The following is a 72,089-nucleotide window of genomic DNA, read 5'->3' on the forward strand; positions in this document are numbered from 1 at the left end:
GGGCTATAGGCGACTTATGGAGGATTATGCGGGACTTCCAAAGGATAGCTTTGGTTAATAAATGGAGGCTTGTTGGGTCCTGCTTTTGAGTGACAGAATGGGAATGCTGCCTCTACACATCTGTACATACAAACATATGCATGCACATACCTCAGGTCTGCAGTTGTGGTGAGGTGAAACCTGCAGCAACATTTCAGGAGCACTCTCAATCTGATAGGCCCATTCGTAAATCCAAGAACAGATCAGTGGAAACTGTACTGGCGTGCTCACGCTCCCACACACAAACACACACAGGAATAAACATCTGTAAAGTATCATGGACCCCCATCCACCAGAGGACTATTGCCGGGCTGTTGAAAAACAGACAGCAATCACCATCTGAGAGTATGAAAAGCAGCAGAGCGTGTAAAGAGACGGGAACTATAGGAGCAGAAAAATACCACAACATTAGATCCTACTTTCTTAAACTATTGGTTGGAACCCAAAATGAATTGGGGGTTTAGTTTTGTTTGTTCTGAATGTAAAGGAAAACCAGGTTGTGTCAGTGAGCATGTTTCAGTTCATTCACTGTAGGCCGCAGGCAGGCGTGCCATGACATTTTGAATTTAAATTATTTTTTTTTTCCCCACACAATTCTGGGTAAACAATATAATTCATCCCTACCCTTCCTCAGAGGTTTTGAGGTTTGCTCACTGAACACAAGGGGGATGTCCTGTACAGCTGTCACTAAATATGATAATACATAAAGCAATGTGCAAAATGGCTTTTTGTTTTCCTCATTTCCTGATAGCAGCGTGTTTAAAATTAAGATAATTTGTGTTTCTCTTAGCAAGTGAATCAGTGCACCGTCTGATCAGAGTTTGGATGACGGCAGGTGAAGGTGTTCCCTGCAGAACTGCTTAGTGGGAAGAGACACATCAGCTGCAGATGTTTCTAAAGTTTAAAGTCCCATTTATTTTGACTGTTGGGGCATTTCCGTGGTTTGGATGGGCATGAAACTCTTCTGGCTGAATCATCAGTATAAAACATGAATGTGTATGCACATAGAAACACAAGGTGGGAGGTTAACTTTAACTCTTGCTGTGCATTTCAACAAAAACAGCCAATTGCTTAATTGGAATCAGTTTATTTTGAATCCTGAGTCAATTTTGGATGAATCCAGAAACTATGATGCCCAGTTTTGTTGACAAGTGTTTTGAGTTCACTCCAGCTCTGATTTGTGCCTCTGACAGCTTGTCGATACAGGAGGTTTTCAGCCACATTTTTCAGTCTCACGTGTCTCACAGAACAGATTCACTATTTTAAACAACACAGCGGTCAATACGGCCTGCGTAACGTCTTGTGTCTTACTCACGCTAAATGCACATAACTTTGTCCTGAAGTGTACTTTTACAACTCAAGTCTCCTGTCTTCAGTTTTATTCCTGCAAATACAGTGATTGTATGTTCTTACCAATGATGTACAATTAATTTTGTGCCTGATCACATCCTGTGTAGACACAGACGGGCGCCTGAAGCTGCTGCTGCTGCTCTGCTAATATTCTGCTTTAGCTGTGCAGGCTGTGTGCACTCCCACTTTCCAACTCTTAACTCTCAATATGCAGAATGTACAATAATCAAGTGCACAAAAAGTGAAATAACCAAGTTCAAAAAGAAGAAATGGTGGTTCTCCAATAACTGAGCCCTAAAACATTGATGCACACCAGGAGAATTTGTCAAGTTTATATGCTGTGTGTGTGTGTGTGTGTGTGTGTGTGTGTGTGTGTGTGTGTGTGTCTCTCTCTCTCTCTCTCTCTCTCTGTGTGTGTGTGTGTGTACATGTGTTTGTGAATGTGTGCTTGCGTGCATGCATGTGGTCAGATTTTGTGGTCCACTGAGTACACATAACTCAAAAAACACACTCGCGCTTGGCACAAAAGGCTTCAGGACAGCTGTGATTGGCTGCAGCAGGGCACACTGATCCACATTAAATCCCTATGGAGAGAGAGAAAGAAAGAGAGAGAGAGAGAGAGAGAGAGAGAGAGAGAGAGAGAGAGAGAGAGAGAGAGAGAGAGAAACTGATGGAAAGAACAAGAAACCTACATGGCGAGAAACAGACATAGAGAAAGAGTCAGCCAGATTTAGAGCATTCCTACTTTTATTGTATATGATGCAAGCTACTCGCCTCTTTAGCCCATTGACCTTTTGTACAATACTTAGGGAATGAAAATGGATACAGACACACACTCACACACCCATGCACACACACACTTCCTCCCTGATCCCTCATTTTGCAGACATCTCTCAGCTGGTCTGGACAACAACCAGCACCACTGACTCTTAAAGTAAACACACTGCTGAGACATTTCAGTCTTATCAGCATGCGCTCTCTTCCATTCAGCGCCCTTGCTTAACACACACACACACACACACACACTTTCATGTTGACTTTAGGTACTTTCGAGGACATTACATAGACTTACATTCATTTCCTGGAGACATACTCTAACCATAACCACTACTTGCCAAACTCTAGCATTTAACCTAACCTTACCCTGACTGTAACAGCTGACCCAAAATTCAGCTGTTTTCCAACTGGGTACATGGCTTTTGTCCTCAATTGGACATTGGAATTTTTCCCTGTGAGTAGGCTATGTCAAACACACACACACACACACACACACACACACACACACACACACACACAAACCACCCCTCCCTCATTCCCCTGTTCATAACTCCTTTTTACAGTGTGCCCAGGAGTGTTTTACAGTAAGGGATTGGCCCTTGTGTGATTTATGAGGCCTTGGGTTGTGGCATAGTAATAGCAACCGTACCACATTTTTTCCTGTGCAGAACCAAGTGTTACACATTAAGACATCAGTGATACTGATGAACACTGAGCTGATGTATTGTATTTAACAATATAAACCGTTGTTTAAGGTCAGTGAAGTAAAGTGATATTGGTAATGCAGGAATCTCCACTTAGAAGATCTAAAAATCTTTGTGCAGTGCAGTTTGTAAGGAGTAGGACAATGACATTATTTCTAACATATTTTATTTGACACGAAACAAGAGCTTGTGCTACTTTTCAGTGGGCATAGGAAGACCTTTATATCCAAACATTGGAGTATTCTTGAACACTCTTGACATTGAAACCAGTGTTTACCAATGTTGCAAAAGATCCATTTGGGTGCTGTTTATCGCTCTCCAGCACAACACTTGATTTGTCTTTTTAGCTAGACTGTTTGTTCATCAGAAAGTCCACTTCATGGTAAGTCCAGCCCCCTACCTTCTGTCGATGGGCTGCAGATTATCTGCAGGAAATCCACTCAAACTTTTTATTAATGACTTTTTAACATTTGTAACTGTAGACTTGATGGCTTGTTTTAAAATGAGATGCCCGTTTTCACTCACCAACATTTGTCACTCTGAATAAAAACTTTCTGACACGCACAGATGAATAATCTTGTTCTAGCTTTGTTCAGCTATTAAATCGATTGTTTATACAACGTAGTTTGAGCTTTTCATCTATCAGCACTTTGATTCTTGAATCTTGCCAAGTTTCTACCAAGAGAGTTGCTGCTGACCAGCTGTGTTGTAGGCGATGCTGAACGAACAGGCTTTGACCAGACCTGTTGGTTTAAACTTTTTAATATCTGAAAATACGTAATCTCACGTTGAACCTTCCAAGGGAAATAAAGGTTTGTGCCAAAATGTTATTTTGTTTGGAAGATTTGTACAAACCTGAAAAGGCTCATCTATAAATGTGACATCATTCAATAAAAACTTAGTGTCGTAGGAGACAGAAAAGTCAAGGTATCATAATGCTAAATGTTACACTTTGCATGTAACACTGATCATTCCTATAATGTGAAATTTCAGTCTGACTGGGGTATGATTCTGATTATTAAAGGAATACTTTGAAAGTTTGATCCAGGAGATGGTTAGCTTAGCTTAGTTTAGCATAAGGGCTGAAAGCAGAGAGAAACTGTTAGCCTGTCAATGCTGTGTTAACATGTTAGCTGCCAGCACAACACAGTCTGTATTTTCTAGATTTCAGTTTGCAACCTCTGGGCAGAGCCAGACCAGCTGTTTCCTCCTGTTTCCAGTCCTTATGCTTAGCTTATCAGTGCTGGCTCCAGCTCTGTATTTCATGTGCAAATGTGCAAGTGGTGTCTACGTTCTCATCTCATTCTTGGCAAGAAGACAAATTTGCACAATACCCAAAATATTAAACTATTCCTTTAACAAATATGTGGCCCCAGATGAACCCAGCTATTTGCTTAAAAGGCCAATAAAGGATCAGATTGCTTTAAGGTGTCCGCATGGTTTGATTTTCAGTGATACTCAAATTCTGATTAGTAACTGCAACACCCTACTATTTAAAAGCATTTTTTTGTGGTATCTGTGGGAGAAAACCCCCCCCCCCTCCCCCAATGTGGGGCTCTATCTCACCAACATAATTAGGGTCAGATCTTATCATCACCTCCCCCTCACCTACTCCCCCTCCTTCACAATCACTCCAGCTCTCTTTCATCTCCCCAAAAAGAATGCTTGTTTATCTTTGCCCCTCTGCAGATAGGGCAAGAACAAAGATGCTTTTTGTGGTTATGTTTATATGTGTGTGACAGAGCGAGAGCATGCATGAATGAAGTTAAAGTGGAGCAAAACGCGTGCGATATTTGGCGGACGGAGGAGCCTGTTTTAAATAAATATGTGTTGAGTCAGTCGGAGATATTTCGAGCGGTCCAAATATCAGTCATCAAAAAAGGAATACAGGACACACATTTCCATAAACTTTGACTTTGACTTATTTTGACAGGCTTGAATTTCAGGAATCATTCCATCATCTCCTCTGTGAAAAAAAGAAAAAACGTTTAGATATAAAGAGATACTAGCAAGGGCCCAGTGGGTGAGTAGTGAGTGACATTCAGAGAGATGGAGGGAAAGTGAGAGAGAGGCACTGTCAGTTATTTGTGTGCCTTTTACTGCTGCTGTCTGATGCTCATTTACCTGCGCTGTTTACTCAGTAAACTACAGGAAAACACCAGTAAGTGCTGTTTTTCATGTCGGGACCTAATTGACAGTTTTGTGAGTTTGTGTGTGTGGACCCTCACAGCACTGTCACTGTACGGGCAAACTGCTGACACCTCAGAGAGTGAGTTACCAGTCTGTGAACTTGGTGGTCTGAAAAGAAAACCTCCATATGAGATTGTGAACACAAGAAAACACACTGAGAAATTCCTAAATCCATCTCTTAAACAGCAAATAGAGAATACATTGTATGGGAAGAAATGCACATTTTTGGAGGAGGGGTATTGTGTGTGCAGGGCACGAGCCAATCAAATCACCTCCAAGCTCCAGCACTGGTAAAGACCAATCATATGTGATCTCATTCCTCCACCCTTCCTGTGTGTGCATGTGTGTGTGTGTGTGTGTGTGTGTGTGAGTGTGTCTGAGAGCAAGAAAGATCTGGTCTTCAGGTAGGCTCTACGGCTCCCATGTGGAGGGGAGGCGGGCAGGCTGTTTGGATGGAGAGAGTGCTGATGGAAGGGAGACTGAAGGAGCAGATAGGTGGAGGATTGGGGGGGTGAAAGAAAAATAAGAAACAGCTGGCTGTAGTGAGTCTTTGGCTTCTTGTCAAACAGGCAGAGGAGAGATGGCGTCACTGACCACACTGTTGCATGGACCGAATGGATTGTAATGCAGCAGTGATGCACATTTGCAAATGTACAAGTCCTATATTTGCTGTATATTCCTGAATTTGTCAATTTTCCTTTAGGTCCTACAGTTCTTTAAACACATTATAATATCTTCTGCTCCATAATAGTTTTGTAGCTTATGACCACTGGCTGCCCCAGTTACCCAGCGTGCTCACAGGGATCATTACAGTTTAATCTCATCTATGTTATGTCTCCCAGTCGAGCTGTTGTAACTTTTCTTCTGGAGAGTTCAAGGATTCAAGCCTCCACCCAGCCATTAAACACCCTCCCTGGGTCGGCCTGCAGGGAGTCCCACACTGCTGGACCTCTGGATGAAGGCCCACCGGTGAGCCAGAGGTTGCTTTAGTTAGTCACAGGCTTGTTGGGGCTCATCGCTGGGAAACAAAGCAGTTTAACAAAAAGTGTCAGAATAATATGGGATTACGTATGTGCGTGTATTATTGAATTGAACATTAGGATATGGTCAGTACTGGTTAGAATAAAAGCGGATCTATTCCATCAGATGTGGGTGAGCCAGACCTGTTCCAGTAGCATTGCCACAAGAAAGCTCTTCCACTGTTGTTGGACTTTGTTGTAGCTAATCTGTGTTTTCCCAGGTCTCAGCAATTACTTTGTGAGTAGAATGTTATTATTACTGACAGAAATGATGACCAAAACTTTTAAAATGAGACTGAAATCAGATACTGGCCACTAGCCACGTATGTGGTATGGAGGCCAACTATGGTCCAAATCAAAGCCATACATCAGCCTGACCCCACTTGCAGCCCCTTGCTGTGGGTGTGAACATGTGTGACTTTACAAATTCGATATTCCCTTTTTGAGGTTACTCAATTTGATTAATTTTAGAAGGCTGAAGGCTCCAAACACTAATTTCATATGGAAAAAATCATTAATCACACAGCTGTGTAGCAGTGAATCAAAGATCCGTGTTTTCACACTCCATGAATCATCCTGTAGCTCCTTTGGGGATCATGAACCAGATTGAAAGCGGCCATGTTAGTGGATAGAGGAAGGAACTGAAGAATGGAGAAAATGAATGGTTGTGTTGCGAGGTCCTTGGATTCAGAGCAGGGACAGAGAATTGTGGAGTGACCCTTCACCCCCCACAAATCATAGAGGAGTGCAAGTTTGGTCCATTAGTGGTCAGTTTGTAGCCATAATTCAGAGTTCAGCCTGTCCATCCCCCCCGCTCCCACCCCTTATTTTTACTCCTCAAGACCCCCACACCATACCCCTCCTCAACCTGCCCCAAACTCAACCCTATAATTTGGGTGAAAGATTCAGCGGCTGTTATTTTTATTGAATTCCCAATAATGTCGCTGAGATTACAGTTAAGTGCAGGCGACTGGAGCTCACGGCTGTGCTGCGGGAGCCGTTGTGGGGCCAGTGGGATGCTGAGACTGGTGCCAGGGTGGGAGGTAGGGAGGTCATTGGCTGGTTTTTACACAGCGCAGGGGAAAACGCAGGGCAACAATCATCACATTTATAGATGGCTTGCCGCTCACTCTGGGGCCCCGGCAGACACTGCCAGGTTTAAAGCCAGCCAGCGGCTACTGGCCACTAATAAAGGGATTTCATCTACAGGGAGCTGTACAGGCGCTCCATGGTATACAGAGATGTGTTTCTGTGTGTGCGTATGTGTGTGAAAATGACACAAGTGTGATTCATGCATATTGATGCATGCTAAAATGTACGGATAATTGATTTGTATGCTAATGAGACGACTACTGTGTGTGTCCCTGTATTAAAAACTCTGCACTGCAGCATGACGACACTCGTGTCTCAAGCCTTTGCCATCCTGGGCTTCGTGTCTTCTTTCATGAATTTTCACTGAATCACATTGACTAATTTGTTCCGCAACAGTTGTGTTTTTGTTGCCTTTGCTTAGCAACAGGTCTATGATTAGCGATTATGAATGGAGGCCTATTTGGCCCTTTTCAAGGCCGACACTGTGACGTCAAACACAAGGCTGTTATTCATCCTTCCTCTCAATTAGTCGTGTATCACAGTTACAATCTAATGTGTGTGTGTGTGTGTGTTTGTGTGATCGTTATGATTTCAGGACTTGAAGTTCTGTGATGTTGGAGCTGCATGGAGGACACAGACCTGCTTCAAATAGCGTTGTCATGCCTGGGTTCAGAGTTTGGTGACTAGCGGCTGTATAGTGCAGGAGATGCCCAAAACAAAATCAACACCTGTTACATATAATTTCTGCAAAACTATGTCTGCAAACCTTAGAAATGGCTGTTCGATAAACCCCTGACCTGAACAGTGACTGTCCAATCATAGCTTAGCTACCATCTAGGCATGGAAGGCCTGTTAAGCTCTGGATGTCTCCACATGTTAAAGCAATGCACATGGAGGTATGTTGAGAACAATTTATCAATAGCATATTGAAGACCCTTTACATGATTATTGTTTTAAAAGAAATGATCTGGGAACATGAAAACGTCAGTCAGAGACAGAGTTAATTGGTGAGCTTTAGAGGAGATGTATTTTTGAATTCTGGACAGAGCAAGGCTCGCTGTTTCTCCCTGACTACAGTCTTAAAGTTAAGCTAATGGCCTTTTTGCTCCAGCTCCATATTTAACACACAGACACAAAAATGACAGTGATCTCAGTCTTGGCAAGAAAGAAGAAAAGGCATAAATCCCAAAATGTCAAATTAGTGATTCTTTTAAAAACTGATTTTATTGGAAAAATCAAGTATTTCCTCTTGCCTTTTAAGTCTAAAAAACAAACAAAAAAAAGAATCAGTAAAGCATGTGGAAGTTCTTTTCAGAGGTGTTTAGAGTGTTTCTTACATATGAAAAGTTGATTTGACATTTATAACACAGAACAACAGCGCAACAGTGGAAATGAAAGCTGCCAACAGACCAGTCAACGTGCAGCAGTGCCCCATATGTCTACAACACGCTCGCTGGTCTGCTCAGTGTAACTTCTCTATTTGAGTGTTACACGATGTAGTGAAGTCTGACCTGCTGTGTGTTTTACCCCTCTGGTCTGTGCTGAACACACACACACACACATACACACACACACACACACACACACACACACACACACACACACAGACATACCAGGCATACAAACACACAGTGACACACACTGAGGCAGCGGTTGCCCAGTGCTCCCCAGAGAGCAGGTCTGGTTACCGCTTTGCATGAATCGTAGTGGTGACATTGCAGACACTTGACTCCTCTACTGAGGGTTGTTCAGAGCGTAAATGGCCTCAGCTGCCTGCCCACCACATGTGTCAGTCCCATATGCAACGCTGTCTCTGAGCTGGTGGTGGGTTTAGACTTTTCTCACACTAAATGACGTTATTGCCTGTTTAGTTCTATGTCTCAGTGAGTTTGGCCTTCAGTTCCCAGGACCCCCATGCACACCACAGCTGTCTTTATCCTCCTGGATGACCCTCTGAATAATCCTCCTGTAATGATACTCTAATCACTGGACAGACACTAACATGGTTTTATCCCTCTTACCCCCCATTACCCCTTAACACCCCACAAGCCAAGACTCTAAACTGTGAAGAAGCCGGCCTGAACTTGCTCGATGCCTTACATAACACAGCAAAGAGCAATTATCACAACAAAACTTTCCAATTACAGACACTTTTAGGGAAGCAGATACATGTTCCAGAATAACTCACATATACGTGGTTTTTTGGGGATGTTAAAAAATACCACATTAACTAAACTGGATGTGTTTCCATCTGGTGGGTGGAGGCATCCACTTGAAACGATGGAAAGTATCGTTGAAGGGGGAAAGTTTCTACTGTTCTTTGGTGCCGGATAATTTGGCTGCATCTCGTTTCAAGTGTACATGTGAAGGATGGAAACAAAGATGTCGCTTTGGTGATATTCCACAACAGCGGCAAATCTGTATACACTATCAACATTTAAGAAGGATTCAGTCCACCTTAATTGTTGTATGATGCAACCAAAACATGCGTTGGGCCCATGTTTGTGTGATAAATGCATTTGTTTCACATTCCCATCACATTATTTCTATCTATTTTGACATTTCTGAGTCTGAGAACAACTAATTTCATGAATCATTTATTATATTACTGAGTATACCAACATAATAGAATTATAGCACAAGACTGAACATACCATAGCATACAGGCTTTTGGTTGTGACCCTTTATATCTGATCCATTTTATAGCAATGCATACTCACACCCCCTTGTCACAGATGTCATATATATGAGTTCTAAGCACCTGGACCAAAGAAGAGGTTAAAGTCTCTTATAGACAGATTTGCAAAAAATCTGAAAATTCTAGATGATTTTGTGATGAAATATGTGTTTTCATTTTGTCCCAACTTCTTACTTATCTTAAAGACTGGAAACGGGGCACAGCTGGCCTGGTAAAAAATGTCCACCAACACCACTTACTCTCTACAAATGACAAGTGAGAGTGTTATCCATCTGCTCATCAGGTGCATTTTCCAAAATGCCAAACTACTCCTTTAACAGTGATCCCTGACCAGAAGCTCAAGACTAAAAGAGAGAGATTTTCATCAGTCTTTGCCTTTAGCTGCACCTGCAATAGTGAATGAATCTCATAGTCTAGGGTTACAGTACATTCCCATTCAGTCTGTGACTGAGAAAAAGGGCAGCTGTCTCACTTTCTTCTTCTTTTTGTCAGACATTTGAAAAATTGTTTCCCTGTGCGTAACTGCTGTTCCTCTCTTTCTGTGCGCCTCCCCTCGGACTTGGATAGCAGTGTGACCTCTGACCCCGACACGGTAAGGAGTCTTGTTGACGTAGTGAGCGGATAGGAACTGGGCTGCAGCCCGTGGCAGCTTCTCAGCGATTGCCAATAAAGCAGTGCTGTGATTTACTCTGGCCACTGCTGCCAAAAATAAGCAGAATAGAGTTAAACTTGTCCTTGGCAAAGAAAGACGTCTGATTCCTGATTGTGGCTCAGCCAAGAACGTCTCTCCCCTGCCTCTAGTGTACACAAACACAGACGCACACACCAGCTCTGTCGCCCCTGATTCGTTGCGTATGTGTGTGCGTGTGTGCTTGTATAAGTGTTCACTCAGACCCAACATGTGTTGTGGCTCATCAAGCCAGAACATGGAAACTGTGAGTGGCTGCAGATGTTGAGAAAGGGAGAAGATGAGGATTTTTTTTTTTGTTTTAACATGCTTCCTCGCACTCCACTAAGACGCCTCGGCAGACCTTTGTCTTATCCCACAATCACCGGGGCTTAGAGGGGATATCACAGTCCACATAGTTCTCACTGTCCATCGCCTCCAACCTCTATACAGTGATCCCCAGAGGATTAGGGCTTCAAACTGAATCAGAATTTACTGCTGCCCCTATAGAGACATGCCCAGGGTGAAAAATATGAAGAACAAACATGGTGAGAGTCGATTTAGGTCCGAATTTATGATCCAAAGGTCATAAATTGAAATCTGAAAAGTCTCATTGTTTGACGTAAATCTAAACTAAGGTTACGCTCAACCTAATGAGGGATGAATAGAGAGGAACCACAAAGATGGACAGTTGGGGAGAGAGGAAGAGAGAATTCCTCAAATATGAGTGGGCGACCAGAACAGACAGTACCATTGATAATGCAATTAACAGACGCTCATGCTTTCAGCCATCATGACTAATCCTAAAATGTCACAGCGGCTACTCAGGAATTCACCCGCAGTATCCCCGCGGTAATCGTGTCGGCATCCGGATGGGCCTTCGGATGGACCGCTGGCCCGCACAGAGGCTTAGTCACCAGACGAGACGTGTGGGAGAGAAAGCTTGACCTTGGAAACCATACATTAAGCCTGTGGTGTTAGCAATCTCTCACCATTGTCTTTACACTAGCAGGGATTCTCACACTCCCCCCCCAGACACACACCTGTCTGTGCGTGTCTGGGACTTTGCGTGGCGATGGGGCTTCCGCGGTCGAGCGGTCGCCCTGTGTGGAAATGTGTGTCCACCTTTTTATCGACTGAGCAGTTGTTGTGTCTGCACTGTGTGAAATCTGTCCTGCCTCTCAAAAATCTTTCTGAATAAATCACCAGACTAGTTCTTGGGTTTTTATTTCACTCGGCTGCAGCTCCAAATTTATTTTGGATGTTCTGACTGCAAAGGTTTTGGTGCCAAATATCTGCAAAAATATTCTGTGATACAAGCAGTCATGGGAAGGCCTTTGCTAAGTCTCCAGTTTCTTGTCATTTCCTGTCAGTGTTTGCCATGAGAAGCTTGTTTAAGATATAATATTTTACTCAGGTGCAGACACAGTATGAAATAACTAAACGGATAAAATCCATAAAATCGAAACGGTCTTGCGAAATGTTATTATCCTGCTCTAAAAACCATTAGAGGTGCCATAAGTCTGATATTGCCAAATTCCTGGACATGCTTTTCTAAGATTCAAGAATCCAATTCAACTCTTGCATTCAGCTGTTTTCTTTTAATAGAGTGCTGATGGAGGTCAGCATTATAGATTCATAGACTCTTTCAACCTGACACATTTTACAAACTATGACTGGCTGAAATTTGTAACACTGAAATGTTGTGCAAAAACAGGAAAGCAACATCTGTCTTGTTTAGGTAAAGAGGACCTAGATGAGCAGATTTTTCAAAGTTTAAATGGAATCAGAAGTGACCTTTTACACTTGTTGATGTTCACAATAATGCAAATACATCTGAAAACATCTGGTTTTCTACAGACTGCCCTGGACCTGAGGATATATTTGAAAACAAATGTCTTGCATTGATGGAAAGAAATTAAACATATGTCACAATATTCAGATATTCAACATATGTCACATGGCCAACATATGTGTGCTTGTCAGCTACGATACAATGAAGCCAAAAAATCTTGTTGGCTTAGTTTAATTATAAACCATCACAAATACAGCAGCTGTGTCTGACATAACTGTACAACCATAGTGAGTCTCATGTGTTCAGACTGTGCCTTGGCCCATTAAAATGTTAGCACTTGAAGTAGTTCAGCATATTTGATGAAGCTGATGTATTTTTTGATTGCATTCACATAGTTGAATGCACTTTGAATAAATGTGACAGCTAAATTATTGTAATGTATCATAATCATAGGGCCCTGACTTAAAGCAATTTGCTGAATAGCGGCCACTGTGGCCACACATGGCAACTACAGGCTAATGGTGAAGGCTAGAACATAGTGTAACAGCAGTACAAGAAGAGCCATAAAGTCAGCAAACTAAGTCAGTAATGTCAGTGACACTGCATTATCTATCGTATTAGCCACCATAAGCTACTACTCATACCAGACCACAAAAGGTTATCAAAACTCCTGCGAGTACTGCATTGAGTAAGTTTGTGTATTGTTGCTGAAGAATTCAAACATTACACAGTGATCCTTTAATCTGACAATCATTGGCAATCAGACTTTCATCTGTGAGAGACAGTTGGCTGTCATTTTTTTATTTGCATCACACACCAATATATCGGGGACCATTCGGTCAGTTCAGCATGTTGAAGAGTTTGGAGACAGTTGGTACAAGCGATCAGTGATACCTGTGGTAAAGCATTAAAGGGGCAGCTGTATTTTTTTTTTCAGTTCATATCTGAACAGGTTACAAGATATTTGAAAAAGATGTACACTTGCCTGACAGTAGGCTAGTTCTGTGTCTTCCTGCAGAGCCTTCAGTCGTGGCTCTAGGGATGGCACAGCAGGTCAGTCAGCCCACCACAATGGTCCAGACTGAAATATCTCAACAGCTATTTGACATATTGCCATGAAAATATGTATATGTTATGTTGTTATATATGTTATACATGTATATATTCATGTTCCCCAGAAGATGAATCCTACTGACTTAAGTGATTCGCTTGCTTTTCGTTTAATGCAACTCGTGGTTCAAAGTTGTTACTTATCCTGTGAAAACTCTTAATATCTACATGATGACCTGGCACAACAGCCGTGATTTGTCTTATGCACCAATTAGCAAATTAACATGCTAACACGCTAAGCTGGCGAACATAGTCAACAGTGTACTTGCAAAAAAAATTTGCACGTTAATATTGCCTTTGTGAGTATGTGGACAAGCTGAGCATTTAGCTTAAAATATTGCTGTGCCAAAGGACAGCTGCTTTTTAGGATTTTAGAAACACAACCTGCTGTTTAGTTACTTTCTTTAAAGGAGTTGCAGAATGTCAGACCTTAGTTGACCATCAGCTGTACTTTGCTGTATGTTCAAGTACTTTTTTGGGTGTGTGTGCTTTTAATACACAGTACAATCTTCTGGCAATCACAATCACTTTCCAGCTGAGACAGCTCGGTGTGAGGGCTCCTAACTCTTGCCTTGTCTTTTGCTGGGGTTCAAAAGAGGAGGAAGACTGTAATTCAAGCTCAATCATGATTTTATGTGGATGATGATGATAAAGATGTCAATAATGTTGATGACAGGACTGACTTGTCTTCCATTTCTTGTTTCAGCACCTTGCATCAGGGACTGCCTTGCGTATTTATGTAATGTCAGTGTAATGTCTCGCTGCCAAACCAGCTCCCCACTTGGATAAATAAAGTTGAAACTCAAACATAAAAAACCCCTCTCATTAGTCTTTCACTCTCTCTTTCTCCTCCTGATCACTCCTTCTCTCTTCTACTGACCCATAACCCCCGCCCCCTTTCCACTAAGGACCCAGGTCCCTTATGCAACCCAATCAGGACCCTATTTAGGGAAATCAAGTTAAATAAACTGTGATGTGAACCGAATCCAAATAGGGACTCTTATATAAGAATGAGGTTGCTTCATAGATGAATGGCTCTTGGAATGGACATGGATTCCCAAGGCCTGTATTTATTTTCATTACCATCGGAATAGCTTTGCCTGTGAGCTCTATGCCGAATGAGGACAGAAAGCAAATGAGAAAGAAATTCATCCTTAATCACTCCCCAATCCCCCGGTTTGAACATGCATCTAAGTGATTGATTTAAAAAAAAAAACAGCACTCAGTGAATCAGCACCTTCCCATGCTGATTAGCTGAGGGCTATTGAAAGCTTGTAGGTGCATGTGCAGGTTAATGTGTGTGTTGGTTCATCTGTGTGTTATTGGATCACATTCCTCGCCGGCACGTCAGGAACCGCCAACTTAAACTGCTTCCATCTCTCCTTATGTTGACTCTGGACGCGATGCATAATTGCACTGTCGTGTCCGGACAGGAGACAATGCTGCTAATCCCTGAGAAATCAAACTTTTAGTTATGAGGAGTGCTGCATGATTTGGATCATGGGTATGGGTTTTTACATGAGGCTCTGATACATGATTCTGTCAACACATATGACACACAAAAGTTTAGGCCAGGGGACTTAAATGTGCAAACAGCACAGTGTGGAAAGAAATTGAAGATGAGATGAAACTTTAATGATCCTGCGGGGAAATCGGGTGGTTGCAGCGGTAACATACTATGATATGATTCATCAGAGGGAGAAAAGAAAATAGCAAGTATGGGGTATTTAAAATGAAAATTTGAGTCATTGCCTGACAGGAATGTGTCAAAATGTGAGTCAAACACCTCTTTCAGAAAAGGAGGTGAAGCTATAAAGTCTGGGGTATTTCACCCAAACAGAACAAAACATGGAAATTACCAGATAACACATTATAATGAAACTCATCTGAGAGTGATACCAATGAAAAAAGTGGGATAATTGCTTTTATTGTCATTAAATTAATAGAAGGCTGATAGAATGGAGCAGAGAGACCCTGAGACCAGACCACTGTCCACCCCGCTGACCAGCTCTGCAGAGCTGACTGCATCCCGAGGACACGGATGCGTCAGCAGCTACATCCTGCTGTGCCTCTGTTCCATATCATCAAACCAGTGGAGATGTTACATAAAAATTCCAACACAACCCAAATGATACTGGGAATTTTGATCGAGCGAGTAGCATATTCCCCTGCGCTGTTCAAACAATCTTACACACACAAACACGAAGCACAAAAATGTGCATGTCGGATATTCAGAGTCAGAATATCTCCTGCGTACTGAAACACACTTCCTTGCAGAGCTAAACACATGCTGCTCATTACGCATTGCTGTGTTTGCCGTGTCGCAAATGAGCTGTTGCATTCCATTCTCCCAAAAGCATTTGGATTTAGTACCATCTCCAGAGCAATGCAGACATTTAGGTTCAAGAACACATCCCTAGAGCTACTGGAGTATACTGAAGAGAACACATTACACTTTGAGTTATGGGTATTTAAGTTCCTATATTGCAAAAGGCTTATATACAGCCTGATGGTCCAGCAAGCAATTGCTGGCAAGGATTATATCTGTGAGTGCAAAGTAATAGTCGAAGGCAATCCAGTTATAGAGAGTATCAACATTTTTTATGAAGGCAGCTGGACAGTCAGAAGACACTGTTTAAACAGTGTGCATTTTAGTGAGCAAGTCACAATTCTCTTTATGCCTGTTTGTCAGATTTAGAACTTGATATCATATCCTGACATTAAGCACTTGGCTTGCTGCGTTCACTGTGTCAGGCTAAACATTGACATTGGCTGTGCAATGAGCTGCTGGAAAAGGACATTAGCATTTCCCAAACCAAACTAACTAACTCTGCCCCGCTTTCCATCTGACTCACTGAAAAATGACAGGGAACAGAGGAACATGAAAGAAGAACCGTGAGGATGACAATAAGAAAGATCACTGGGGGCATTTTAGTGATCCATCTCTTGTGTATGAGCCTGAGGAAGACAAGGCTTCATACACATCTCAGCTGACACCCCATTTCAGTCTTGGTTCAAGTCGTTGGATAATCCCACTCTCTACAAATCAGGCCTCCTTCCCAAAACAAACATGGCTGAATGACCGCTGTCCACCTCAGCTTCGAATATGAGACACAGGTGTTGCTCTCTCATCCCAGCTGGCTGTTATAACTGTTATCTTTGTATATAAATATCATGATATATTGATGTACTGTTTTGATCTATTCTGCAGAAATGGCTTTGCAGGAGCATTAAGAGTTAAGGCTGGATTTATCTGTTATGTAAGCATGACAAGGGCACAGAAGGCCTTGCCATAGACGAAAACATCCATCATTCCTTCCTCTCCCTCCCTCCATCCCTCACTCTGTGCCCAGGCTGCTTCCTGTAGCTGAGCTCAGCACTGATATCTGCCGCTCGTCCCTCTGCCCACGACCTTTGCCCTAATGTAGCGGATAAGGAAGTGTCAGTGGGAACCGGCAGGGTCAGGCTGGGTCTCAGTCCTGGGATCCTGGTTCCTGGCTGCTCTGCAGGCCTGCTGTCCCTCCCTGTATCGAGCCCTCCACATGTGTTTCCTGTTTTTTCTCAGACTAGCAGCGCTGCGCCGGCCCATCGCTCCAGAGCTGGGGCCTTTTCCTGAGGCTTTGTTTGGCCTGGCCTCTGGGAATGGCTTAAATTTAGGTGTGTGTGACAGAATACCGTCCAGCCCCCACAGTCACCATGTGTGCCACAGTCAATACAGTTGAGTCTCGTAAAGACTGGCCTCCCCTTTTTCTTTTTTTACACCCCTCGCCTCCCCTTTCTGTTCATATTTAAACCCCAGAGCTGCAGATCAGGTCTCTCCACAACTGTAAGGAAGTGGGGGAGAGGTAGTGTGTGTAGTATGGCGACTCAAATATTTATCAGCTAAATGTTGGCCTCTAATTGAATATCAGATGTTTATTTTTTAGATATTTATGGAAGAATCTATCTTGAAACACATTCTATACAGACAGGATTGACAGTTGAGCGTGAAAAGCCTTCACTCAAGGTCCACTTACCAGCTTTCCCCAGTCTGCCAGTTTCATATTCGTCATCAGTGTGTTTCTGTCGTCATCACATAAACTATGGAAGACCGTATTTGAAAAGAGGCTGTTTACGACTCCCCACAGTATGATACCACCTGTTATCACATGACCACAGTTCCATACCTAAGTCACATGCTCGCAAGTGAGTAAACTCTTTCTGCTGATGCTCATATGCTTAAGATTTTATGGCAGTACAATTGGTATTAATATTAGTAATTCTAGTCCCTTCATCTAAAGGCTCAGTCACACCTGTATTTAAAATGACAAGATTGTTTGGTAAAATCAGTGAAATTGAGTTGAATTCAGTGGATTCTGTGCGGGGCAAAGTAAATCCGTGTGGCTCCATGTGTCAGTTTCATCTTTGATGTTAACTTTGACATGCAAATTCACACAGTGGTGTAAACTAGTCCACCAAAGAGTGATGGTTTGTAGGCTGTTATGAGACAAGAGTTGATGATATAAATACAAATTTTCTACTTACGCTGCAAGAAGTCTCTACCTCACTGAGCTTTAAGCACTGCCTATGACATGCAGAACCTTGCTGTGTCACTCTACAGCGTGGCAGGGCCTGAAAGCTCTTTCTACAACTCTGTCTCCCAGAAATGATCTTCATATACAACTTATTAGCATTCATAACTATGTTGCAGTGGCAGTGTAATCACTGTCTGGACTATGTTCGGAGTCAACCTTTCTTTGAGTGAATGAAACTCTACATTCATGTACTGTGCTGGAATCACAGGAAAGTGGTCAGGGTGGATGGTGTGTGTACAAAGTGCAGGACTGTGACACCAGAATCCAGAGTTCACCTCCAGACTGTGGTCAGGTTCAGGCAACAACAGTGCTTTGGTTGGAGAAAGATTGTGATGTTTTCGGTTAAATGTTCATAAAAAATTCTGTGTCTCAAATCATGGCTGACTTTTTCTGTATTTAAACAGACCGTGATGTTTCCCTAACATTAACCAAGTGCTGTCAGTGCCTCAGCATAACCATAAAAAAGCTGAATAATGCTGTAGTCCCTATGAGTGGATAGTGCATTTCAAGATTGCTTATCTTGCTGAAAAACATATGAAATATGTTGTCAGTAAACTTCAGTTTAGTTTCAACATTTTTACAACTTGCCAGCTACATTATTTCCTCATTATGTTAATAGGAAATGTAATTCTCTCTGCATTATGTTTCCCTCAAAATGTATTTGCTTTTGCAAATTAGTTCTATTTAAACACTGTTTCTTGGAGACAGGGATGGTTTCTAATACTGATCTCAGGTCATTTCCAAACACGTGATTAGTCCTGTATATTTCACTTCTGATGAGAATAGAACACAAGTCACTCCTGGAGCTGCAGAATCGCTTCAAGATCGACCATCTGATGTTCAGAACCTGATCTGGTGCATTACTGGAAACTCACATCCAAAAGAATTGGACCAGTTACTGCAATTCAGCTGAGTCTGAAAAGCAGCTAACAGCATGGTAGACACACACACACACACACACACACACACACACACACACACACACACACACACACAGACGCAAAAAACACACACACACATGCAAAAACATATGCTCTCCTCCAGTGGAAAGTTAGGTTTTCATCACTTCTGGGGACATTACATCGACTTACATTCATTTCCTGGAGATTTTACCCTAACCATAACCAGAACCACTACTTGCCTAACCCTAACCCTTACCCCAACCTAAACCCTAACCTTAACTCAAGGCTTCACCCTAAAATTTTATGATTTACATTATGAGGGCCTGCATTTTGTCCCCATAATTATGGCGAGTCCCCACGATGTGACTGTGTAAACAGATTTCTGTCCCCACAACGTGAGTAATACGTGGCCACACACACACACACACACACACACACACACACACACACACACACACACACAGAAAGACAGTTTTTATAAAATGCTCATGTTTCTCCTATAGCTAAAGTTCATTCATAAATACTGACTCACATCCTTTCATCCTTTTAACAGATGAAATGAAAAACAGGCCCGACGCTGCTCATGATGGACGACCTTTAACATATTACATGAATTTAACATATTCAATTTTATCATCCAACATTTTTCAGTGAAAATAATCAATAGGCAAGGCTTTACAGTGTATCTGTCTTACACGGGTAAGTAAAGCCCTGAGAGTGTGACTAAAGATTGCAGCATGTCCCACTTCAAGAGACAGTCAGCGTGACAACACCGCAGATCCGGAATATTAACCACTGGAAATTGCACTTCTATTTTTACCTAATTACTGTATCTCCAGTGGAGTGTGAGGCCAGGCGGTAATGCCTCTGATTTTTCCGTAAAGGGCGTAGTATGTTGAAACTTTATTAGAAGCAGCCTGTGCTGTTTCAGAGCACTCATCTGCACTCCCTCTCAGGCGCTCGCTCCTCTGCTGGGACTCATCCTGAGGGAGATATGTTTTGTTCGTGGCCTTTTAATTGAAAAGACACCAAAACCCGAACCGCCCCCATCCCCGACAGACACGGCTCTCTCGCATTTCTAAGATCTCAGGAGGCCCCTCGGTATTGCCCCCCGAATGTTTTCCATCAAGGAACCAGCACGCTAATTTACAGTGTGGTGAGAAAAAACTGGCGGCTCAGCAATTCACTCTCCTACCCCTCCCGCCAACCGCCATTGCCACCCCTCCTCCTCCTCCTGCTGCTCTCTTTCTCCTCCTCTTTACTGACACAGCAGTACTGTGCCAGTGTGTGACATCACGGCCTCATCTCCAGAGCACACCAAAACATTCCCATCAGCGACGGGAGAATGGTTTCCATATGGGGTAACCCCCCTCCCCACCTCCCCCCTCTTTTACCTCTTGCTCCTTTTCCACAGAGCGGAGGTTGATGGGCATGATGGAGGGACAAGAAGAAGAAGAAACAAGAGAATTGGCAGTTTATCTTTCGAGTGAAATTGAAAGGCTTTCATCTCTAGCTGGCGTGGGGTGTTAGCCCACAGCCAAGCCTGCTCTCCCAAATCTATCATTTTATCATCTCAGTGTAGACAGGAAAGACTGCTCATCAGGTCTCTTTCTCTCCTGCTCGGTGATTGAGGAAACGGTAACTGGATCTCAGTGCTGGGCTGCTCTCCTTCCAGCCGCCACAGGTTTGGCTTGGCTGCGGGCCAGCCAGCTGCCTGACACTCCATAGCATGGGAACATCCTGCCTCCCTGGCCTGACTGCAGCACCAGCTCTCTGTGAAGCACCATACACACCAACCAGGACACACACACACACACACACACACAATGCACACAAATCATTTAGTTATTTATGTCCACGTCACTGGGAGAGATACATAAACAGTAAAGACACATTTTTCAAGAAACAGTGTTTCCATATGGGGCTGATTTGAGATCACATGCACACACACACACACACACACACACACACACACACACACTGAAGAGGCAGGTTGTCACATTTAAGAAGTGGTGCAGCAGAGTGTGTGTGACTGACTGTACCCAAGTGGAGTGGAGAGAATAGAGGCCTGCACAAAGAGATTAATGAATGTCTGCCCTTTGTTCTCTTTCAGTCCAGGGGGTTTATGGCTCCACAGTTCCCCTTAAATCTCTCACAAACACACACATACACACACACCCACACACACACACACACGCACACACATGCACGCATGCACATGCACACACACTCTGCTCCTTTATATCACAAGCACAAGTCCACGGCTCCCTCTCTTTCTTCAGGCTTTGATTTATAGGTCCTCAGTCAGGGTGAAAGGTGGCCCACAGATGGAAAAGTGTGTATTTTGTGTGTTTGCATGTGCACATATCTTTGTGTACATCCGTGCATATTTGCACACATGCGTTTGTGAGTGTACGTGTGTAGTGTGTGTTTGCGTGCGGCGTGTACGAGGAGATCAAGAAAGAGAAGCCCTCTTCAAAGCGGCTCCAAGATGCCATGAAAGCGGAGCCTTTGTTTGGCCGCCTTGTTATTTTTCCCATTAATCATAGTTAATGTCTGTCTAATCCTTCCTGCGCTGCCCTGATTGCTGGCCAGGGGGTCATCATCAGCAGACAGAAAAAATAACACAAGAAGAAGAAAGAGGAGAGCAAGACAAGGGGGCACATGCTGCTCCTCAACACTGACCCTGGAACTATTGTTCCACTAATTGATTGCTGCTGATTGAGTTTAAATATTTCAAGCATTAGATACCGCTGTCCCGATCAAAGAAAAAACACCCTCAATTAATCTGCTGGCGTGCTCAGCAGATTAACACATTCTTGAGCTGCTGTCGGCAAACAATGTAAAGAAAGAAAAAGAGAAACAGTGGAGCAGGGAGGAGACAGAGGAGCTGATGGTGGCAGTGGTGGTGGTGGTGGTGGGAGGGGGGTGAAGCAGCAGGTGACCCAAGGGAGTGGTGACCCAAGGCTGCTCCAGCAATCAAGAGGGCTTAGCTGTATTTTCTTCTCTCAATGAACTCCTTGTCCCAGAGAGAGCGAGCGTGTGTGTGTGAGGGGGGTGGAAATATAGACTTTTTTTTTAACATCAATATTGTTCCGTTGGATTTCTACATGGAAATTGTGTAAGTCCCATACATGATGATTTTTCCCAGGATGTGTGGCAGAGCTCGAGCCAGGTTGCGTATGCCAAAGCTGAGTTCCCAGGCAGGAATATGAAGGCCATCTAATTTAGTGTCTAATCAGGTAGAAAAATAATGGAAAAATGGCTGGAGTGTGTGTGCACCTGCTTGGCTGCTGTGCCTGTGTGTGAGTGCGGGTCATTGTTTTGTGTGTTCACGTTCATTTTGTAGAGGCGCTGATTCAACTTTATGGCTACTTTGGAGGCTGCAGTACTGGGTTATACTGAGCATTAACACCTTCATGAAGGTGATCAAGGTGAGTTCTTTGGTCGATCAGAGGCACAGATGAGGTGTGGCACAAACACAGACGCAATACACATGGGTATCACCTCTGTATGCAGCTGGCTCACAGCTAACATCTGCACTGTTTTTAGATGCTGTTTGGGCTGTAAGTTGGTGGTCAGATTTAGATGAATGAAGACAAGTGGGAATTTGCTTTCTGTCGGGACATGCCTTTATAACCGAAGCGCCCCATATGGTACTCCGGTACAACGGCGGAGGAGGGAGCGATTGTGAATGAAAGGAGGGAGTGAACAGAGCAGAAGTCAGGCTCTCTGTTTACCTTTTCTCCGTCTTTGTCATGTATTTACTCTCCAACATTTACTGTAAAGGAGGAGGAGGAGGAGGAGGAATAAGACGAGGTTAATGGGTTTGATTTCATAAGACTGACAGACTCACCCCAACGTCTGCAAGGGTTTGTTTTGGAACTGAGGAAAGTTTGGCAGAAATTGTCTGTAGCTCCGACTCATTAGATGAGAAACAGAGCAAGAGCCACTTTATAACACAGCACGATAAACATTAAGGAGCTTTGTGTTGTTACATCGATGATGACATATTGGCAAATAGCTCTTCACAGTAGGATCCACAGAGTCCTGGCATAGTACATGAGAAACAGGATCTCAAGTAGGGTGAAAAACTGGTAAGGACAACCGTATAATTTATTTAACTATTAAGATTTGCCAACAATTAAAGTTTGATAGAGAATAAAGAGCTAAATGCAGTTCTTCCAGTTAAAACAGCCATCGCTCACTGCAGCACTTATGTCTGTTACTCAGCACATCTACCGAAAGTTTGCTACCATTAGCAACCATAAGCTAATAAGTAAGTAAATATTCTTTCTTAAATCACATCAGTCAAAATTTCCATCCAAATTTATTGCATATTTTAACCAAATTTCTGTCACTTTTGTCATCTCTGCAGCTTCCTCCAGGTCTGATCAGGTTTTGCAGTCTTTAATTCCATTAAAAACATTTTGGTTTTTTTCATAAAAGCTCTCTCATTTGCAGTTCTAAACACATCTGGAAGGTGGTGAAATGAAGAACAGGAATATTTCCCATAAGATAAAGCTGTGAGGGGAGAAGGGAAGAGATGGAGAGTGAGACAGACAGACATGGGAGGAGTAAGAGCCACCATGGATGAGAGAGAGACTTGGCCGCACCAACCTGCATGATGATTCAGTCCAAACCACCGCTATCATCACACACATATCTCTCCCATCTCTGCTTGCATCCCCTCCACGGATAAATGCACACACACACACACGCACACACACACACGCACACACACACAGATATGCTCTCCTCCAGTGGAAATTCCCTCATCATGACTCCCGTTATGATAATAATTGTTATGTCCAACATTTCCATAGCAATGTTAACAAACATCGTCACCAGACGGCAGAACTGCCAAAGTTTAAGAAAGATAAAACATCCAAATGTTTGGCAGTGATGCTATCACCCCGCTGCACTGCACTCCCTCTTTGACTGCCCACACTTGCTGTAGTGAGGCTTAAATTAATCCTCAGACAAGGGATTTGACTGTTTCACTTTGGTGGCTCTGGTGCTGATGACGAGGTGTTGAAGGTGCTCTGGGTGAAGTAGGCCGTTCCTATCGAGGTCTAACATTAAAACAGCATTACAGCTCCATCTGGTCTGCTGTTAGCTCTCCCTACGCAAGGCTCTGACTCAGTTTCAATGGTTTGATGGTGTATTTTGAACAGCTGCAAGAACCTGTGGAGCGATCAATGTACATCCCAGTAATCTGTTACACCACACCTCTTCCTGTGTCCGAAAGGAAACCAAATGGTCAATCTGCAAAGTGCATGTGTGTATGATTGCATGCCTTTGTGTTTCAAGGCTACAGGTCAAGGTATTTAGCACAGATCATTGACATTTTCTGTGAGATTAAGAGGATAATCACAGTCATGAGGGACCCTGTTACAGTATGTCTAGACTGGAGGGCCACAGGTTGCTCATTGTTACAGCTGTCCAACAGAGCTTCATAGCTGAGGTGACCCATTATTTCTTAAGAGCAGATCCACTGCTCATATTACAAATAAGAGAGCAGTGGGGAACTTATTCATTCATCTCAATGAACATCTGTGCTGTTTGTTCTGACTCACATCCATGAGTGCATCATTTGTGATCTCTGGAGAGCAGACCTGTGTCAGGCAAGGCATCATAGAGCACACAGGATGAATTTAGGAACTACATATCAAGATGATGCTCCATTTACTTGAACGAAACGGAACAAAAGTTACTCAGTGGGCCAACATGCCAAAAGAATTCTTCAGGTTCCTCCTGCATTCTGGGCCCATAGCACATACATATCAGAGGCATTCTCTGGCTGAGCCATCCAACCTCCCTGCCAACCCGTCCTCCACTCTACCAACTTAAATGACAGAGTGTGGACAACTGAAGGTTTGCATGCCCAGACATCCACAGCAGCATTTTGTGCCTCTACAACAACATGGCAGTTCTTGAGGTCAGTCCAATATTAGCAGTTTGAGATGGACTTAGACTCAGACTTAGACTCAATTTTATTGATCCCAACCTTGGCTGGCTGATGCTGACCACGCTCAACCTATTTCTCCACTTACTGGGCTTGAGAGCTCGGCTGCAGCTGAACATCTCCCATCAGCAGCCTTGATTAGAACAGCTATTTGCCCTGCCTGTTCATACAACATTTGTTCTACAAATGGCCGCGAGCAAGTTCAGTTTGTTCGCTGAAACGTAACACAGCGATATAGCTGATACATCAAACTTGAGCAATAGTGCTGACACATGCTGGGTGAGGATAAACAGCTATAGAGCTCTATACACATTCATACACGAAAGCACACACATGCACTCAGAAACACAAGGCCGCTGCATTCCACCAGCATGAAAGTGCTTTAATGTTTACAGCAGAACAAACAGAGGAGGGCTTCACCTCCTGTGTTTATCTGTAATATGCTTGTTTCCATGACTGCCTTCCCGCCTAGCTGTAAGAAACAAAACATATGCTCGGACTGATTAGAGTTTGACAAGCAGTGAGCATAAAAGTACGACTGAGACATGTTTGTTGTTATTTGTGATGGTCATTTGCATTCAGACTCAGATTGTTGCTTATGATGACAAGTTATGTCATAAATAGGATCAGATGTTTAGTTAAGTATAACACTGGTAACTATGCCCAATAAATGAGTCCCATCAAAGGGTAATTCAATTATGACTTTAGACTTTAGACTGCTTCTTTACTGATCCCAATTTGGGAAATTATTTTGTTGCAGATGATGATGAAGTAATTCATTACAACAAGGTCTTATTTTAAAGCTGCACAGCTTAATACTGTAATGTGAAGGGTGCCTGTAGTAGCAAAGAACCCAATGAGAATTATTGAAGGTACTGGAGCATTTCATTGTTTTCAGCCATTGTTTTGGTTTCAGGCCCCAACATTGCTGTTCCCTTTCAGTATAACCTCTTTCATCAACCTTCTTCCAGATGCAGAAGAGAGCTGTTTCCATTGAAAGAGTCCTGATAAACCCACTGTACACTCCCTGCTCAGCACCAAACAGCAGTGTCAAAGTTAGCAGCTAGCTGGTGAACATAGCAGCTTAACAGCCATATGGTTTTTCTCAAAAGCTGGTGGAGACCAAAACAAAGCTCAAATGAGACTGATCTAGGGAAATCTATTGGCAGAAACAGAATATAATGTTTATAATTATGTTTTCATTTGTGTATAATCACCTGAAATAAAGAATCTTTGTGTTCTGGTTTCCTTAGAATGAGCTCTTCATATCTACAGAAGGTCCTCTTCCAACAAGTCTGCTGTGTTGCACAGAATGGACAAACTAAACGCAGGCTCTAGAGAGGGCCTTTCGGTTGGAAGAGGAGGGTCAGGGGACGTTCATTTGGTTGCTATAGGCAGCTTCTAGATGCCACAAGATGTTACACACTGCACCTTTAAAGACATCAGGTGCCCAGAAACCCAGCTCCAAACGAATGCTAATATTCTTCCGTGTCTGCTGCATGTATGTAGAAACAGGAAAATATTTGTTACACATTCACATATTAGGTCAGTGTTGTTGGTCAGTGGCTAACAAAATCCACTGATGCCGTTTTAATAGTTTTGGCCATCATTTCTATCAGTAATAATAACACTGTATTGACTAAATGAATTGCTGAGGTCTGGGAATGTGGTAACCTCCCTAAAAAGAAGTCAACCAAACATAACTGGAAAAGAAAATGAAGGCAAATTGAAAAATGACAATTTCTGTTGTAAACAACCAGCACATCATTACAGATAGAAATGATGTCCAAAACTATGAAAAATAACCAGAATGCTCCTTTAATGGCCATGGCCAAGAAATTCATCTTATAAGTATGACACAGTGGGTTGTGGCTGTGCTCCTTTCAATCTTTTTACCAGCCAGGAAGATGAAGAAGTGAATGAGTAATGCTCTCTTCTCCCTCATTGGCTGCATTGTTTGCTCTTGAGCAAGGCAGGAAGCCTTGTTCTGTGGCCAACAGTCTACTGGCAGCTCCCGGGCCTGAAACTGATTGATTGTGAAGCAGATTGCTCCTGGAAAAGAGAAAGTGTTCTCAATTGCCTCCCCTGGATGACTGTAAACTAAAATATGTGTATATTCATGGCTTTGTACGACAGTCCTACATTCCTTTAAACCTCAGTGTCTTGTTGTATTGTCATAAACCAAATCTAGGTAATGTAATAAGTCCAAACTGGCAGCGGGGTCTGGGAAAGTACAGTCCTCTGCTCTGTATCGGTTTGTAGTCAGTGGATGTGGTTGGCGGATAGGGATAGTGGGCAGAATACGTACGCCTTTTTCTTTCGTGTGTGTATGCGTGTGTGCATACAGTACTTGTGTGTCGAGTAGAGGGTCTAGCCAGCACTCGCTGCGCTCCATTTGCCATCAAACCCCAGCTGAAATAAAGAACACATGGGAGCTGTTTTGAAGCTCCTTCATTGCTGGTTAAAAGTCTAAATTTCCCCTGCGACTTCTTGCTGTCTCTTTTCAACCGTCCGCCCATTCCCCATCCTACCCTTTGTGCTTGGAACTGTTCGCCCGGAACAGGCAACACCAATCGACCTCAAAATTTCCATTTGGAAAAGAAAAGAACAACCAAAATAAACAGATGATGAGGAAAAAGAGAAGAAAGACGTGAAACAATGTTTGCGTGCACCGCAGTGATGGGAGGGCAAATGCTGTGCCAACTGTGTTATGGTTGGCAAACCTTAAAGTGCCTGATCTACAGTGAGGGAGGGGAGGAAAAAAACACAGGACCGGAGCGACAGGCTGCGATACAGTGTGGTTGCCAGCCTCTGTATGTTTGAACCATGGGAGAAATTTCATGTGGTTGCAATTTTCATATTAAAGTAATGGGGGTCTATCAGTGTTTGAGATGTACAGATGGGAGGCCTAAGCACCAGCTGCTGTATGTGTGTGTGTGTGTGTGTGTGTGTGTGTGTGTGTGTGTGTGTGTGGGATTATATGTACATTTACGGTGTCATTGAAGTAAGCATGTGTGTTGGAAGATAGACTGTAATTCACCTCATAATAACACCTAATAATGGCACTTCAGAAATGCCACAATCAATGGTGTGTTGGACAGGGTGTGAAGGGGAGAAGAAAGTCATTGAGCATGATTCTTTATTTCAGTATAACAGAGAAGTACTTTGAATATTTCATACCATATTAGGCTCAGAGTGGTGTGTGTGAGTTTGCTCATGTACAGTGCATGCATGAGGTTGTTTTTATTAAAAATCAGATGTGTTCCACTTTGTCTCAAACTGTATTTAATTTAGCAGAAAACTAGCCAACAACTAATGCACTTGCATTTTAGTCAAAGCCCTTAATCATTCTGATGTATGTCAGTGAAGCAGCGATATTAGTGCAGTGCATGTCATTTTAAATATACCAACTAACTGCGAATGATGCATTGTTGTGAGAGTACAGTCAGGGTAGTGATGAGTTGTCTGCCTGATCTCACTCGCAGGCTTCATTCCATTTTGTTTTTTAGTTATTAGCTGTCACGTCAGTGTCTGTTGGGGTTTAGCCCTTCATTAGTCAGCTGTGATTTCCCAGAATGCCTTTCAAATTCAGATCATTGTCTGGCTGGATGTTTTCTGTTGCGACAAAGGCGTTAAGGACAAGCCCTCTCCCTCAGTGACCCTTCCCAACCTGTTGATACAGTGAGTGTCATGGTCAGGTTTTCATTTATCTCTCATCACTGGGGTTTAAATCTGGTCGTGTGTGTGTGTGTGTGTGCGTGTGTGTGTCTGTGTCTGTGTCTGTGTTTCTATTCAGTAGGTGGTCTCATGCTGGTTAGTGCTCTGTATGTGTCTTCACTTTAGCAAAGCGAGACTCTCCAGCCTCTCCATAGTAAATCATCACAGATTCATCCTGGGGGACAAAAGCCTGGTGACCTGCGACCTTTTATCTGTTGTCCTACACACTTGATGGATTTGACTTGCCTCTTTTGTAAATAGCACCACTACTGAGCATCATAGTGTCGAGTTGCTTTTTTGAAAGAGCTATGATAAATTGTTCTCTGGTTACTTTTAGGAAATCCATTAGAGGGCAGTCCTGGCATGACTTATGCTCAGTTTCTATGTGTTGTGATTGCATTTGCATGCGTGCACTGTGACTAATGATATGCTAAAATCAATCTTCCCATGACCGTCAGGACAGCAACTACACAGACTTTTATGTAATCACCACTAATGTATGTCAGGCGCATTTTGCAAAGTTACATCTAAATAGTTCATGTAGATAAAAACAAGAGTTAAAATGAAGATCACGACAAAGCACGTTCGACATAGCCATAGCCAGTCAGAGATTATGGGTATCATGATGGTGGTTATCAACTTTCTCTGTTAACTCAGGTTTTCCTTATTAGGCTCTGTGCAGAATCCCATAAAAAGGGCCGTTTGGTGCATTATTTCACTTTCTTCTGTTGAAAATGCACTGATCACATGCCACCTTTTGCAGTCAAAAGGAACAGGTTGTAATAATGAAAAGTTATGAAGAAGATAAAATTATTGCAGGAAAAAGCAACATTGTTGCAGCAAATAAGGCAAAAGAGGAATGCTGGCAGAAAACTGCTAATAGTTTAAATACATGAGTTAATATATTAGCAATCTGGCTTTAGGCTCAACATACCTCACTAACCCATTAATCTCACTTTATAGTACACCCCTCAGGTCTTATTATATTAAAATATTGAAACTTAAACATACTTGAATCTACTTCAGTGAATATAGGCAAATTAAACCCCCGTGCTTGCACATTCAAATCTTGGCTGAGGATCTGTGGACAATTTCATGTAGCTAAAAACTTAAAAAAAAAGCAACTTTGTTGATTAAACAAGTTTAATTCTACACCCCAGGCGAGCTGCTGTAGCTTTAAACAAAGAAAGTTGTGTGTGTGTGTGTTTAGTGCTTGACTGCTGGAACACTGGTACTCGCTTTTGACCTGTGCCAATAAAAATGAGGTTTGATGCAACTATCGGCTCCCTGAATGTAACAGCAGCACAAACTGAGATTCACTGATACATGCATCCGAGGGAAAGGAGTAGAGAGCCAGAGCGGGTGAGAGGGTTAGGGTTATTTATGTTTCCATGCTATACATCAGATTCCCTCTCATTACCTCAAACCCAGATATTTGCAGGGTTTTCACACGTCCTTCATAAAGTACTGTGGTTTTGGTTGGCTGCACCCAGATGGGGCTTTTCCCTGTTGGCCATCCATGTGAAGAGGGTCCCAAGCCTTAGTGAGAGTCAGACACGAGGATTAGTGGTAATAGTGCTTTGCCAGGGAGATGGACGGATGGGATGGAAATCTTGTAACTTCAAAAAAAAATAAATAAAAAAAAGAAAGAAACCTTGCTTGATTTTTGGGGAAAAAAAGCAGACGTCGCTTCAGATTAATGACGATGCATTTTTAATTTGCTCTTGTGGGGTTGGAACAGCTTTCGGGGGACCTGGGGTCACGCATCTTGCTGTACCTTTAAGGGCCATGTCAAACTTCATTTCTTATAAAAACATGAAAATCCTCATGGTTGTAGTTACGAGGTTTACACGACAGACAGAGAAAGAAGAAGATGGAGGGATGGATGGATGGTGGGGCGGAATGAGGGAGGGGAGGTTTGTGCTTGCCTGCTGGACGGGAGCCAAGGGAAGACTTGGCAGAAATTAGAAGATATTTGTGGTTGGAGGAAGGACCAAAGGTTTGGATGCTTTTTAAACAGAGGCAGAGGGAGATGGGCTCTGTTGACCTACATCCAGATCTTCAGACTCCAATCTGTGGTCTGAAAAGTAAAGCAGAGTTTTATTTGCGACATCCAAGTCACTTCTTTATGTGCTTTATGTCGGGGCTTTATGCAGTCGACACTAATCCTGTTTGGTCTTGCTTGTCTTAAGCAAGTCTTCTCATTTGTTTGGTTCTGAGATGGAATTTGACTTTTTTCTCGACTGAAGGCCTCTCCCGCTCTGTCTGTGGTGGGTTTGAGTGAGTGTTTGAAGACAGGGGTCTATGAGTGTCACTCGATCTCTTGATTCACTGCACATATCATTATCTGACAGGGGTGTTTGTGTATGTGGGTCTTCTGGTGGTTGATGGTTGTGTCGTCTGAATTCATAACTTACAAGATTCGAGTATCGCAGAGCTTGACTGTGGTTACAAGACATCTTCCATGTTGTTCAGCCCATTTCAGATAGGTAATGATATATGCATTGCAATATGTGGTAGCTTCTGATATGCTTGCTTTTCACAATGGCAAATCCTATGTTCCATCAGAGCGTATGTTGAAATGAATGGAATAGAGGTGACATTACATCAGTAGACTCTCGACAAGTGACAAAATGTTTCAAAGAGAAACTAACTGAGGATGGTGTCTCTGCCACTTTTTTTTGCAACTTTAGGTGTCACAATGTTTAGGAAAGCTTACTCTGTGCTAAAAGCGCAGTTTTGGTGTCAGGGATGAGTTTGCCCTCATACTGCCCCTAGTGAATACAGTCATATAATGTCCTCTGAGGTTCTGCATGGAGCTTCCAAAGTCTGAAAAATCACAGCTTGTGCTTCAAATTTGAGGCATTACATTTGTAACATAAAGCATGTGTTACAATCTTGGACCATGGAGTTTAAAAGACATGTTTACCAGACAGGAAGGGTCTAATAAAAGATTGTATCAAGCTGCACTATGGGAAGATTTTCAAGTCTCTTTCTTGTGTGTTCCTCAACTTTATGGAGTACAATACTAAATATAGTAGCTGGAGTGCCCCTTTAGCCCTGATAGGACATAAAAAGCAGCTCCTTCGGGAGACAAGAATTTGGACAGTTCAGCATTAACTTCACTGACATCACTTTTTTTATTTTAAAAAAAAAAAAAAAAAAAGGCTGAATCTTTATTTGTCTTGCTTTATACATTACCTGGACGTGGCAGCTATGTTATGGATACAGATAGGGACAGACTATGGTTATGGAAAATAAAGTATGGTCACAGTTTGATTTGAAGTAGGCAACTAAAACACTTGCAAAAACTGTTTTGTTTGGCCACTTGGGGGCAGTGGAAACTAATGATGAACATATCTTTGACATATCACCAACTTTACGGTGAACTCGTTATCAAACAGTGGCTTATGTACACACCCAACAGTTATGGAGCAATATTTCCATTCATTTGGACTTGTGGTTGTGTGCACCTGGCAAAATAAATCAAATCCAGCATTCATTCTTTTTGCTCTGTTTTCTTCTCCACCAACTCCCAGGGGAAACATCTGGGTCTTTGGTTGCAGTGGGTTTTTCACTCTTTTTCACTGAAAACATACCTGCCTGCTGTGGCTGAAAATGACATGTTGCTTGGGTTACAGATACTTGTTTCTCATACACATTGGTAAAAATCAAGTATGTCACAAATCTAAGCCCTTAAGCAAATAATTAAAGCTGATTTTAAATATATGGGACGTGCAGAATGTCTGCTGTCTTTAGAACCGTCGTGACTTTATTCAAGGTGAATCACTGTTGTTTTCTGCGAACAAATGGCTGAAAATGGACACAAAGAAACTGTGGAGTCTATCTATTGGAGCTTACATGCACATAGTGTTTGACACTGAGCTGACTCTCCCCTCTGTGTCCTTTGTCCGCAAACGTCTCCTCTGTGAAACCTGACCGCAGGGACAATCATCATTCCTTAGCTATTAGCACCAAATCTTTGGCCAGGCCTGAATGTGAGGAGATGTTGTGTTGTCAGCTGGAGGGCTCTGGTTTCTCCCTAGATGAGTGGAGAGAGGGGTCAGTAACGCCTGTCAACGACCCCCAACGGCCCCTGGTTTCCTGTCCAGGGACCACTCAATGGCCTCCATTACGTGTCATTGAAGAACCAAAATGGCCTCTGCTCTAGATTTCCACCCAGGGGTCTTTATCATGATAGTTGCTTGGCTGAAACTCAAGAGTTTTCATAATGAATGCCCACTGGAAAGCAAGCAGTTGAAGATATAGCTAAGATATGCATTCACCGATAAAGGTAATTTGCTATGAAAGGCAATGAGGTTCTTTGTCCAATCTCAGAGATTGGAAATCTTTTCAAGGGTCAAATTTTTCTGTGCAGATGTCGGCAATAGGCAACTGTAATTTAAGAAGGAAATGGAAGGTTTGGCCAGCTGAAGGACACAGAAGAAGTTTAGAAAGTAATTGTCGAGCTTGTTGGAAACACTGCATCAAATTAAAAAAAGAAGTTTGTAAAGGTCCAAGGAAGGCGCTGTACGACCAAGCAGCAATGTGTAACACAAAGCAATGGTTTCTGCTTCTGTGAACTTTCAGTGTCCGGCACTGTTGCACTTTATTCTGTCTGCAGGATCTGTTGTTTTTATGTTCTGTGTGGCAATGCTAGGTGCTCTAAATGTCAGAGCAATTTTCATCTGAGTGGAAACAAATCCCTCCTGCCTGACTCTGTGGGAATTAAAAGGAACGCGAACTTAAAATTGTTGTCTCATTGCTGGAAAGCTTAAAGCCCACATAGAAATGAGGAAAGTTGGACCTGTGGTATGACTTTCTTTGTCTGTGAAAATGCTCCAAGAAGGCTGTCCTGTGAACCTGCAGTAAAAACTTTCCATGAGTCATGTCCTGCAGTTTCCTTGCTCACCTTTGCTCATTTTGTGGAGCAGTTTTCTCGAGCCTCCTGGTCTTAGTCAGTGGGTCAATATTTGCCTTTAACTCCTGACCTGCGTGTTTACCCACCTTTTAACTCAATTACTGCCATTACTGCAGTCAAGCTCAGAGAGGCCAACCTGACTTGAAAATTCATCCACGGCAAAGAGTGAGAGAGCTTAGTTTTTAAAAAATGATATTCTGTGATATGCAGTGATTTACAGGCTAATGAGACAGCTAGATTTCATATTGGAAATGAATTGAACCTGAGCCACAACATAACAACACAACAACAACAACACAACACAAATGGAAGCTGGTCCTCTGCAGTATCTTTCAGTAGCATTACAGTTCTCACAATGTGGTAGTTGTTTTTGTCATAATTACTTAACCCACAATACATGTATTGATTCACATCGGTATTGGAGAAAAAACATTTAGTTATACATCACAACATGGTACACATGATTCTGTGTAGTTCAATTCATGACTTAACTCACAAAGCAGTCAGTCGAGCTTCTTTTTCTGAGATTCCTTTGTTAATATTCCTCATCTTAACGATAAAAGTGGAGTTGCATTGTACATATGTCCTTATTATTTCAAATTAGCTTTATTGCAATGCCAAAATCACATACAGTACTGCCAATGCACTGGCAGTATCAATATCAGTAAATGGCAGTTTTCCATGTTGGTAAGTCATGGTCTGACACACTTTGGGACTCCTTGCATGAAGTGTGGATATTTGGTAACACCAAGCGTTTTGGAAATATGTGTGTATCCACAGCCAAATGCTGACAATTATCAAAATTCTATGACACAGACACACCCCCCTTATTAGCAAAACTACACAACCACAGCATTAACAACTATAGTAACAGTGCCTGATCTACTATTACTGCTGTTACAATTACTTCCACTACCACCTACAGTATATCACATGTCCCTGTGCGTACAGTCTGCTGTTAATAATCCAGACTGCTGTGACCTGCTTTAAATACATCCCCAGACTAATAAGCTCATTACTGGCCTGTTGTAAGAGCAGTGGGTCAGGAACTCTGCACGCAGCCATTAAAACATTACACACTGTAATACTGCGTACACACGTGGAGCACATATAGCCTACACAAATGCATGAGAACAATCACACAAGCATACTTCCTACATGTTTTTGGACAAAACAGAATTCTTTTTTCCTGCACGCCTGACATGAACAGAGGCAGACGAAGACAGACACGAAGACAGGCATACACATACACACACACTCATATCTCCGACAACCCATCCATCTGTACATCCATTCATCCCCGAAACTATTGGTGTAAAATTAGGAGTGTAACCACGTCCTCTCTGATTGAATCTGTGGACCCGCTGGGTCTCTGGTGGCTGTGCAAACAAACTGGGCTGGACCATTACAGTCTGGCTCCTCTGTGCCGTCACAACACACACAAACGTGAACGCTGGAACACTTGCTTGCATTCACCCAAACACTCATTTTAAAGTTGGGTTTTAAGGGAATGAAATCCTTCACCTTCATCTGTAAATCTAATATATATATATGTATAATCTGGAGCCAATCAGCTACACTAGCACGTTTGTTTTATTGCACATACAGTACCTGGTTATGGTAAGATGGGTTGAAATATGTTTGTGAGCAAACGGACAACATAATGAGGCTGCCAGACAATTTAATGAATGATCAGGAAGTACAACCCTGATTCCAAAAAAGTTGGAATGATGTCAAACATAAATAAAACAGAATGTGATAGGTGGCTGATCCTTTTTACATATACTCCATTGAACAGCACAAAGACAATATATTTAATGTTTGACCTCATCAGCCTCATTGATTTTTGTAACTATTTGCTTTTTTTGAATTTGATGCAGCAACATGTTTCAAACAAGTTGGATTATGAGCAGCTAAAGACTGGGAAAGTTGTGGAATGCTCCAAAAACACCTGTTTGGAACATTCCCAAGGTAAACAGGTTCATTGTGACAGGTGAGAGTATCATGATGGGTATGACAGGGACATCCTCAGAAGACACAGTTCATTTGCAAATGACAGCATTCTGTTTCTATCTACGTTTTACACAGCGTCCCAACTCTTCTTGGAATAGGGCTTGTATTTATAAATGTGTGATTGACTGCCTCTGTGCCCGGACCTGCATGTGACATAACTGATTTATTGAAGAGTTACTAGGAAACAGAAATCAATGCAGCAACTGTTTGACCCAGATCTGTTCCAGACTTTGATCTCCAGGTTTATTAAAACGGCATTAAGACACAACATGACTCAGCAGCCAAGGCGCCATGAAACACAGCCTTATCATTTGTGTGTTATTCCTCATGTTGTTCCAGTTCCTCGGCCAAGTCTGTCTGTTTCACTAGCTTGATAGCTCTGACTTCTGCACTGACTCATTTAGCCAGCTTATATAACTGACTGATGAATGAATCCTGCTTTCTGTTTCCATCCCATCCTTTTCTTTCTGTCTTTTTCCAAATCAGGCCTCCAGCTCTCTGCTGCCTCACCACATCAATGTCTCCTCATCTTTCAGTCTATAGTTACTCTTTTTTTCCGTCTCTTGTAATTAAACCTGCATTTACAACTCGTTTCAGAACATGCCCACAGTTTAGCAAGAGGAAGATCATATATTATGGGATAATAATAAAATGAAATAAATAATAAAAATACTAATCCATTCATCGATTCATTCAAGATAAATAATCAGGCACACAACAATGTGCAGCGTTCGTGACAGTGAGACAGAATATTACAAGCAGCGAGCATGATGAAGTCACAAAATGATCATTAGACAAACAACTGACAGACATAAAGCATTTATATGAGCTAAATATTTCCAGATGCTTTAACCTTGGATGCCCAGTGGATTTGGGGGGTCTTGGCCAAGCTGCTGTCATTTGAAAGGAGCAAATATAATTATAACTGCTTTCGCTTTGGATGATTCAACCAAGGGTGGTTTGTATAGAGAGAGGCTGCTGGAAATGTTATTGAAAAGCTATTTCAATTCTACAATTCAAGCAGCCATCAAATGACAGCGGCTTGGCCTTTCACGGTGTACAAAATTCATAGAAATGTGGGAAGCCTGAATAAAGCACCATCCAGGATAATGTAGGGTCCATTCATCTTTGAGTCCTCACAACCCACATTCACAGACACACTATTCTTACCATTTCTGTCGATGACATTTGATTTACACCAACATGCTACTTGCAAACCCTACCTGGAACATCTCTATTATTAATAATATTAGAGCTTACTGCTGCTTTTATAGTTATTTCCTCAGATGAATCTGATGTCTGCATGTGGAAACATCCAGATTCAGGAGCACAGAGAGACCTTAAAGCTTCACATTGCCCTGGCTTAGGAACTAGAAACTTCCCTCCATCAGAAAATTCCCTTGGCAAGCTTGATAACCAGTTCCCAAAAAAAACTTTATTATTGAGCCTGTTGACTATTTTTCAAGGCCAAGCATCTCCACATGCAGTCACACAGACGTTATGGAGATCACTATTGATATCTTCTCCCACATAAATCCACTGAGTGAATCTACTGTGGCGCCAGTGTGGCGCAGGTTTCATTTACACTCAAACATAATGCTACACCAAAATAAAAGACATGATACCAGTGTCACACCTGCAGCACTTCGTACTGTATGTAAGAGGAACACATACACGTTCTTGAAAGTGTGTATAAATCGTTGGCATAACCATAATCTGAAACAACACTCAGGTAACACAGTGTCAGGATATTGTTGCTCATGGAATCTCATATTCTATCCTCAGAAAACTTTCGAGAGCCAGGCAGCCATGACCTTTGACCTGGAAGTTGCTCTGTAATGACTCTGGATGTGGCTGTGGGAAAGTTGTGTCCATGATAAAAGCGAGGAAGATGAGTCAGATGAGCCAGAGTGGGGGATGTCAGAGTGACAGCATATCTTGTTTGGACAGCAGTTTCCTCAGTTGCGGAACGGGTGATGGACAGGTTAACTGCTGCGACCCTCGGCGGTCAGCAGAGGCAGAGGAGAGGATGTTTGTCTCTTTCCACGATTCTCTTACCAACTGAAAAGGATAATTCTGGTATATTACAGCTCGAGGCTCATTTTCGTAGTTTTGGCCACCAAAACTGTTTCTATTGGTAATAATAACATTGTACGCACCAGGTTTTGTGCTGAGATCTGGGAGTGCAGCCACAAAACTAAAACTCCTATGGGGAAAGAAACAACTGCAGTCAGATGCTCATACAGGTTGTGAACAAACTCTGGGTCAGTAAAACTAATATGGAAGAGAAAACAAAGGCGAACAGTGAAATTATTTCCCAAGCTGTGTGTTGTAAACATCCATCACAGCTTTTAAAGAATGTTTTCTTGGCTGACATTTTGGATATGCTCACTTTTGATTTTACTCCCAAATAAAGTAATTCAGAAAATCTGGCTGAGCTGTTCATGTTCATGTATCTGACTTTGTTGTAGCAGCGTTGTGTTTTTCCCAGATCTCAGTAATTACTGTTGTGGGTGCAACACTATCAGAGCTAATAGAAATGATAGCCACAGCTTTAAAAATAGATTCCAAGCTGTCCAGATCAGATTTATTCTTGAATGTTTTTTTTAATCTGTTCTACTTAAGTTTGATTGTTACCATAAAAACAAGGACTGTTTTCAAAAAAGAAAGACAGAATATGGACCAAAGTTGTTTATCGACAGTCAATGCACTATTGCTTGATTTGCTTTTTCTGCAGCTAGTTTGGCTGCAGAAAAAGCTGCAAACACAACACTGACATCATCATGCGTAAAGCTAATAATGTGTCAAAAAAGAAAACACTTTGCCAATTACACAGCAGACACAAACCAGCATTAATGTTCATTTTCACTCTGTTTTGGTCTCCGCCAACTCCGCCCAACTGAGGGAAACATCAGACCTTTTAGCTGCTAAATCCTCCTCTAGTGTTAGTTAATTCCTAACTTTTTGGCTTCTTAAGTCTGTTGGGAGAAGTGAGAGTGAACCAAAATGGTGAAGTTGTGGCCCATGAAACCAAAAGAATGAGCTAAAAGATGCTAAAATGCTGAGGAGACTCCAGTAATTTGATTAATGGAGCTTGAAATTTAAAAATGTGTTTCTTGTCCATCATTTCTCTCTCTCTCTCTCTCTCTCTCTCTCTCTCCAGACCTGTGTTGCCACCTCAGTTCCCCTGTTCAGGAGCCACACGTCATGGAAAGAAGATCCATCACTGCACTTCACCTGCTGTTCCCAGCATTCCCTGCTTAGCTGCTGTAATCCTGGGGGCCATGGACAATGTAAACACACACAGTGGATTACACTCAGTGTGTGTCTGTGTGTGGGGGGGATAAAAGAGATGAAACAGAAGATGACTATTGTCAGTGCAGTGCGATGCATTTGCAAGAAGTGTGTGTGTGTGTGTGTGTGTGTGTGTGTGTGTGTGTGTGTGTGTGTGTGTCCATGAAGAGCCCTCTCACCAGGTAGGCCTATTCATCACTGATGACGGCTTGTGTGCACAGGGCTTACTGTAGATCCCCAGCTCACACACACATAACTGTACAGGATGGGGCCACCCAAACTTTCTATGTGCTCCTTTTAGAATTTTTCTTTTTCTTTTTTTTTTTTTTTTCGTGGTTTCACAGACCATGTCTATTCAACAGAGATCGGATGCCTAAAATAGTGGAAAATTTAAACGCTCCTGCGCACATACACGCGGCCCACCCAAGGACAAATGTTAGCAGATTAATGAAACATGCAAATATCCAGTGGGTTCATCCAACTCTTTCCCCCGACTGTGTCTCTTTCACATTCATAAGGGACATTAATATGAATGTCAAAGGGGCTGTACTGCGTGCACCATCTGAATGTTAATGCTTGAGAAAAGAACTATTGTTTTTCTGTTGCAGCAGATAGGGGGTGATGGTGGTGGTGGTGGTGGTGGTGGGGGTGTTGGTGAAGGAACCTTGAAGCAGTTTGAACATGTTAATGAACTTGAGGGGTTTAGCACCGGACCTGGACAATAAAATCCCTCTGAGCATGAAATGAGAGGATGGGTTTCCTGCTGGTTTTTCCTCACACACACACACACACACACACACACACACGCACACACACACCGTCCTCCATTCTCCTTCCTCCCAGGACCTCCTTAAGTTGTCCTGACCAGGGAGGAGGTAAAAGTGGGGAGGGGGATGGATGCAGTGTCCAGTCCTTCTCTTCGACCTGGCCCAACTCAACAACAACAGCTGAAATGGCTTGCAGATGTGGCTCCGCTCTGCTAATAAATTCTTTGTGAACTCAGCAGACATGGGGGGGTTTGGGACTTTTGAAAGTGGTTGCAGAGCAGGCTGGACCTTAGGGGTAGCTGTGTGCGTGAGTTTGGGTGTGCATGTGTGTGTGTGTGTGTGTGTGTGTGTGTGTGTGTGTGTGTGTGTACGTGTAAAAGTGCACATATGTCTGTGTAGTGTGCTTGCATCCATGATCTTGTCCATGAATCATTCAGGGTTTTATGTGCACACATGCATCTGTGTGCGGGTGTGTGTATGTGTGTTTGTCCACTCCAGGTCCCAGTAAAACATCAGGCCCAGCGTATAAATGTCTTTAGCTGCTGTTCCCATTGATTTATAGAAATCTATCAGGTAGACCTGTAGAAACACATTAAAACACACAAACACCCTGAGTGTAGGCTACTGACACAAGCCAGGATATATTTAGCTGCAGCCGTCAGAGGGGGCGAGGAGGGCTTGTGTCTTAAAGCCAGTGAAGCCTGTTTATGAAACCTTTGAAAGCAGAAATTAATTTAAAAATGTTAGTGATACAACACACTATTGCTCAGTGTAATAGAGCTTTGCTGCTACACTCTTACTTGGTCTGGTATGGCCAGCACCTTGTTGTGGCTAATGTTAGTTACCATTACAGAGATACTGCTGTGTAAATGACATTACTGATATCAGCTTGCTTATTCTATGGCTGTCTATATGTGGTAATTACATTTTAGTATATCAGCATGTTAACCCTGGTTTAAACACTGTTATTTCCTGGTAGTGTTTATTCCCTGCTCATTCCTAAAGACCTGATAATGTCTTTAAAGTAAAACTCAAGACAACCATGGAAAACGGAGGAAAATTGTGGCCACAGTGGCTGCTGCTCAGCAAAAGTTACACATTCCTGTTTTACACATTTACTCTGGAGTTCAGGAACTTGACAGAATTAATAAAAAATCTGTTTTTGTCATTTTACAGTGTTTTAGCACCACATGTGGGCCAAGAAACGTGCCGTCTAGTACAGCTTTTAGAAGAAAAACAACAAAAAAAACCTATTTTCTCAGTTGGAAACGGGTGACGCCACGTACAACATGCATTGCAGATTTTAAAAATATTTAAATCAGAATCTGATAACAGCTGATTGCTGGTTGTTTAGTCACTGCCAGTCAAATCTGACTAAACCTCACACACACCACATCCTGTATTAGATTAATACTGAAGACTTGAGTACACTGCAATAATTAACTTAAAAGTAAAAGAAAAATTAAATCCAGTGAATTACCACCAAAAGTCTGTGATGAGGAAACAGGGAACAAAAATCCTGAAGTCTGTGTTGCTGTTCGTTTTTCTAAGGATATCCCTTGATCCTGCATGACTTACATATGTTTTTTCCAAACCATGAGTTCCCCACTTTAATGAATGATATTTGATTATACGTTGTATAATCTAATGATATGTACACTACTGCTAGCTATCTGGGTGACATGTCTTTTTTTTATGTACAAAAGCTACTTTCCCACTGGGGCTTTAGACTGTCAGCACTCAGATTACACTGCTGGTTCACTTTTAGCATTAACTGCACTCACACACCACACAAATCATACACCTTAACCTGAGTTTTGCACTGACAGCATACAAAACCCACTGTTCAAACAGGCTTAATGCGCACACAGAGAAATACACGCTTGGCCTCAGCAGTCTTTGGATAGAGGGAATGCTGTTTTTCTCCAAACACAACCAAAATGCCAAAACCGTGTGCATGTGCCAAGCTGGTGTGCCTGGTTTTACTCAGAAAATTCCCCCCTACTCACACACTCTCTCACACACACACACACACTCCTCAAAGTAGATGTAATCAGCAGCTTTGCCTTTCATGCATTATCTTCCCCTCCTCCCATCACACACACATGCACATGGAGCTGCTATCTGTTTCTTTCCCTTCTTCCACTCTCTCTCTCCCTTTTGTTACAACTTATGTAAAGACTGTGTGTGTGTATGTGTGTGTGTGTGTGTGTGTGTGTGTTCAGGAGAGAGAAAAGGCTTGGTGACATTAAACACGGTTGACGGGGAGTGGGCAGAATAAACAAGGTCCTGAGTAGAAAGGCTGCCCTTCAAACACTCCATACTCAGTGCAAAGGCCCAGGATCAACTGTGTTTATCAAAGTCCTGGGACTACAGAGGAAGAGAGACAAAGAATGGGGGGGGAGAGAGAGAGAGAGAGAGAGAGAGAGAGAGAGACAGAGAGAGAGAGAGAGAGGGGCGAGGGAGCAAAGGGGAAAAGGGTCTGGCAGTACTGTACTGAGGAATGAAGTGAAATGTTAAGATTTTAAGGTCCTGAAACACCAAGCTGACACTCAGCCATCATTGGTCATTGTTTAACATTTGTGTCTGTCCATCACTGTTGTTTCTGTGGACTACTTTTGGATGATAAACTTAAAATTGAACTAAGTGTCTGTCATTGCTGGCACTGAAGTAGTCTGATTCAGCATGTTGAATGGGAGCTGGAGGTGGTCAGTGAGACAGAGCTGTCTGACTGTTCAGTGAATCAGCTTATTCACTCTTTCAGTGTGGTTTGTCCTTGTTGCTCCCATCTACCTTTTCTGTAGAATCTACCACTTTCGATTGCTCACAGTTTGGATTTCCCCAAATCTTTAATCCGTCTTTCTGCGGTGTTTTGGGTAATAATGTGGAAAATATATGCATGTTGGCTGTCAATTAGACTCACTGCTGTGTGTTCCAGTGCAACTTTTAGAAGAAGACGTAAGCCTTTGATAGTACTTGATGACGTGAGAGAGAGAAGAACAGGCTCATCTGATAGAGGTCTGCTCTGATAGGAATCTTAAAAATTGCACAGTGCTGGAAGATTTGTGTATAAGACAAAGAGACGCAGATCACTGCACTCTGCTGACAAGGAATGCTTGAGGGATTTTGGATGACTCTCGATCTGTGGCCTGCAGGCCTCTCGAAGGATAGTGAGGCCTGCTGATTCGACTCAGATACCATTCTCTTGCATTTCTATCCCTTCTCCCCGCTCTCAAGCACAGATAACAGACATCTGGATGAAGAGCATTTACGCAACTGAAATTCAGCCCCCTCAGCCCTCATTTGATCGTTACTGTGCCTTTGAGCAAGGCACCTAATCCTAAACAGCTCCACTTGCACTTGTTCACTGGAGAGCATAAGACAAATGTGGTTACAGGTTTTCTCCCACAGCAGAACAATTACCAGAATAAAATTCTTAAAAAAAAAATCAGAGTACTGCAGGAACTTGTATGGTTTAGCTCTTCGGTACTGTTTGAACCCTCCATGACTCCCATTGACTGAACATTAATGTATACTATTATTTATGCAGAGAACAAAGCAATATCTTTTAACTTCTTCTGCTCTTTCAGCTCTTAAACATACTCAATGCAGAGTGTAAAATATTATCTACCAGAGGAGAATGATGGAAAGTAGTGGAGACACACGTGAAGTGTTCATGCAACAAAGATGTAAGGATTGGTCAAAGGAATAGTTAGACGTGTTTGGAAATATGTGGCTGTGCTTTCCTGGAGAAAGTCTGGAGGTGCTGGTTGGTGGATTTGTTGGTACCTTTGGACAGAGCCAGGCTAGCTGCTTCCCCCTGTTTTCAGTCCTCATGCTAAGCTAACCATCTCCTGGTTGTATAGCTACATAGCATACAAAAGTGGCAGCAGTTTCAGTCTTCTCACATAACTCAGGGCAGGAAGAGGAAGAATTTCTTCTCCAAATTTTAAGCCATTCTTTAAACTGTTTCTTTAATGCCATGATAGCATCTATCAGTTAACACTGATACGAAAGTCAAACAGGAGGAGCTCCTGTATCCACCACGTTTAAAATGTTTCAAAGGAGTGTCATCGTAAATAAACATGGAAAAATTTAAAGAAAGTTCCTGAAATTCTCCTTTAACATGCGACAGCAGGACAGGATCCAAACTCCCACCTGCTGAGATAAGTTAAGAGCTCTACATTAGAGAAAAGGGACCTGACATGAGTGTAGTTATTCAGCTGGTTGAAGATCATTACAAGGAGGTATTTACTGTCTGCATTTTACATCCTGTCTTTATGCAGCCTTTTGTCTTGTAAGCCTGTGTGTCAGGTTGGCTTTGAGTTTTATTCATACTTGCCTCCACACATAACCTTATCTGGCTCTCCCTGAGCCCTGTAGCACATTGCATTAGTCTGTATAACGAGTATGTCTGGGTGGATGTGGGTGTTCATCTATACGCATATGTATAACTGTGTGTCTGTGTGAGCTTGTTTGCTTTTACTTTTAACTCTGATCTCATCTCCCAATCACAAAGTGTTCTCCAATGGGACAGGAAATTGTGTTGGAATTCAGAGTTTATTACACGAGACGCAGATCAAAGGCAGAGCCTAGAGGAGAATCAGACAAATCTGTACATCTATGAGAGTGGAATCCATTTCACAGCATACATCACTCCTGCTCGGAGTACTCTAATACCGACGCACTACAGCAACGATATGAGCTCATAAAGCATAAGTCAGCCTTGGGATTGGGAGAGCTTGGCTCTCTTCATAGAAAAAGCCAAAGACGTTGAACTGAAATGTGTCTTTGCAGAGTGGTTGATACATGAAGTACTCAGAGTTAAAAGGTCAGTCCACACATACAACAAAAAACACATTTTCTCACTTATCTGTGGGGGTATCTTGCCCAGCTAATTTCATTTGTTGATTTGTCGTGATATCAGTTTCTGCCTCCACCCCAATAAAATTGGCAGGGAACAGACTGAATTGAAAAATTATATTTAAAAGTTTCAGTAGAAATGTGTCTTTTCAGGAACAATGTCTAAGTTGCTTTGAATAACACAGACCAGATTTCATTGGAACAGCTTTCTGTGAGGAGAAATTGTCCCTCTCAAAACAAAATTCACAAAAGGCCTGGGTGAATAAAACCAAACTCTATGTATGGCTGGATACCAAAAGAGAAAATGTTTTTAGTGGTGTGGTTCCACTGTGGCCAACGTCAGTCTGCCCAGGCAATTTTGTACAGACATTCATGTCCCCCTCAGGATGAACTGTATAAACTTTGGTAATCCTTCAACTTGTCATCTGTGAGGTCAAATTGTACATTTGTCAAATGCTATAACTAATGACATTCCCATCAGCCTCAGCTGTGCTTTGTGGTGAACACGATAAGTATTATACCTACTAAAAAATAGCATGTTAGCACTGTCACTCTGAGCATGCATCTGGAAGAACCTGACTATTTGGTAGCTAAAGGCAAAAAAAAAAACAAAAACAGTTATGATGAACAGTAACATTTTTACATGACAAATAACCATTTTGCTTCCATACATCACCAGTTCACATGACAGATTTTCAACCTATCGATAGACCATGAAACCTTTTGTGTTTCCTGTTTTGTCTGGCAGCACTTTAGTGCAAAGGGAGTGATGCTGGGTGAAAAATGGTTTCTGGGAAGTAAAATGTAAATAATAGCAAACCACAAACAGCACTTCACATTTAAAAGTAAGCCAAAATAAAATGTGGTGGTCCTTGCCTCTCACCCAATGCAAGCTGGGATACGCACAAGACGCTAAAGAGACCCTGAACAAGATACATGGGTACAGAAAATTGATGGGAAATAAAATAACACCACATCAGTGAACCAAAAATAAGCAAGAAAAGCTGTGACCAATTTGATGCTACTCTGACACGCTTTGGATATACCCAGCTCTCTAGCACGCAGAAGTGGATAAAACCACCCTGGAAATTTGACCCACACTTGCAAATCACACTTATTTTCTTTAACATCAGTTGTTTCCATTATCCACATTGCCAGTATGTGTTCAATTTGTAATTCTGACATTTATGACAGGCACCTGAAGGCAGCATAAAGTTAAATTGCAGGGGAAAGAAGATGTAGCTAATCTCGGATATGATGCACTTACATTGCCGCGCGCCACCATCAGAGTTGGCATTAAGTACTGGAAGATTGTGCTGTTTTTATACTGGTCTTGCTGGGGTCATGATTTACTCACCCAAAGATTAATCCAGATGGCCAGTTCACTGCTGCTTCAGTGGAAAACTTCTTCTTTGCCTGCTTTTTTATACATTTCAGTGCTGTGACAGAACAGCAGATGAAATTAGCAAGGATGCAGGGGTTTTTCCATGCTGTGTGTTCACAGAATGTTCTTTGTACTGTATCAGTTTACAACCACTGTGTACGTGTACTATACTATTGCACATAAACAACATCTGTATAACTCAGGTTTCAAAGTTCGAGTAAGGTTAATCTTGCACCGACATGCAGAAAGTTTACACACACACACACACACACACACACACACACACACACACACACAGTCATCTGGAAAACAAAGATAACAATAGCAATGAGTGTCAGGTTGTCTGGTAAGTGTGAGACCTTGGCATGATCTTCCTAATACAGCCACAGTAATCAAAGAGTTAATCATAATCTCCAGACTTTGCAGACACACAAGCCGTCTTTGTTTCAGCACGCAAAAAAACAGTTGAGCACAGATAGAGTGAAAAATCTTAAGTCACGTTCGTGGTCAATTAAGCTTTAAAAATATTTTAAATGTGCTGTACTGAAACAAGCTCTCTGCACTTCAAATGAAAATCATCAGAGGGCTTACCCCGAGAATAATCTTTAAGGGTTTAAGTGTTTTAGTGGGGGTCGTACACTAATGACTTGTGCATGTGTGCGTGTGTGTGAACATGCATTGCTGATCCGCAGCCCAAATCTTGACCAGCGGCACGTTATGAAGAAATTTGGTCAGACATAGAGGCTGTGAGAACTCTTGGCCACACTCCAAACTAAATATGGGAAATGCACTGTTAATTTATGGCAGGTTAATAGAGCTGAAGCAATGTATAAAATGTGCTGCTTTCATCCTCCCAGTTTGTCTGTGTGAGTCTGCGTCTGTGTGTGTGTGTGTGTGCGTGTGTGTGCATGTAATGAGTCCTTTCAGATGGCTGAATGATAAGATTGTTCTTTGCCATCCAGTTACATCAGTGTGAGCTGTATGCGTGTGCAGACAGGTTCAACCCTTAACTGTGTCACATGTCATTCAGAGAAAACAAACAGCACAACTGCCTGCTTTCACTTCAGCACACTTTAGCTGCTGTGCAATTTCATTTGACATTTTGGGGAACAAACCTGTGACTTTCTGGTAATGACAGTTTCTGAAGATGGGTCCAGTAGCTGTCTGCAAATCATTGTTCTGCTGTGGAACAATTTCTATACAGACAGAGAAGGTTAAATGAAGGCGTACTGCTAATAAGCTTCGATAGCGTCCTCTCTGGCTCTCCATTCCCTAAAAGTTGAGTCAAGATGGCATGCTATTGGTCAACAGCACAAAGTCAAGGGTCAAGCTGAACCTTATGTCAACACTCGCACAGATTTATTTTCTCCTTGCATGGATCTTCTGATGATGCCGATTCCGTCTAATTTGAACATGTAAGAAAACATTTCTGTGCCTCTCTTATATCCTCTGTGTCACTGTCTCATAGGCTAAATTTTGTTTCATAAGGTCATCATTAAGCTTTTGTGGCATAACCTGTCACCTGGAAGCCTTTGGATTTATTAATAAAATACCAAACATCAGCATTTTAGCATGGTGACAATAGCATTTAGCTCAAGGCAGTGCTGTGCTGTAGCTCAAAGAGCCGCCTCACAGAGCAGCTAGCATGACTGTAGTCACTCACTACTCACTTTGTCGTCCACTATGTCGAGGGTATAATGAGAATTATTATAACCTCTATAGTGGAGTCAAACTATTTCCAATGCATCATGAAACATAGTGTACTACTGATAATCACTAACCAAGTAATATATACCATCATGCATTGTGCTGAGGGAAAAAATGGCAGATGGACAAGAGGAGACAGCAGTGTGAGCGGCTCTATTACAACCTGTCATACAAATATATGTCATTTTCCTTTTAACGTTCGATATGTTGGTTTGTTTTAACAGCTTCTTTGCCGTGTAATGAATTGTGAATTGAATGCGTATGCATTAGTCCATTATGGCACAAATCACAGCTAGCAGCTCAGCTTGTTGACATTAGCTAGCACTCCTCTGTACAGCAACTGCCATTAGCAGCGCCTCTAATTTAAAACTAGACAGGCTCCAAGTGTCTTTGATTCATAAGTAGTGACATTTCATTGGAGTGTCACATCAGCACTGGAGAAATATGGATCGCCAATTTATTTCAAAGTCTTCAGGGACCGACGATGATGTGGCAAATTAATTTGCCTGAGGACAGAGAGGAACCTCCTCTTCTCTGGCAACCGTTTTGCTTCAGCAGCCAGATGGGAGTGAGTTATGTCAAATTCTTGTGAAGGAGTAACTTATTCTGATGTGTATTCATAATAAAAGTAAAATTTCACTTTGTCTTTTGACTAAATTGTCACCTATCATCATCGATCATGATACTAATAGATTCATTTGCTGGTTTTCAATATACTTGGCAACATTAGTTGTTATTAGATGTTGTAGAGCTGTGTCGAAAGAGCTGAGTCTTGGTGGGGTTGTGAGTCCAGTCCAAGCAGTCAAGAAGGGGGAGAGTTTAAAAAAGACAGACATGGTTTGATTCATTTTATTTAACTACAGGCCTTCATAATAAAAGGGAGGGGAGTGGGAGGGGTCAGATTAGCAAGACCAAGGCCACCAAAAAGACAACAGCATGACGCCATACGGAGACTGGAGGAAAGGGCAGAAGACAGGGCCACACAAGGCCAGGGAGGAGACGCTGTTAAATTTATTAGAAAAGACTGCTGATTTTTTATTTATTTTTTATTTTTTTTTAAAAAGTGTTAATAACCATCAACATTATCAAGCAATAGAAAATTAAACCGTTTGCATAGACCTTAAATATGTGAATGACTTTTGACTTTAATCTGTCTCCTTAATAGCAGCCATGAAGAGCTGCAGGAGTGTAGGTTTGTGCTGAAACAGCAGCAGCAATGGGCCCATGCAGTTGTCCCCCACACCACAGGGCAAGGGTGTCTCCACCTCTGAGGCAGAAGTTAAAAAATATAATATATATATTATATATTATATATCACCACCTTGTCTTCATGATGCCAAATGCCTTCTTGATTGATCCTTTGCATGGTTTCTATTAAATCTCGCTGCAAGCCATTTCTTACTGTCTTCCTGTAAGATGTTAAGAGTGTGATGGGTTGTGACACACAGGGATATCCACCATCCGCTAGAATACAATAGCCCTCAGGAGGGTACGGCCTTTGAAAATACAAAGGGCTATATTTAAGACCTCTGGCATGATGGACAGAAACTGACACTGGTGACCACAAACTGCTTGTATATGAACTGAACAAACTGTTTCCTGTTGAAGAAACACTCAGTATCTGCATTTGGGGGCCTGATTCTTACGGGACAGCCATCACTGCTGCCCACAACCTCAACATATGCTGCCAATTCAGCTAGAAGTCCGAAGCCAGCAACAGTTCTTTGAAACTCATCAGGTGATGGAAAGCAAATGACCCTGTTTTTGAGGATGATATCATTCTCTGTGAGATGTGGGATGCCAAACGCTCTTGAGATGACAAGGCAAGAAGTCGCACTTGCCAGCCAAAACAGGAACGCTAGAGCTTCTAGGTCATGACCCCAGCCTTGGTGATGACATGGACTACTGTAGGTCTGGACAGGCGGAAATCTGGTCAGAGGTCACCTTGCCCATCAAAGTGTAAGGCTGAGACAGGGTCTTCTGAGGTGGTTGTTCACCGTGTAAATAAAGACATTAAAATTGAGTGAATTGTTGTAACAAATGACTGCAAAACAAAGTTATATTCAAGTTTCCCGGCAGGGCTTTAGTCTGACACTATATGAGAGTTAACTGACAACATTAATAAACGTTCTGCTAGTGTAGCAAGAGCAGCACGTCCCCACCTTCTCTGTCTGTCTGTGTTTCTGCTCTGCAACAAATATCAAACTCTCACAATTCTGTCTGTGTGCGCTGACATTTTATGTCATTAGCTTCCAGTTGTTAGGGGCTTTTTTACATTAATTTACTTAAGCTGTACTTTTTCAGGCAAGTATCAAAGTAAAATAAGAGGCAACATGTGCTAAAACCGCAAATGAAAGTGGTTCTTTTCTGACGTATGAAGCCCACGCTCTCCTCTGAAAGCAGTGAGACGATGAAGAAGAAAATCATCGTCCACTCCTCTGTCTCACTCTGTCTTAACTTGTCCTGTGTTTTATCCTGCTGTTTGTACCAGGAAATTGCCCCATTCTCCAGAACAGACCACAAGTTTGTTTGTATCTCTGCCTCCTTACCGACACAGCTAACCACACACACAAACACACACATGGACACACACAGACACACATGCAGTGCAGTAGATGAACACGCACACAAACATGCATGCACAGATGTGCACAGATGCCCACATGCACTCTTACACACACGACAGGTATGAGCTGATATGCTGACAAATGTGTGTGTGTGTGTGTGTGTGTGTGTGTGTGTGTGTGTGTGTGTGTGTGTATTTTTAGCCTCTTGCTGGCATTGTTCTGCTGTGTACCAAAGCTTTGGGAGGTCTGATGACGAATCATGAGGTCCTGCGACATGTTTCCTGTTTACACTGCTCTACACAATAACTACCTATCTGACGCATTGTGTCCGCTTACAGTGTGTGTACAGTGCTGTGTGCTGTGTGTCTTGGCCTGTGAGTTCTTGCCCGCCTGTTTGTGCGTCGGCATGTCTGCCTGCCAGTGATTTGTTACCTTGTTACATTAAAGCCCTCAGCCTTGGTCCATATTCCATAATGCTAATTCACAGAGAAAATATTATTTCTCAGATAACTGGACAATGGTGAGCAGTATGGCAGCAGTGTTGTTTCTAATGGAACTGCCTTGTGGAATGTTAATAGAAGCTGGTGAAATCGTATTTTATTATTCTATGGATCAGCAGAAAAACAAACTATTGTGATATTACTGTCAGAATGTGTTATGGTTAGGGTTATTTTGGGTTAGATTAAGGTTAGCCTGCCACAGAAATGTCTTGAAATAAGAAACAAGAGAATGTACTCAAATACCTACCAGAGTGAAAAGCTTGGCCTGGACTGTTCATTCGAAATAAGGACTCTGAAGATATTCAAGGCAGTTTTTCATCTGAATGTACATGCTGGAATAGATGTTAAAGAAACAAGCTTTAAATACCAGTAGCAGAAGGTGTTCATGCCTGTAACAGCTTGGCAGAAAAAGAATCGTGCTTAATGTAGGTATGAAAACTTAAACCTATGTCAGATGGTTTATTTGTTTTACCAGTGGATCACCTGACTCTGCAGTTCCCCTCAGCACATCAACCTTGTGGAGATATCTAACCCAGCTGATGGGAAATATCGAGGCATATCATTGTGAATTAAAGGTTTAAAAAAAAAACAGCTACTTCTGCTACATCCTTGCTGAAAGAGAGGAGACAAAACAGGATATATCTTTTACTATTTCAAGGCTTATTGTTGCTGGGTTTCCTGTTTAATATATGAAGCTGTAAAGGTCATGTGATGTTTCAGTCCTGCTTTGATACGTCTCCTCTGCCTTCACCCCTCACCAGCATGAAATCACTACGTGTGAACTGGAGATGATCTCAGCTGAAGGGACGTGCTTCATCACCACTGGATCTTTTTGTACATGAGCATGTTAAACTGTTTGTATTACTGTGGATGTGTGTGTGTGAACTTGATATCTGGTCGAACTGACAAAAAAAGCACATTTGTCCTGAAATGCTCACGCGTGTATGTGTGTGAGAGAGTGTTCGTCATCTCCTCAGTATTTCCAGGTCCCAGGACCCTGGCTGGACTATTTCACCGAGCGCTGAGTAATGGGGCCATCAGCAGCAGCAGACGACAGCTAAATTTGTGTTGCACTCGCTCCTCTTTTTCAAAATAATGTCTGTATATACAACATAAAATAGATCACCCCTGTCCCAGGGCAGGACTGGGAGTGAGGAAGGCGTGTTTCTGTATTTCTGTGTGTTTTTGTTGGAGAGCTGATACCAGGACAACTAATCAGATGAGCGATAAGATTCCCAGGAAACACTTTCCGCCTCATGCCTTGTCTCCCGCGACTCCCAGTGTTAAACCGCGGTTGGATATCTGCATTTACCAGTCTGGGACTACTTTGCCAACACACACAAACACTCGACATTACTTAAACTGTAAATGTGCAAGCAGGAATAGTTTAGGGAAAACACATGCCTGATTTGATTTAGATTGTTTAAGGGTGTAAAACAGAAAGTGGGAATAGGTTGTGGATGTGAAGCAGGACACCTGAGACTTTCCTTTCCTTTCCTTTCTTTTTCTTTTCTTTTATTTCTGTTCTTTCATTTTCTTTTTCTTTTCATTTCTTTTCATTTCCTTCCTTTCCTTTCCTTTCCTTTCCTTTCCTTTCCTTTCCTTTCCTTTCCCTTCCTAATGTCACTCTCAGCTCTAAGTAGGCCTGACTCCACTTTGATTCCATAAAACAAGGACTTCGTTTTAGGCGACCCATCAACAGTCCATCTGGAACAACTTTAAGCGTCATTCCAACAATCTGCCAAAATATCTTTAGAACGTCAAAGCAAAGAAGAAGAAAAAAAAAAAAGAAAAAACACTATGAAAAACGAGCGGGTTCATGCAACCTGTATGAGATGTAATAGGGTGTAGCAATCAGTCTGAGGTTTTTTTGGAATGTTCTTAGTGTGTTGATAGAAGCTGAAAATGTGTGCGCACGCACATTTTGATGTGTTGATCCACTGCAAAAGCAAATAATAGAGCAAATGCCTCTTAAAGGGCAAGATTACATTATTCCGAGAAAAAACTAAAAACTCTAAATGGCAAAAAAGACTCGTGTTGGAACTGTCCTTGAAGTGTCTTTACTTTCAAAAAGAAGGCTCAAGAAGAACAAACATGTGAGTCAGGGATGGATGATGACTGAAATGTGGAGACTGGAGGAATGTTGAAATCAAGATGTTTGCTCCTGACATGACGGTCAGGTTAACGAGAACAATCCCGCTCTTCCTCTGTTTATTGTTTTATCTCAGCCGTAGCAATTAATCACCCATCTGCACACACATGCACAAACACACGCATCTTCTCTTTTGCAAAAACCCAAAGTTTCAGTCTCCGCCGTCTGACACTCCGAGTTGCTCATTTTCACCTTTCATGTGAGGTATGAAAATAACACATTGATGTGACTGACCTTCTTCTTTAAGAGATGCACCGATGACCTGTGTGAGGACTGTGTCAGAGGTATAAGTGTTTAACCGAGCTCAAGTGTACACTTATGAGGCTCGCTCGGTCCAAGCCAAACAGTTGCGCAGGTTTTGATTTCAGACCTGCTACAGCTTTTAATGGCTAAGTCAACATGAAGTCAACAGCAGAGTATTACAGCTGCTGAGCGCTCAGACTGCTTTCAAAGTCAGAAACGTGGACCCTTTACACACTGAAAGTCTTGTGTGTGTGTGTGTGTGTGTGTGTGTGTGTGTGTGTGTGTGTGTGTGTGTGTTGAAGGATGTGGTGCTGTGAGAATCAAAGCATAGTCATATAGTGTTGTTTGTCTTGGATTTAGAAGTAGATACGAGAATTTTTGCTATGTAAAAACAAAGGTTACTAGAGGCATGCCTTAGCTCAGACTGGTGTTTAGCTGTCAGTGTGTCTACCAGACAGGGCAAGTTTTTAACTTTCATTTTAAAGGTTTAGTCTGGTAGATAAAAGGTTGGATGTTCATAAGCTGCTGTGAATTTTAGAAAAACAGAAAGACCTGTTGGAAATTTCTCTCATTCGTCGCGGCCTCAAATGTTGCAAGACACAACCTGAAGCCCCAACACTGAACCTTCCACCTGGAGGCAGAGACTGTATTGTCAGTCATGCTCTTCTCCCTGACAGTTGGTCAAGTTCCCTCCCCAGCAGTTGTCACTCATTTTGATGAGCTGTCTACCTGTGAAGCAGCAGATAGCCTGAGGCTGGCAGGTCAGGTTTGAAGAAGAGAAATTTAAGTGTCACCTGTGTTTCCCACTGTTACCAAATGCACGTTTAATTTACTGACAACTTGTCTTGTCCTTTGGCTCTTGTCCACTGCATGAACTTACTGTTGTTCTAATAAACTTTGTTTTCAGTTCCTTGTTTTAGTTTTAGCTTACTTTTTCCTGGTTATTACTTTGGTTTTACAGCTCAGAACTTTGCTGTTCTAGTTCAGTCTCACGGCTCTCATCAACCTTGTTATTTTCTAATAAACCCAACATGCTTCCTTACCTGTGACTAGCTTGTGAACATAGTGTGACATTTAATAAATAAGGAGTGAGATGTTTCCATCAGGAGTTGGAAACAGAGATGTTCAGGCTTGCATTCGTATAAGGGAAGAGGAGGCCATTCAGTGGGAGCTACAGTCAACAGGTAGAAAAGGGTGCTCTTGGTTTTTCATCAGCATGTAAACACATATGAAGCTGTTCACATCGACATTAAAAAATATCAATATCAATAACAGAGCCATTTCTACCAATCTTGTATGTCCCACAACCACTTATTTCTCACTGATGACTATTCAGTGGTCAATGTGAACAAGCTGACCGTAGAGCTGGATGTTGCAGTGATGCCTTGTTTTCTTTTGGCCCTCGTGGATTTCTTTGCTCTGTGTTCTATACAATCGTCAGCATCACAGTTTCAGTACAGATACTTATGAGATGTCAGTCAACATTGGCTGACTTTCCTCTGGTCACAGCACACAAATGAACTCCACTGCTTTCCCTAATTGCCTGCGGTGCTGAAATGCACGCTAGTACTCTTCAATTCACATTGAGCTCATACTCTGTTTATAGCTCTGTGCTGTATGGCACATTTTCTTCTGTCATCATAGCTTTTCCACACACCCTCACTAATAACTTAGAGAAGCTGTTACTGATATATGCCAGCCAATGCAGCACTGAAAATACATTTTTTACGGTCAAATCTGTGCTGGATAATGCCAGTTCATACGGTTTAATAACTGGTGTTTATGGCACAGCATGGCCCATAGAGAGGTCTACTGCCTCTAATATATTTCTAACAAAGAGGCTTTCATTGATTGTTGTACTGTGTGGACATTTGTACTCCATGTACTTGCATAAATATGCACACAAAGGACACGATCGTTAAAAATGTGTATACGCACACACATACACACACACACACCAAGAAGGCTAAGTCTAAGAAGAGGAAGTAGTAGTGCAGGCAGATTAGAACGTCATAATGTCAATATCATGAAATACGTCTGTGAAAATAATTTATCATATTCTGCTCTGTTTAATTTAGAGATGGGTTGTTTTCAGTGTGTGTTTACACACCTACAGTATGTACCCTGGTTTCCTTTGTATGTTCATACATCCATGCATTAATGCTGTATATTCTTGCACTTGTGTGACTCACTGCGTCTGTGTGTGCGTGCTCCTGTGTGTACTGAAAGCAGAGACATGATGGGGGCTCCTAGCAGTCCAGGGCACAGCTGGTTGTGTTTAGACTGTTTGTCATGCGCTGTACCGTGATCTATGCAGGCACAACTACAGACAAAGAGACAGACAGACAGACAGACAAGTAATATACTTTAAACATATCCATTAACATGTCATGCAAGTTTGTGTGGAGTTTAAAGCCGCTCGTGACACTGACTCAAGTTGGGACCCCCTAATGGCAGTAAGTAGTAACAACACCTACCGCTGTTTGTGACTGAGCTGATTTTGTGGACTTGAATAACCAGATATCAAAATTGTGTCATAAAAGTAAACCTGCTCACTCGGTGGCTGCTTCATGATTTAAGTTGCATCAAAGCATGTGCCACAGACAGCTGAAAACACGCAAGTTTCACTCAACTCCAGGAGTGTGCATTAATTAACTTCAACCACCGAAGAGGAACATGGTTTGAATGGAAGCCAGGGCACAAGATTTGACACTACCTTTGCACTTTTTTCTCCTTAATTTGGAATAAACTACTCCCTCTCTACTGTGCAACTATCCTCTTCACTGCTCACTGCATTGTCATGTCGACCCCATTGACACCTGTTATTAAAATGCAGTCTGTATCCAGAGACATCACCCAAATAGTGAAAACACATGTTAATGCAAGGCGTCAATGCAACCTGATCGGAATGTGATCAGATCTGGACCCGAGCACATGTGGAGGTAGTTTGGCTCGCGTTGTTTTCAGACCTTAGGTAGGTGTAAATGCAATCAGATATTAGATATAAACACATATATTTTAGCTTTTTAGCTAGCACAGAATATATGTGGTCGTTCAAATCTTGCGAATGAGCAAGTGAGAGGGCTGCAGAGACATGCCTCTAATTACCATCTATTCTATGCCATAAATGTGCTAAAAGATGCACTATTCAACAGACCTGCATGAAAAATGAAAGCAATATGCTGGGAAATGAATGGCATACAGTAAGAATTAACTGCATCTGACAGTGGACAGAGATCTGACCTCAATGGGAATAATGAGAATGTATTAAAATACCACATATAAACACAAAGGCAAGATTGGATTATTTACTTGCCACATAATGCATGAATTATATATACTTTATATAATAATGTATGTCTTTTCCAGTGAGACGCTTTAGAAGTTTACACTGTCCCTGCCAGGCACCTTGATAAATTAATAGAAATCCCTCGTGCAGCATCCTGATCCCTTACTGGCTTCCCATCTGCAAATATGATCAGTTGTTGTGATTGGAACACGTAACCAAGTGCACCTGTGTGACCTTCAGTTCAGTTAAATTCTATTCATATAGCACCAAATCACAGCAGAAGTTGTCTCAGGACACTTTTCATATAGAGCAGGTACAAACCAAACTCTTCATCTCCAGAGAACCAACAGACATCACAATTGAAGGCTGACTTAAGTATTGTTTTTCATAAACCTGCATTAATTGACCTTTTTTGGGGGGCATAACTGGGAGCTTGATGGAGTCAGGCACTACCAAGATGCTGATGGCCAGCGCCACTGTCACTGAGCTTCACAATGGCTCTTCAGAAACCTATGAGTGACGTCACAGAGGCTATGTCCATGTTTCACACAGCGTATGATCTGGAGTTGTATTTCTGGTCATCTGATGAATGTAAATCAAACATTCTCAGCTCTGTTTTGGGGTCTCTAGCACCTCCTGAGGGAAATATCTTCATCACCTAGCTGCTAACTTTGCCTTTGCTCATGGTGGTAGTCATTTTGTGATATGGTATGATTTGTGCCATACCTGTTTCCACTAACTTGGTCAATGGCACTGATGGGCTACAGATGAGCCAGCTGTGGGCCATATTTATCACAAATCTGACATGACTCCAGGAACCAGCTGTGCCAAATTTAGGCCTGAATTACTATTTTGACTACCTGGGCTAAATTCTTGCTTTTGGAGAAGCTGAATCGAGTGGTGTTGAACTGAGGTCTTGTAGCCACATGCATTACTTCACCTGTTTCTTCTACAGTATGAGCTTTTAAGACTTTCAACACTGCATATGGACTCACAGGCAGATGGGTTGACTCCCAGGAGCTCAGCCAGTCACAGAGAGATGTGAGAGCAGACAGACGAGGAATCCTACAGACAGTAAATGGACAGAGAGCAGACGGGAAGGTCAGGTTCATGAGGAATAGAGACATATTCTCTATTTCCCCCACAAACCAGTACAGAATGTTCTTGGCTGATTGCCAGCGGGTGAATGAAGAGACCATCTCTCTCTCTCTCTCTCTCTCTCTCTCTCTCTCTCTCTCTCTCTGTATACCTCTCTCGCCCCTCACTCCCCTCCTCCCTCAGAGCGAGAGATGAATGGTTGACAGAGGAATGGAGGAAATATCCAGCAGCCAGATTCCTCAGCTCTTGTAATGCCATTCACACTGGTGTGAGTGTGTCACTGAGGCGTGTGTGTGTTTGACTGTGTGCATGCCTGCCGTGCTGTGTGTTAAAGTGTAAATGCCTGTGTTTTTGTATGTGTGAGAGTTACAAACGTGTTCATATCAGATAACCTTTGTTTTTAGACCAGTGTGTTTTTTGCTGTCGGGCATTGCCAAGCTGGCACACACACACACACACACACACACCTCCAAATACACATACCTGCATCTGCAGACAGTAATGTATGTTTTAATTTACTGACAACCACCCTACAACTGAGTCTGCCAACTCTTATATAACCCACTGAGGTAGTATGAGAGGAGACTGAGCCATGAAATAGAGCACAGCTGGAAGGAAACACACACACATACACACACGCGCACACACACTCATGGCCCAGATAAGATTTGTAGCCATGATTTTCCTCATTCATCACAACAACTGAGCTGTAGCGCTGCTCAACTGTGGACGGATGTTCTTTGCAGGGCACATTAGGTGTGTCTGTTTGTGTGTGTGTGTGTGTGTGTGTGTGTGTGTGAGAGAGAGAGAGAGAGAGAGAGAGAGAGAGATACGTGAAGAAAGAAAAACAAGTGTGTGAACTGATGGGTGTGTTTGCATGTGTGTGTGTTCTGTTTTGCACATAGTAATGTATCTACAGGGCCTCTCACATGAACTCAGAGGGGGCAGTGTGAGGTTAAGTTGTACAAGAGAGAAACCCCTTTCACCTCAGGCAACACTGTCTCTCTCTCTCTCTGTGTCTCTCTCTCTCTCTCTCTCGGTCTCTCTCTTTCTCTCTCTCTCTCTCTCTCTCTCTCTCCCTCTTCCCTCATTCTCCCGTCTCTCTCTGCTCAATCTTTGCTGTTTATTTATGCAAGTCTTTCACTAATCAGTTACATCAGTCAGTAATGTTTTGTCTCCTGATTGGCTGCAGTAATGAGGTCCTGCAGGTCAACAGTACAGATCCTTATCCCTCTGTGTGTGTGTGTGTGTGTGTGTATCCTGCTATTAAGTGTGACTCTATCGATTCATGTTTGCAGGTCATATGCTGAAAGTGTGGCATAGTCCACCACATGATGTACTTGTGCATGTTCAAAAACACGTGCACACACATGTGCGTGCGCACACACACTGATTGATGACCCAGTTAATGTGATTGTGTGAAATAGAGGAGACCCAGGCAGGTCACTGCCTTCTGACATCCATCCATCAACACCTCTCACAGGGGGAATATTCTAGCTGCTAAGTTAAACATACACTTTACTGTTAATACATGTGTGTGTGCGTGCGTGTGCTCGTGTGTGTGTGCGTGTGTGTTTGCCTGAGGTATGCACTGAAACCCGCCTTGCTCAGGGAGATGAATGAGTTTTGGAAAGTGGCACATAGCCTTGTCAGAGTGTTGTGAGGATCTCCTCCAGGTCAGGAGATGAACTGAAACTCCTCACACACGTACTGACATTGCGGATGCCGTCTATCATGTTGCTACATAATCATTATCACAGTGTCAGCATCGGATGATGATTCAGAGATACTGTCACATCATATTGTCTCACCTAAATCACATAGCAAACAAAGCCTGTCCACAGGGAGGCCAGTTAATGTGCCCTTTTTTATATCTTTGAAATTTGGTCAAAGTCTTCTCATGACGCATTCTGGTGGCCTCGTGGTTAGGACATATGCCATATGGCTGCTGTGTCTGCTCGCTTCCTGTTTGTATGTCTGTCTGTTTTTGTCACTATCAAATTAAGGCAAAATGGCAAAAAACAACAACAAAAAAGACAAACTCCAAAACATTCTTCACATGCAGCTTAGCAGAACTTTGAGCGGAGGACTTTCTTCATGTCTATTCATGATTTATTTGAATATTTCCTGTCCTTAACTCAACTCATTCAGCTGGCTAAGGAGGTTCACACTGTCAGTTCAATCAGCGGGACTTTGCTGTTGTGAGTCAATCATCTCATGATGATGATGCTGTGAAACTGTTCCCTTCTCTGCTGCTGTCAGCCATCATTTCACTGTCAAATCCCCCACTGCTTAAACACTCCCTTCACCTCTCCAACTCCACTTCCAGTGAGCTCATCGATCCCACTCTTGATCTGTGATTACATACCATACACAATGGGCCCTGATTGTCAAAGACTCCTATTGGGCATGCAATATCAAATACATACATGTAATGAGCCCTTCTAGCCTTGCTCGCTTTAAATAATGTTCTATACTAAAGCTATTTTTAATGACACTTTTTTGTGTGTAAAAGAGGAAAAGAGTTTTGTACCAACACACCATTTTTCCATAAATGGTGAACTGTGTGCACAGAGTATCACAGCTATTAGTCTGGAGCTTTTCTTTTTCTTTTCTTCTCTTTTTTTTCTTTAATAAAATAAAATAAAGATTTCACCTCACTCATCTAGAGATGTCCATGGCTTGGGTAGTTTAAGCTTTATCAATTCATGATACTCTAAAACTTGGGCTGATCATAGGTTCTGCATGTGAAAGTCTCTGCAAAGTAAAAACTGCAGCTGTCAGATTAATCTCGCGGAGGAAAGGATCTTGTGAAATCTGGTGGGGAAAAACGTATCAAGTCTCACAAAATGGAATTACTCAAGGCAGTGTGGTAAGACAACTCCACCTGTTTCCAATGCTCCAAAGATTCAGTGTAAGAACAGCTTTAACAGCTTGAAAATAAAGTGAAATAAGGCCTCAGATTGTGCTCCGATAAGCATTGCTGGGGACTTGTTAAACAGATTCCAGTGTCTCATTTTGCCTTTGAGCATGACAAAGTTATTACTGACTTGACAGCGTAAATAGCCAGTGACACAGGAGTGAATTATAAGCTCATAAAACTGAAATGAAGAATCTGTGGTAGACCTATCAGTTGAACAATGACTAAAAAATCTGACTTATTGAGAATCCTTGTGTTTGGACAGAGAGTGGGCTGAGAGCATCAGCTTTAGTTGAACACAAGGGATTGATCAAATGTGGCCAACATGATCTTTCCATCTTTCACCATCCAGACACACATACAGTATTCTCTGACTCCCCGAGCACTTGTTGTTCTACTAATTTAGCTGACTGAGCACATAAAGTCTGGGAAAACTCCCCGAGCCAAGGACAAGAGGACGCTGAGAGTCATTATCACCTCCACATCTGCTGGTTTCACTCAAGACAAGATTCCCTCGCCACTAATACCTGTTAGATAACTTCAAGCATAGAGGGAGAGAAAGATAGCAGAGGAGAGAGGAGGCAGGGGACATAGCAACACTAGGGGGCAGTCTAATACAAAACATGAGGAGAGCACAGTCCTGAGTCACTCAAACTCAAGTAATATAGAGAGTTGCATGGTGGTTGATCACACGCTGGCATGTTGCTTGATGCTCCTAACTTATTTAACCCACTTTGAAAACAACAGCAAATTCCAAACCTGGCACAAACAGCCCTCTTTTTGTTTATACAGATGATCATCACTTTGTAATCACCCAATTTTTCAACCAACCTTAAACACATGGTCATTTAGTGTATAATGGCTCTGTTTGGCGCTCATTAAGCCATTAGAAAGTGCAGGGCAGCTGAAGGGCTGCAGAGGAGCGTTCAACCAGTTAGACAAAGGGCAGAGAATGGACGGCTTTATTCTGTCTTTGGCCTCCACTCTTCTCTGTGCAATATTCTCCTCTCTTCTTCTCTTCACGGTTACATAAACAGCATCTGAGATAGCCAGCCACATCCTCCACATTAGATTCCATTGAATCTGCACATAATGGCTGTGGTGTAGCCATGCTGCTGCGGGGTGGAGGGCTCTCTCTCTCTCTTTCTTTCTCTTTCTCTAGGTTGGTGGGACCCAGTGGCGGTGCTGCTAAAGCGTCTGTTTAGCAGGGAAGCCAGCACTCCTTGATGTGGCTTCAGAGGAATGAGAGCCGCGGCCGCAGAAGGAGCTGCATGGAGCTGCTTCAGCGAGTTGTAATATGAGTCTGAAAACAACACCAGGCACCTCCAGCCATGCTCACTCACTGTGTGTATTTACTTTTTGAGTGTGCTGGTGTGTGTGTGTGTGTGCGTGAGTGTGTGTGTGTGTGTGTCCACTTGTGAATGGGTATGATTGCAAGTTGCAAATACCTGTGAGTTTCTGTCCTCACACTCACCAGAACACTACAGTCTGCCCATCAATGCCTGCTCAACTGTGTGTGCATGTGTAGTTTAAGCCCTGAGTGAGTCTGTGTAAATTCTTGCTTGTGTGTACACATTTGTGTGTGTGTGGTTTGTGAGTCTTTGTATATTCATGTATTTGTGTGCAGTGTGTGGTTAAGGTAAGATGAATGCCATTGATCCCTAACAGGAAAGGTGTGTGTGTGTGTGTGTGTGTGTGTGTGTGTGTGTGTGTGTGTGTGTGTGTATTCAGCTTAATGCACAGTGTATTTGTGTTATCAGTGTAGGTATCTGCTAAAGGTGTGCATTCCATTCATTCAGTACATTCAGTACTATGATAACAACTCTAATATAGACTAACATTGCATAATGTTGCTTATTGTAGCATGTATGGTCTGGCACTGCGATCTGCAGCATTCAGAGGACTTTTAGTTACAACTTTCAAATAATGCTCTCGAGCCTAAATAACAATACATTGTATTTTACTTATCATATGAGTGTAAAATAAATTAAAAAAAATAGTATATATATATATATATATATATATATATATATATATATATATAGAGAGAGAGAGAGAGAGAGAGAGAGAGAGATATCATGCTTCAAAAGAGTGCCTCTCAAATGTAGCAAACCACAAAAAGCACAAATAGCAGAAGTTCCTCAAAAATAGTGTTTGAGTAAATGTATTTAGTTACTTTCAACCACTGTTGGTTAGACGAAGACTGCTCTTTCAACAGCATTGGTGCAAACTTTGATTCAATTGTTTTAGGAATAGTCTCATAAAGCACACTCTGAAAACCTTTTAATAACATTATCAGAACATTTAAAAAAGATATTCTCATAGCCCTGCAGGAATGTTAGAGGAGCAGTCCTGGAACCAATAATTGCTAGCTGGGACAGCAGTTAAACTTTTATGGCTACTATATAATACAGTAATGGTAATGCAGCAGGAATTCTAATGCAGAATGGTGTGACTGGTTCCACTGCTGCCATGTTGATGTGACAGCAGTAACAGTGTGGAGAAGTTTAGTGCATATCTTCAGACAACCTCTCTTACACACCGTTAATAATGTTGTACTCAGTGATAGAAATAGTTAGAAAAGTTCAAACCCTGGATCTTTTCTCACTTCTGTACATCTGACCCATCTCGGCCTGGTGTGAATGTTGGATTGTCTTTTTCGCAAAGTTAGAGAAATGGCCATAAGCAGCCATTTCTCTAACTTCGAAGGTGATTTCTGAAGTTATACTGTCCAACAAGCAGTTCTGATAGAGTATACTGGCCCTTTTATCTTCCCCAGATTCAACAAAGAGCGGGACAGAGCTGTTAATGTAAGCCTATAACACACACCATGGATGCGAAGGTCGTGAACAGGATTTCAACGTAACTTGTAACCCCACAAATTAACATAGCTAGTAGCTAATGGTATGCTAACTCTCAACAGGCCTTGTGATGCTTGGTTACTGCTGTAGCGTGTGTATTAGCTCGATATGCTAACATTTGCAGTGTACATTACAAAAGATTAAAGGACTATTGAATCAACTCCTCACACTTTTGCCCTCCCCACACTCTCCTCGCATGACCAAGTTCTTACTGCAGGCTAATGCACACCACTTCAAAATGTGGAGAAATCAAAATGTTGATCAGTCATTATTAAACATTGTTTATAGGAAAATTTGTCTGACTCTTACTTTAGGAACTCATCTAACTACCCACTCTGTAGTAATTCAACAAGGATGCTGATACAATTCTAACACTGTGATTGTGATTCTCTGCCAGCGATACATTAGACACATTAGAATTACAGTATCATGTATCACACATGTATCAGTAATACACGTGTGACTGGCTGCAGTCTTTCATGGACCGTCTTTCCCATGTGCCCCTCCTCACCGTGTTGTTTTGAAACTGTAAACCCAGTTGTCCAGTCGTAAAGTGAGCTTCTAAAGCGCTCAGAGAATCATTCATTTAACTGGCCATGGTGGAGGGGGTTGAATGAAGAAAAAGGGACCAAACTCTTAATAAGGCACCCTGTGATTAGGGATCAGGGATGTGATTGGGGGGAGGGATTTAATTCCATTGCACTCACTAATTTAAGTGGGATACTCAGTTTGGAAAGTCCCACCACTCACCTGCTGCTGTATCCCTTTCTGGAGAAAAATTAACATACAGAAATTTCCCGCAATCTGTCTCCTCCTTTTATCCAAATCTCCTCAGCTGCGTGTTTGTCTATCAGACCGGGGTCTGTGGTAGGACAAGGTATGTGTGTGTGTGTGTGTGTGTGTGTGTGTGAGAGATCAAACACACCTGGTCAAGAAATACCCACCAACACACCCACCTCCCTACAGCACACAATCACCTCAATACAGAGGCAGCAGTAAGGGCCGACAGGAAACACTATGCAAAGCCTCTTCAGTGTGTGTTTGCATGCACACATGTTCCCATGCGTGCAGAGGAAGCTTTCAACAACTGGTGTGATGGAATCCAACTCCAGTGGTGGTGACCCCCAAGATTTACTCCCCCTCCTCTTACTCCTCCTCTTTCCTCTCCTTCCTCCCTTGTCTTCTCTTTCACCCTCTTCATCATATCACCCTTACACCGCCTGCCCTGGAGAGACAGCTGCGGAAGACATTATGTTGTGTGTGTGTTTTGTGTGTGTGTGTGTGTGTGTGTGTGTGTGAAAAAGAGACGGATTAAAAGAAAGAAAGAAAATGAGGGGATGAGGAGTGAAAGGAAAGAGTGTGAGACACAGAGAAAGGGAGCATTTGACACAGTGGCAGCAGAAGGCACATTGAACTTTTGCCGACATATACGTACGTGTTTCTGCAGTCTCCCCTCAAAAACATTTGCATCTGGTTTGAAAACAGCCCCTATGCAGCCCCCTCAACATATGTCTCACAGATCTACATCAGTTGGATAATGTGTGTGTTTGTATGTGGGGAAGAGGAGGGTGGGCCCCTTTTGTGCTCATTCAAAAGGACACTCGTTCTTATGCATTTGAACGTTTGGCCAGAGTTTAAGAATCTTTCACTTCCTGTGCATTGAGCAGTGTGGGTGGTGGGTTGACAGCTGATGTCTGGAGTTCAAGCCTGATGTTAGTCTTTATGGTTATTTCACCACAATCTGAGGGGCCGTTTCACCCACAATTTCAAAACTACCTATTCATCATACAAACTTACATTTGTTTGAAAAGACAAAAAAAAACCATTCACGATCACTTTGCTTTTAACGTGCAGATGCGCTGCAGTTCCCCGCTGCCACAGTCAAAGCAGTCTCATCTAATCATCCATATTATTGTGGCTACATTTGGGCTTTGATTTCTAGGAAAAATTGAGTCTTTCAGTCTAGTGTGTGTGTACATATGTCTATAATCTTATATGCACTTATGTGTGCAAAGCTGATTGTATTGAAAGGAAAATCCAGGTTAACCCAATCTGCGTCACATTTTTGTAATTTTGGCCATCTTTACCATCAGTAATAATGATATTGTAACAAAGGTGAAAGGTGAGTGATCTTACCAACATTTCAGGTGTGCAGTTTTACTTGATAGAGTTTAAAACTGTTAGTACAACACCCAATAAAACTGATTTCCAAATCTCCAAGTTTAGCTTGTAATAAACCAGAATTTCCCTTTGAATATTCATCCCCATGGATCCATGTGTGTGTTTGCAGGTATGGGTTTGTGTGAATGAGTGCTCTCCTGTGTGTGTTTCATTGGCAGGTGTCCACAGTATGTCCATATGTGTTCATGTCAATGAGTTTGCAGTTAGCCACGGTATTGTCTGAGCATATTTGCAGAGTGTTAATCATTGTGTGAGTTAGTGTGTAGTTTGTGGCAGGACTCTGGATGTGGCTCCTTCATTAAAATGTTAACCAGGCCACATGGACAATGGACGCACTGTTCGTCCTGCTGTCCTCTTCATGCTGAACAGTGTTTCTCTTTCTGCTTTCCCCTCTCTCTCAGTCCCTCTCTCTGTATCTCTCTCTATGCCCCCTTCATCCCCCTCTTTATGTTCTAAAACATCCATCGGCCTCGACTGTCATTGAAACCACAAGCCCACAAACACAGACCCATTTTTTTTGTCTTACCTTCCGTCTCTCGCTTTCTCCCTCCTTTGTTTCACTTTCTTTTTTTTTTTTTGCTTTGTGGTTTCTCTGTAAGTCCTCTTTAAAATTCAACCTGAACACGTTTCAACTCTGCATGAACCGAGCAGTCATAAATCAGATTATGCTCAGGCATGCTGATGATGCTGAATTACCTTTACATGAGTGTGTGCATGTATATGCGTGGGCATCCCAGCACCAGACAAAGTAAAATTGCTGGTTGTCATCTTTGTCTCGAATAATTCATAGTGATGAAGGGAAAACCTCCCGGGGAACTCAGTGATAGCAAGTGTGTGATTTGGCCTTCATGGTGGACATTGAGAACCTGAAGCTCCTCAGCTTCTCAGCTCTCTGCTTTCAAATGTGAAATCATTTGTGCAACTGGAAATGGGTAACACTGTGCATTTTCATGCTCTGCAACAACAAAAGCCTGTTATGACATGAACAGCTGATGTGATGTGCCTGACAACCTACAACATGAAATCACTGAGCGGCAAAGCAACAGCCATCTTGCAGTTTTTTTTTTTTAACATTCAAGAGGGTTCTGCTCAAGACTGACTGAGTTTCAAGTAGCATCATCATCATCATCATCATCATCATCATCATCAACTCGATTTGACATGAAATGCCTCACCAAAGACAGGAAGTTCCAGTCATGTATTCAGTATGTTTGATTAGGATAATACATAGATTGAAATAAGCCTTGACAGGAAAAGATTCCCCAGCCATGATTTGAAGATCAATCTGTTCATCTAATTCTCAGAAAGAAAGCGAAGAGGTTTATGCGCCAACATGTCAAACAATTACTTAAAACATGTGCACAAACGCCTGTCTGTGTTTTGCATATACAGCATTTGTGTATTTTGGCTTGTACCTCCAGCATGTGTTCCAGCTCTAATAATCAGTGCAGTTCAACCGTGAGAGCATGAGTGTTTCCCCTGGCCGGGTATCTGGTTCACCTGTCCCCAAGGATCAGCACTAGAGCTGGGGCAGAGGCGAGCGGTAAAGGGGGGGGGCAGTCTGGGGGTAACTTGGTGTGAGAAGAGGGGGAAGGAGGGGATATGGTGCCCCCTCCAGAGACCGGTACTCTACATGTAGGGGTGTAATGAGGATCAAAGTGCCCCTGACACCCGTGGCTCCCATGGGCCGTGTAGCCCTGTACCCAAACGGCCCAGCCTCACCACCGTTGCCCCCACACTCCCAAGCATCAAAGCTTGTCACACATCAGCTATCGATCGCAGCGGAGAAACAGGTGGGGAATTCTGTGTGTGTGTGTGAGTGTGCATATGTGTTTGTGCGTTTTGAGCAGTCTATCCTTCAGCACTGCAGCTGGGCGCCTTTCTTCTGGCTGCTGCCACAATAAAAATGAGGAGACACTTCCTCTTTTCTAACCGCTGTTTCCTCTAAGAGAAGAGTTTACCTCTTCACCGTTTAACCCATCACTCACTTACACACACACACATTCAGGCGACACACACACACATACACTGACTCATTGAGATACACACACAGACACACATGCACGCACAAAAATCACCCAAATGACAATGACACTCACACATTTTAGAACACATTTGGGCGTGATGAAAAATTTTTCCCGGAATCCTCGCCAAATTTGACCTTTGACCTTGTTGCCACAGTAGCATGTTCGTGACTGGAATTGTGACGTGAACCAAACTGTCACCAGCTCATCTGGGAAGGAACTTCAGACACCCAGACCACAGGAAGTCAGAAGGGATCAAAGAGGAAATGATGTCATGACTTACTGTCATTCTTCCAGTGTGATGATAGAGTTGATGGAAAGTGCATCGAGTCATGTGGGGGGTGAAAAGAAAAAGGAAGAAGGAAAACTGTATCTGAAATCTCCCTGCAAATTGAGCATGTCCATCCCACTCTCATATGGCTGTTTTTCCTCTCTCTCTCTCTGTCTGTCTCTCTCTCTCTCTCACACACACACACACACACACACACACTCACACATACACAGACAAACTTCTCAGTCACCTACATTTCCACTTTGCAAATTACAGCCTGAATTACGGCCCCCACCAATCATGGCACGCATCTGTCACCAACCCACCAATCACGGGTCTCGGGGGTGCTTGTCGCCGTGCAGGGCGGTCGAAGCAGACTTAAGGTGGTCATTTTCGGCTGAAGCCTGTAGTTAAAGGCCATGGGAGCAGGAGGTCGGCCATTTTGGCGTCCTGAAGACCCTCGCAGAACTGACAGGGATGGTAGGGTTTTAGAAATGTAAATTCTGAATTCACTTCATATCAAACTACACTTTACTATCTAATTTTTTTTTATAAATACTTGTTTTGCTGAATGCACCCTGAGGAGACATTTATCACTGAAGTTTGATAGCAGCATATGATCCAAAATATCTAAGTGGCAGATGCCAGATTTGACATGGGATCTCTCAAAATAGATAGTTTTGCAAGCCTACTCTGTGTGTGATTCACCCACAAACTATGAGGGAGCTCTTCCAAGCTGTGAAGAGTGTTTAGGGCTGTGGACAAACAGATTACATGAGACTTGATTACAGTCATATTGTTCCGCAATAGAACTGGCAATCGCAATCCCTTACAAGGACAAAAGAACGTGTGTACATTTTATGCTTTTGCTGTATCGCAAACACACATTGACTACGTTTACATGCACACTAATTTTCCACTATTACTGCGAATATGACAATAGTCAACACAGGTCATGTAAACAGCATATTTCAGATTGGATATTAAGAATTACGCCTTAAATCTGAATGTAGCATTTTCTGATTAAAACATGTGGGACGTGCCAGTATTCAGGTTTTGGCAGCATTCCTTTGACATGTATACTGCACATTCAGAATATGCAACTCAACTGGGGTTTTTACCGCAGTTTGCGACACATAACCCCTTGCCTGTTCACAGTCAGCTCTGTGCATTGCTTAGCCAACAGTGTGCAAGACTGGGAAACACACCTACTTTTAAACATTATGAAATACTTGGATATCAACAGGTTTGGGATATAAGTAAATATTGCATCACCGACCTTTTTTAGAAGGTAGTTGAACGAACATCATTATGTGATGCATGGTTGCATGTAAACAGGAATATTAGTGGAATATTCCTTTTCATTAGCCATGTAAACAGCTTAACGGGAAGACTAGCTTTTTCAGAATATGAGCAAAAAACTGAATATTTTCTGCATGTGAACGTAGTCAGTGAGTGAAGAGGTTCAGAGTCATGGTTCAGAGTTGTTGTACTTTAAATTAAATTGTGTAGTGGGAATCATAGTTGTGGTCGGTTCTTGCAGATCGAGAAGGGGTTCTGGAACAACTTCATGTACTTGAAAAGTGCATGGACAACAGACTTGTTGCTGTGTTAGTCATGGTGTGCAAGTATTTGTTGTCTTTCATGATTTCATTTTTTCCTTTCATACTCCATTTAAAGCAGGATAAGCAGGGGCATAGCCAGAACTGTCCCATTGCAGTGAGCAGGTTGGACCCAGTGATTTTACTGAAGTGGCAAAAATAACTACTTCAAATTAGTAGTAATTATCTATGCCCTGTAGAATCCCCACGCACACTTAAATGTACGTAACATATCTCTTCTGATATTACTCTGTCTGTCGTAAATGGAAAGAAAATAAATGCTAATTTCTGGTTTGTTTTAAATGTGTGTGTTCATCTACTTGCTCTTGACTGCTGTTTTTTTAAGTGAGTGAGTGAGTTAGTGACACTTTTTATGTTAATGTCTCATGTTCACTCTGTTGTTTTGTGAGGGGATTGGAGTACAGTATGGCAACAGGCCAGTAGCCTGTGGGCGATTAATAGAAAATCAAAATCATCACGATTGCACTGCATCTGGCCCTCTGGCCTTTAGTTTGACTTGTGGTTAAGATGGTCACTGTGTCAGATTAGACAATTATAGGGTGATAGATTCTTGATGTGACTTGACCCAGAGACATGACAGAGCAGACACTGGTGCCCGACTTGTCACAGCGTACTGTCTTTCAAGAGTGTGTGCTGTCATCGGGCTCAGAAGAAGAATGCAAATAAACAATGGCATCCGAAGAGGTGTGCATGATACTGACTGGTCTTGTGTTCAGAAAAGTCTGTTTCACAGTTCCACCCGGCAGCTCCAACATCATCATTCCTATTTGCATTGTGCTGTTTGCAGGAGAAGAGCACACTCCGAAGAGTGGGATCCAGTTGGTCAACGTTTGGAACATCGCACATGCTAGTGTGTCTGTCAGGATGTAGTCATGCGTTGCAGATGCAGTGTTGATTGTTGTCCACTATGATACACCACAAGGAATAAAATTATCAATTGTTGTGTCTGACGCCCATTTTTGATCCCAAAGCCCTGCGTCTGTCAGGTAGTGAGTCTTAACTTGGACTTGTTTTGAGAAGACCTGAGACTTGATTCGGTATTGTCTCGATTCTTTTGAGAGCTGACTTGGACTTGTCTTGTGGCTTGATCGAGACTTGTCTCGATTGTCTTGAGAACTGATTTAGACTTGTCTTGATAAGACATGACACTTGGCTTAGACTTGATTGTCTTCAGACTTAAATTAGACTTGTTTGGACAAGGCTTGAGACTTGACTTAGACCTGCTTTGATAAGACATGAGACATGATGTGAACTTGTCTTGAGACTTCACTTGTCTTTACAAGACTTGTCATTTGACTTGGACTTGCTCCAAAAGACTTCCCGTAAAAAACAGCTCACAGAGAACGTAAATATCTTTGAGTAATCATGGCTGCAGATTACAGTGTGTTGTGCAAAGGTGCCACATGTTGCCATTTTGAGTTTAACGTCCCTGACCTGGAGTGTATGACACATCCAGTGAGAAATGAGCATGTGTGTGTGTTGGGATGGAGTTCCCTGTATAATCTTCACCAAGTGTGATGAGTAATCCCTCATCATGACTTACCTCACAAGCTCACAGCTCATCCTCAGGAAATTAGAGAGCATCCAAAGAGTCCAAGCATAAGATTGTGTGTTTTGAGTGTGAGAGTGTGTGTGTAGTGGTTTGCTTCTGTTTGTGGGAGTGTGTGCCTGTGAGCAAAACTGCTACTGGTAAGCGGTTTGTGTATTTCTGTGCACATGCATGTGTGTGTGAGTGTGTTCCAGCAGTCTGCGATCTTCTGTCTGTCTGCTGTGTATGTGTGTGTGTGTGTGTGTGTGCATGTGTGTGTGTGTGTCCTCCTAATCACAGTCTTTAAGGTTGTGTGATCACAGACCTTGCCGAGCAAGCCCAACCAAACTACTGACTGATAAACCCAGACGCACACAAACACACGTACACACGCTTACACACACACACACACACACACACACACACACACACACGTAAACAGCATGGACACGCACACAAGACCAGACAAACACACTTATGCTCACTTTCACTATCTCTATCAAAATGAAACTCATTGTCTCTTCTTTCTGCTTCTCTGTTTGTCACATGCACACACACTCACTCACCAGCCATCACACTGTAAGACTGCCACACAAACAGACTAAAACAAACACACACACACAGACACACACACACACACACACACACCCTGTTTTACCCACCACAGTCAATGTCGGTGGGATCCAGAAGCTCCTAACAGGCAACCCGGGGCAGAGAGGAAGGGTAGGGGGCTATTGTGTGTGTTACGGAGAGTCGTCTTTACTGAGATTAGTAACCTTTAAATAAGGCTAATTAGAGAGGTGTTGTGTCCCTGCTGTTGAAAAGCGGTCCACTGTGAGAGCCAATGACAGACTAGGATCCTCCTGGGTGTCTTGAGGAAGGACACATTATGATAGGGATGTGGTGGGCTGTGTGTACGGCCCTTGCTGTCATGTGGCTCGAGTCAGGGAAACACTCTGTTTGTGTGTGTGTGTGTGCATGCGCGTGTGTGCGTGTGTGTGTGTGTGTGTGTGTGTGTGTGTGTGTGTGTGTGGTTGGATGCTTCTGTGTTTGGTGGAGCGTACAGTACAGAGTGAGTACAGAATCGTAGATAAGAGTTTGTTTGTTGCCTGTATCAGTATCAGAGGTCACTGAAGCTCAGTTTACACACAGAAGGAAGGTCGACGTGGATCCAGAAATGATGTGCGGCTGGTGATTCGTTTTGCATTAACACAACATTTCTCTGCCTTTTCGTCTGCACCTGCACCTCCAGCTATTTCCAGAGACATTCCAGTACACTTGA

The sequence above is a fragment of the Chaetodon auriga genome, chromosome 11 (genome assembly GCF_051107435.1).
Source record: "Chaetodon auriga isolate fChaAug3 chromosome 11, fChaAug3.hap1, whole genome shotgun sequence".
Taxonomy (NCBI): Eukaryota; Metazoa; Chordata; class Actinopteri; order Chaetodontiformes; family Chaetodontidae; genus Chaetodon; species Chaetodon auriga.